Source organism: Pleurodeles waltl, chromosome 8 (assembly GCF_031143425.1).
Source record: "Pleurodeles waltl isolate 20211129_DDA chromosome 8, aPleWal1.hap1.20221129, whole genome shotgun sequence".
NCBI lineage: Eukaryota > Metazoa > Chordata > Amphibia > Caudata > Salamandridae > Pleurodeles > Pleurodeles waltl.
The window spans coordinates 556,555,304-556,627,392 of record NC_090447.1 but is presented as its reverse complement, the minus strand read 5'-3'; positions in this window follow the sequence as shown (position 1 = coordinate 556,627,392).

Here is a 72,089-nt window from a genome sequence, read left to right as displayed (position 1 = left end):
ATAGGCCTGTAGTTAGTGGGATCAGATTTAGCTCCTTTTTTGATATACTCAGACTATCTCCACTCCTAACCATGAGTCCGGGATCAGTGCACCTTCCAAGATGACATTAAAACATTTATTAGGAATAATACACCAGACCCCCCTTTCGGAGAGATAAAAGTCACTTGGAATTTTACCTAGACCCGGTGCCTTACCACTCTGTAGAGTTTGGAGGGCTTGGTTTGCATCCTCCAGGCTAAAAACAATAGGTTCTGATTTCCCCAAAGTCCAGAGGGCTACCTGGCCTAATATCCTAATTGTCCTCTTAGTCTTAAGACTTTGATCAGCATATAAAGAACTAAAATGACTTTCCCACAGCTGAGGTAGTATTTGGTAATCTTCTTCAGTTACCTGACTCGTAGGTCCTTTTGCCACAAGATGCAAGAAAATGTTTCCCTCTTTCTTTATAACTGCTTGCAAAAATTCTCTCCATTGGGTTTCCTTCCAGTCCCTCCTGGCCATTCTTTGTGATTTTACATAGAGCTTTCTTTGGTAAGCCACCGCTGTTCTACGCCGAGATTTCAGTGCTTCCATCATTTCACTTCTAGCAACCTTGCAAGATACATTGTATCATTCATTTGTATTTCAGCATTTGGGCTTGCCCTTTGTTACTTTATAAAAGAAGGGCTTGATGTTTCCCAATAATTTACAGTAAATGGTTACAATATGCTGTTTATCACCCCCACATTCCCTTAAGTCAATGAGAGCATTTACCACTTCACCATAGATGCTATCCATGACGTCTTTACTGCTCTCAGTCATAGGCCATTTAATCCTCCTTCTATTGTTAGTAGTGATGAGGTTTTTTTTTGTTACTATCAATGGAGCAGCCTAAAAAGCCGGCGTGCATATAATCTAAATCCAACTCTACAACCAAAGCATTAAGGGCCATATGTACGAACACATTTTCCCATTGACACAGAATGGGAAAAACCCTTTGCTACATCTGGCCCTAAGATCGCTATCTCATTTTTCAATAATTACCATATCACTCATATATCTAGAAGAACGTAAATCTAATAGAACATAATCAATTTGTAAATGGCAATAGACCCTCTAGAATGTATGCTTTAGCTGCTTATCTGATTTGGAGCACCAATTACATGCTGGCAGGACCATGCTTGAGTTTTACTAGGGCAATCTGAAAAGCAACTTTGGTTTGCCTGGCCGGGCTAGCATCACCCAATCCAGGGATACCCCCCTCCTTATCTTGCTCCTCTGAGGCAATGGCCAGAAGCTCTGAGGGTTCATAGGTGGTATGAAAATCTCCTGCCACCAAGAGAAGGTCGTGCAACTTAGTTCTGTGCAACAAATCGTCCAAAACTATTATCATGGGTGATTCCTGATGCTGTGAAGGGAATCTATTTTAACATTAACCACAAGCACTTTATAGTGCACTGTAGGTTAACATTAACCCATACAATAAGGCCTCCTGCAGGTTGTCCCTTTGGAGAGGGGATTACTTCAGTGCTAATATTAGTAACGCCCACCCTATGGACCAAGTCAGTCATCCATGTCTCTTGAAAAATACATACATCAAAACCATCTACAAAATTTCCCTAACACTCACAATCTAACTTGGGTTTAATGCCTGCCACATTCCAAGAAAGAAATCTTAATTTCTTGACAGCTAAAGGCAAAAGGGGCTTAATGGAACCACTCTAATGAACCTTGATTTCACTCCCTAATATTAGCTTGCCCATCTCCTTATCTGAATTGCTGTTAAAAAAATTTGCTTTATTAAACTGAAGACCCTCAGCCCTTATCATTCGCTCATCTTGATGGTATGCTACTTCCATATCCTTGGCCCCTATGATAGATGACATGTTGCAATGGCGTCAGTCCAAATTGTCCAGCATTGCTAAGGATTCAAATGGATTGCAAGTGGGAAGTATAGAATGTGAGGTACTCCCGGGTTGCAATGATTTTGGTAAAGAAAAACAATATACCTGGGCCTGTAAAAGTAACTTAACAGAACTACCTGGATGTTCTAAATAGAGTGGTGGTGCAAATTCCAACTGAGAGCATTAAGAAGGAATTCCACAAGAACTGGAGACTTGAAGCTTGTCCAGTACCTCTTTTGACCCAGGACCAATCCACGGTGTCCTCCTAACCATTTATATCTCTGTCTGAAGGTTAATGTGTCTCCCCACATGGGAAGTTAACAAATTCATAGTTTTATTTTTAAGACTATAGAAACCTTCAGCTGCACCGGGGCCAGCACTGGTACATTTTCTTAAATCAAAACATATAGGGGGTCATTATGACCTGGGCGGGCGGCGGACGCCGCCCGCCTGGCGGGAACCGCCAAATGGCCGCTCCGGGGTCAGAAGACCGCGGAGGCCATTCTGACTTTCCCGCTGGGCCGGCGGGCGCCCGCCAAGGGAGCGCCCGCCGGCCCAGCGGGAAAGGCCCTGCAACACAGAGGCCGGCTCCGAATGGAGCCGGCGGTGTTGCAGGGGTGCGACGGGTGCAGTTGCACCCGTCGCGATTTTCACTGTCTGCTATGCAGACAGTGAAAATCATGCTGGGGCCCTGTTAGGGGGCCCCTGCACTGCCCATGCCAGTGGCATGGGCAGTGCAGGGGCCCCCAGGGGCCCCACGACACCCGTTCCCGCCATCCTGTTCCTGGCGGTCAAAACCGCCAGAAACAGGCTGGCGGGAAGGGGGTCGGAATCCCCATGGCGGCGCTGCTTGCAGCGCCGCCATGGAGGTTCAGCCCAGCCAGGGGAAATCCGGCTGGAAACCGCCGGATCCCCTTTTCTGACCGCTGCTTTACCGCCGCGGTCAGAATGGGCACTGAAGCACCGCCAGCCTGTTGGCGGTGCTTCCGTTGCCGGCGGCCCTGGCGGTCTTAGACCGCCAGGGTCGGAATGAGGCCCATAGTGTACACTCAGGAGGTAGTTGGAGAAAAGGAATAGATCTAACTCCCTTATTGGGTGGTAGATCGTCTTTTACCTCACAACCCCCAGGGCCATTGAGAACACATGCTGTCTTAGTAACTGTAGTACCCTTCAAAGGATCAGTAATTGACCTAGCAGAATAACCTGGTGACCGAAGGGTATTTCTTAGCAGAAGGAACTCTGCTTTCTGTATGCGTTATTTCCCTGTGCTGGCAGAACCACAGCTTAGCACACTATTTGCTTGCTTAGCTTTAGATAATTTTTGCAAAGGGGCCAGTTCATTTGCAACAGTCACAACATCAGCATCAACATCAGCAGTACTAGTTGCCTTTTCTGTTAAGCTCATCAATCCAAAACAGTCTAGTTTAGACTCTGTTTTCCCTAAACAAGCAGAAATCAACTCAAACTGTTCCACTAAAAAGGTCTTTAAGTCCTCACCAAGAGGCACATGTATTTTATTTATGGGGCCTCCCGCTTGCATATCCGTGCCGGTCTGCCAAACCGGTTGAGAACAAAGATTGAACGTACATAATCTGTTGAGTTTTGTGCCCAAGACTGGCTTCTTTCCTTTCCCAGTTGGTCCCTTCTTTTTTACATTATTATAACACACTAAGGGGGTCATTATGACGCCAGCGGTCAGTGATAATGTGGTGGTAGTACCGTCAACAGGCTGGCTGTACATACTGCCACATTAAGACATTGGCGGGTTGGCTGAAGCCAACCCGACCAAATACAACACCGACCGCCATGGCGATAGCAGCCGCTGGGCCGGTGATATGAATCTCCAGCCCGGCACCCACTAATGTACTGCAGGCAGCATTTTGACCCTCCCTACCACCATGCTTTTCGTGGCGTTTGTAACACCACGAAAAGCATGGCGGTAGGCCCTACCAGTGAAAGGGAATTATTTTTCATAATACAGCTGGCGGCGGTCTACTGACGTAGAGCTGGTGGTGGTAGCAGCCCACCTTAACACAATCCGCCAGTATGGCCAAAGATGGATTTCTGCCCTTTTTGTGATGGAAATATGGCTGTGGTCATAATTTGGTGGACGGATGTTAGCCGCGGCAACAGTCTTTTTGCGGCCGTCCCAGCTGCAGTAGGTGGCACTCACTGCCAATGTCTTAATGTGCTCCTAAATTAGTTCCACCTTTTTAGGTAGTTAGTACAGTGGTAATACTAGTTGAACTAAGGCAACCACTGTGACTAGAAGTTTGCTCCACTAATCGGGGTACAGAGCATCCCCTCAAATCTGAATGTATTATATTTCCAAGGCCCATTACAGTCTCTTCAGGGCAGGTTAAGGCTGGTAGGAGATGAAAAAAAGGGTAAAGACAATCAATGCTCTGCCTGTTGAATTTCCTCCTTAATAACCCCAACTGCTTTTTTTAGAAATCCATCAAGTGTGGCCTCCAGCACCTGTGCAATTACAGACGTTTACGCTTATCCATAGTCAATGTTATTCAGAGCCTCTGGGAGTCCTCTACTAGGTGAAAGAGGGGTGGCCCAGCCCAGCCTCTTCGAGTCGCTGACGGGCACAGCCCTTGAGCATCCCGCACAGTGGGGTTGACAGGTCAAAGGTATGTACTGCATTTTGCGAGAGCAGAGTGACAGTGGCTCCTGCTGCAGTGCTGCCTGGGCCCCATAGTCCTCCGGGCCCCTGCTATAAATTCAAGCACTATTCTGTATTTGCCATTTGGTTGACATAATCCCATGATAGGTGAGTTGCATGGACTACCAATCAGTTATTTTAATATTCCTTTTTCTAACCTTTCATTTACCAGGGATGTGATTCCTTCTACAGTTTTTGGAGTCATTGGATAAGGGATGTTTTTGGGAAAAACGCATCTGGCTTAACCTCTATGTGTACTGGTTCAACTCCTTTTATCAGTCCAATGTCTTTTCCAGTAACATCCCTGACACCTGCTTTCACTTTTTCAATCAACTCTTTGGGCAAATGAGTTAATACCAACATTGGGAAAAATTCTGCAGTTTCTCTCAAGCGTGGGTTCATTCCTACATCTTCATCATCATTTATTTGGAAAATAACTACGTCTAGAGTACAACCGGTGGTGCAATTTAACTTGCACAATAAATTCCTTCCTAACAAGTTTATAGGACTTAAATCACAAAGCACAAACTGATGTTCCTATCCTTACCAGACCCTCTTCTGAAATTGGAGTAGCAACCCGCTTATTTGCAACACCTACTACTTGTATTATTTCCAGAGAGGTGTAGATCTGCTGTTCGCACAGTGGAATGGGTAGCACCAGTGACTTTAAAAAAAAAACTACTGAGTGGCCATTTACAGTTCCATCTAAATATGGTCCATTCAGGTCTACCGCTAAGATTGCGCTAAGTATGCAATCTGTCTCCCTTCTCAGGCAAAGCCATTGCAACCTGCTAAAGTGCCTCACTTTCATAGAGCATCATGAATTGTGATATTGACTCAGGATTCTGAATCACATTTCTGGTGATCCTGGACAATTGATTTTGATTAAATTGTGCTCCATTTACAACAGGCTGAATTATGGGGGCTATGGCATGGGGTTCTGGTTCTGTATAGGGGCTTGCATCTGTCCCATAGGAACATTTGATAGTTTAACCTGATTCATCGCTTGCATTTGATTACCTTGACTCTCAGGAATAAATCTACATTCCCGCTTTCAATGCCCCACCTTATTGCACATGTAACAAGTAGTTGTTTTCTTTAACATTGCAATATCAACACCTGCACTTGAATCAATATGAACCTCTCTTTCTGGTAAAGCTTGAATGCCTGTCTGCATCAACCCTCTCATCCTCTGAATAGCTGCCACATTGTCACTACTTGTTAGGTTTTGAAAACCTTGTTGTGTCAACTTAGTCTGGGCTAACATTAATTTCTCCTTAATATTTCACTGTTTCATTTCCTGTTTATCACTACAACACTGCACATACCTCAAAATCTCATCTAAAAAAATTGTCTGCCAACAAATCACATTCTGTTGTGTATGCTGACAAATCTCAGGTCATAATTCAAGCACAAAATTTGTAAGTCTCCTCGATCTAAACTCTGTTCAAAAGCCTTCATCAATCATTCATGAAACCCATGTACTTTCTCTTTAACCTCTTGCTGCATTCTGTTTAACTTGCAAGAATTCAGATCCTTTCGAGGAATTCTTCTTTTTAAGAACTTAGGGGGTCATTCTGACCCTGGCGGCCGGTGACCGCCAGGGTCACCGACCACGGGAGCACCGCCAACAGGCTGGCGGTGCTCCCTCGAGCATTCTGACCACGGCGGTTCAGCCGCGGTCAGAAACGGAAAGTCAGCGGTCTCCCGCCGACTTTCCGCTGCTCGGGGGAATCCTCCATGGCGGCGGAGCGCGCTCCGCCGCCATGGGGATTCTGACACCCCCTACCGCCATCCTGTTCCTGGCGGGTCTCCCGCCAGGAACAGGATGGCGGTAGGGGGTGCCGCGGGGCCCCTGGGGGCCCCTGCAGTGCCCATGCCAATGGCATTGGCACTGCAGGGGCCCCCGTAAGAGGGCCCCGCAAAGTATTTCTGATCTTTATTTCGGCCAATTTGGCCATAAAAGATGTACACAAAAAACACACGTATGAACATGTAAAACCATCAAGGAAAAGTAAACAGGAAACACATCAGATAAAAGACCATACAATTAAAATAAAACTTAAAGTTAGATAGGAGCCTGCAACTTTAAAATACGGGTACGAATATGCCAGACATTGGTAAGGAATTTGGCTAGTGCAAACACAATTGGACCTGAAACATCAGTTTTTAAAATTCTGTACACCGGGAGGTACTCCCTAAAACCAAGGTTTCTAATAAGTGGTAGGAGCCAATATTTCCTGGCGGCCTTGTAAGTTGGACAAAACAAGACCACATGCAGATCGCTTTCCTCTGCTCCCACACATGTTGGACATAGCTTGGTAGATGGCAGTGTTGACCAGGACCAGGTGTAAGATCGCAGAGGCAATGTGCCATATCTCCATTGGAGAAATAGCTTCCTGGCCAGCACAGGAGACATAGCATCCAGAACCCTCTCCAGGCGGTATGAGTCCTTGCTTTGCGCGAATACAGATGTTAATGACCCCTCATTCTTGCAGTCTAGGGCCATAGCTAATTTCTGCTCGTGGTAAGCACTGACCAAAGCTCTTCGTGGGATCCTTAGTGAGGCGTTAGCTGGATCCGACCACAGGTCAGGGAGGCCCAATCCCATACAGGACTTTTTTATATATTTTATCCACGGGATCTGTAAAGCTTTAGGGTGGGTTAAAAACTCCCTCAGTTCCGCCCTATAAGAAGAGAGTTCTTCGGTGCTCCATAGCCTTCGCCAGAAGACTATGGGTCTGAGACCTAATTCATCTGCTATTGGTCTCAGACCCAGATCCATCCTCAGGGGGAGGAGCGGAGTACTGGACGGGAGTGCTACTATCTGTCTAATGAAGTTGTTCTCAGTTATAGACAAACTGCAGGAAACTGTGTGACCCCACAGTTCCGCCCCGTACATCAGAGCTCCTCTAGCCTGTGCCTTGTATATCTGGATAAGCGGCCCCAGCGGTCGATATGTGGAGCTTCTCATCAACCGAGCAATGCCGCCAGTGGTCTGCACTAATTTAAGATTAACCCTAGTCTGGTGAGTTCCCCAGGACATGGTTTCATTCAACGTTACACCTAGATATTCAAAGGTGGAGACTCTCTCTAAACGTGAAGCTCCCAGTAAGGAGCAGACACTGAAATACACCCGTCGCACCTTCCCACTACGCCGGCTCCATTCGGAGCCGGCGTCCTCGTGGGAAGGTAGATTTGCCCTGGGCTGGCGGGCGGCCTTTTGGCGGCCGCCCGCCAGCCCAGGGCAAATCTCAAAATACCCTCAGCGGTCTTGTGACCGCGGAGCGGTATTTTGTCGGGGGAACATTGGCGGGCGGCCTCCGCCACCCGCCAATGTTAGAATCACCCCCTTAATCGCTTCATTATTTTTAGATGGCACATTTGTGCCAACTTCCCTTTGAGGCTCTGAAGTTGGCCGTTGAACTTATTCAGCCTACAAATCACTCAGAAACACAATGTCAAAAAAGGTATCTAAATCAACCCACAAAACTTTTACAATTTTACAAACCATTTAACCTGGGTATACATTGCATTGAACTGTCTCTTAATATAGGGGAATTGTTAGTAAATCACGAAAGATTCCCTCTGCTCCATGGCACATGAATGTATGTCCCGCTGTGTGTTTCTCTCCAGGGATATGTGGTAATGGTTTACTTCTTTCCAGAGTGCTCTTTCTTTTTCTTTTTTTCCTCAGCTAGCTTCCTTTTCTCTTCCTGATTTTGTGCCAACTATTTCCATACTTCTCCATCTAACTCCATTTGCGTACACATTTCACCAATTCTGTAAGATGCAATTCACCATTTCACCAATCCAGTAAGATGCAATCCTCATGTGTGCATGTTTTTAATAGATTTGTTATCTACCTGCACATTACAGCTTCTCCTAAGTGGTACGCTCTTTGAAATGTATCTATTGTATTTATTTGCTAATTCACTTAACTGGCCATGCACCATTATTGCTCTTCTGGTAATTTCTTTACACAAATAAACCAATTCTTTTTCTCGATATTGTTCAATGTGCTCAATATTTAAGCACCCTCCTAAAATATCCTCCAATTCTACTTTCATTTGTGGAATGTTTATTAGCCTTTCATTTTGGGTTTCTGGGCTGGTCTCAGCACTAACTACACTAGTGCTAGTGCTCAGGTTCTCTGCCTCTTCTGTCTTTCACAACCATCCTTCTCTTGCTGATCTGTCTCTCTGTGTAGGTTGTGTTGTTAAGGCAAACTGAGTTCCCTCTACTAATGTCATAACATTTTTTCACTGTGTCCAAACCACAATTTGTGAGTTCTGTGAAGTTGAGAAAAATCTGTTCACTGGAGTGTCCCCTGAAGCTTGCTGAGTCTCTACAGCCACTACACCCTGTGTAGATCCTGTGTGCTGTGTAACTAGTCCAGTAGTCTGAGTAACTGTGATCTGTTCAACTGGTACCTCAGCTGGTGGCATCAATTGAGGAGTCCCAGTTTGAGCAGGAGTACTAACAATGGCTAGCTTTGTCAAGGGCTGCATGACAACAGACTGTGGAGTAACCAGCTGGGCTATTATTACTTGTATTGCATTGGTTGTTTCATTATGGATGGTATATTTGCAGGCATCAGTGTTTGCATTTTGCTTGTAAGCTGTGAGTTTGCAGGATCTGTAGGAGCAGTGGCATTTGTCAAATTACTTCAAGTATTTTACATGGAGGATGCAATAAAAGGTGGAGTATGTGTTGATAACATTTCTTCCAATATATCATCCCCTGAATCAGTGTCAGCATCTGTCATCTGTTTTTCCTATACCTTGCTTCCCCTCAGGTCTTCCTCCACATTTGTGCCTTTTCATTGCAAATCACATTTGCATATTTCCTTACTGCTCTTTTAGTTCGTATGACATCTCTCTCCATTTCGGCCTTTAAAACTATTCTCTCCCATTCACTTATTGCTTCAAACTGGGTGAGTATAGCGGGTGGCTTCAGATTACACAGCATGTCCATTACTTGTCTGATTACTGCCAAATTAAATGTTCACCACCTTGGAAAATTCAAATAACCTTCCCTTTCTGTAGTTCTACTCCATTCCTGATGCCAAGGACATGTATTTTATTGTCTCTCCACCACCATATGGTAAGCTGGTGTTCTTTCTGGAGAAGTCTTTTCTCCCTGTCTAACTGTAATCACCACATCCCCTCTTATCAGTCTTCTTATTGATTTTATAATCTTCATTATTGTCAGAACTTGGGTCAGTTACAATGATCAGAAACAAAACGTCTCCCCTGCCGAACGTCTGCTAATCACAGCGCGAACCTTCACCATCCGACCAATAACAGAGCAGCACCCTATCACGTCACATCTTACTCTCTGCAGCAGCTCCCCTTTCTTTTCAATTCTCTCCGTTCTCAACAGAAAACCACTGAACAAATTAAAAGTTTACTAAATCTTTGTCTGCTTCTTTGGAAGAAATCAGAGAATTATCTCTCAACTCATTAGAGAAAGATCCTTTTTAGCGGATCTTCCAAACCTTAAATCCACAAATTATTTGAGTGAGTTCTCGATCTGCCAGAAATCACTCAATTAGCAATGAATCACCTTTACACATTAGGCTCCCGAGTCACCAATTTCTATTAGTACAATCACACAAAGACAGTATAATTCCCTATTTTTTGTGTAATTGATGGTGTCTCACCATTTACAATTCACCTTAGAAGACACTCCTCTTAACAATCTATTATCTATCCAAGAATCTTAGAGTACTTCTTAGTCTGATAACCTCTATCCATTTTTTTAAAAATTATAAAGTTGGAAAGAAAACATCTGATAATTTGCAGATAAGTTGATGCAACAGCCCTATTAATACTCACATCTGTCAAAAGTCTTCTTCGATTCAGCATGCACCACTTGTAACCACCTCATCAACTGCAGTCTGTCCACACACTGCAGTCAGGCCTAGAGTATTAAATATTTGTATTCTATCTTTCCCCTAGCTTCTAACGTCCTTTTAATCTTTTGCAGCTTAATTTCTCCCAAGCACTCAGCCATCCTCTGCTACCAAATTAACTACTGGGCGCAATTATTCCTCACCATTTACACAAACACAGTTTGATTAATCAGTTGTATTTTTTCCCTACTTCCACTTACTCTTTGCCTGGACCCACAGTACGAATCTTTATCTGAGATTGGCTGTAAGAAATTTAGTAAGCTGCAAACAATAATTTCAAAATACGAACCTTTTTTAGTAAGCCAGTTTTCTATAGCCAATAAAGAGAGTTTTAGAGGTTGTGAAGTATTTATTTTAAATGAATTAATACATTTCTTTTACTCAAGGCAAAAGGGTACAGAAACACGCATGAAGTGTGCTGTGAATCTGTCCCTGTTCTGTCCATCTCTGTTTTGCAGAATGTGGTAAATTGGAATAATATTGTCTCATAGTCTAGGAAAGTTAGAAAAGAACCTTCAATCTGTTACATTAACTATAATTCTCATGGTTGTCTGTCTCATGTACTTATGGCTATCACACTGTTCTGAAACAATTTATCAACTCTCTCTCTCTTTCTCTCAGCCTCAATACAATATCTGCAGCAGAATAAATAACTTTGTTGTATCTCATAGCTCTGAAGCCGGAAGGTTCTCATGAAATTCTCTACTCTCAAACCTACTCTCCTTAGATAGTGAAGTCAGTTCAATGTGATCGATCTAAAATACCATCTTTCTATAGCTCAGTTTCAGTTTGATGCTCTCTGGTCATTTGTGGCTCTCAGCTCTGACAGCGGCAGCAACAGAAGTAACAGTAGTGGCCCAAAGCAGTAGCCACTGGGGTCTTCTCTTGATGTCTATTCTCTCGAACAACGCTCTTTCCCTAGTACACTTTTTATAAATATTTTGATTGTTACACTTATTAACAAAGATATACATTTTTTTAGATGTTGCAGAAATAAACAATGCTTCTCTTGACAGGCAGTAAGAATCTGATACTTGTAAATCCTTTCACATGCATTCCTTCACCTCTTCAAGAACAATTTTATATACAAAAGTGTAACACCAACTCAATTCACATTATTCATATAGTGTTAATGTTTCTGTCACACAAGCAGTTGTTATTTTCTAACTACACGTCAGTGCCTGCCAGAGCATTTTAGTGGGTGAGTAAGGATGTGAAAAATACTGGTTCTATTGTTTTAAGACACGTTTATAGCATCTTTCAAGTCAAGAATAGGTTATAGAAGAAACATTTAATAGAGCTATGTTCCAGCCTAGCGCTTTCTCCCATTCATGTAGTACAGGTTTCATAAAATTTAAAGCATTTGAAAACATTTAAGCAACAAGTTTCTGGGCCTGGCAATTCATTCCCATGTTAATAATTAGTATTTAGATTTTAATTTTTCATTGGGGGCCTTATCAAATGCAACCAGTGGTACATTAAGGGTAGTTTCAATCCCACTGTAAGTTCTTGGTAGGCTGACAGTAGGCCCTGTGCAACGGCCTGAGCTGAAAAGCACCCTGAGCTGAGTTAGGTGCCCCACATTAACCAGCATAATAGAGAACCAGTCACCTTTACCTTGACCTTTAGGTAGTGCCCCTCCATGTCCCTATGCACCTCTCTGTCCACCTAATATTTAGTTTGCATACTGCTGCTATTCCTATCATTTTTGCGGTGGCTGACACCCAGAATTCTTTGAGGTATCCTTTATACAATGTGCAGACTTGCTTTCTGAAGAGCAATTGAGTTCCCTGTAAGTATTGGAAGTTGGAATCATGACATCTAAAATAGCCACAAAACATTTCTCTACTGCCTGCACTCTCACCATTCTGATTCGTAGATTGTAATGTTCCCAAATAACTCACCTAAAGATGTCACAAAGGCAAATGTGGATGTCTTCATCTTCATCTTCTTTCTTTATCATTTGGATCATTTCTTCTAAACCTCTTTTCTAGGTCTTGGCAACTACCTAACAACCACTTGGCTTGAGTTTCCAGGTGGAAAAGAGGTGTGCTAAAGTTGCTCTGTTGCTGTGTTTGCCTCCAGCTAGCTTTCTGTGCCCTCTAGTCTCAGATTAATTTGGCCAAATGTCAGAATAAGTGTTTGACATGTTGCTGCCCTGATCCGCCAGCCCTCTATGAGTATCTTTTGCAGAGCCACTTTCAGGATAGTAAAGCAGGACTCAAATCATCCTTTGTTGCCAAATCATTCCCAAACCCTTTCATTCTCATGCTAGGTTTTGCATCTATTGCATGTTATGTGTTATGTAATGAGTTATGACTTTACTCTTTGGGTATTTGGTAACTTTAGGAAAGCAAAATGTAGCCCTTGCATCCAAGTCTCTGCCAGCTACACGACTGCAGAAGGTCGTACGCAAATATGGCCTATGCCCAACTGTCTGCCCATCCACTCAAGTGGGTTCCTTATTTTCTCCCTGCTCTTCAATCTGATCACAAGCCAAGACCCCGAATGAGCTCTAATTTAGGGCGTATTCCTCTCACCGGTGAGCACCTGTTACTTACTCTGGCAGTGGCTTGAGGTTCTCTGTTGGCCTATCATAAGACTCTCTTCTAGTTTCCCTCAACTGTACTTCCCACAACAACACCTGTCTTTCCATCTACATCCCAGACACACCCAGATATTTAGCCTCTTACTGCATGCAAGGGCAAGCCCCTTCATTCAGGTATTCCACTATTCACAGTTCTCCATCTTCTATTGCATTACCCGATTAGGCATCAGGGGAACACACTCACTCTTCCAGGTGGAGAGATTTTGTTGTCAGTCCATGTGTGACCTTGTCTTCCTGGTTGGAACATGGAGATATGGATGCTGTACTCACATGTGCAGATCTCTTGTGCTTCTAACCCACACTGTACTCTTTCAGTAGACACCAATAATACTCTTTCTGCCTTTTGCCTTTGGCTGGAGGTCAGCTTCCTTTTCCTGTTGACCCACTACTGTATAGTCCTTCTACCTGGGTGAGCTCTCCTCATTAGTCCGCAAGGCTCTTTTCTCCACTTTTCTCCACCTCTGTTGAACCGCTCTGCACATGATGAATCAATGGTGTGGGTCAGGGCACTTAGGTGGTCATTACAACCCTGGCGGACGGTGTTAAAGGTGCGGTAATACCGCAAACAGGCCGGCGGACAAAAAAAAGGGAATTATGACCGTGGCGGAAACCGCCAACATAGACAGCGACTTTAACACACCGCCCGCCACGGCGGTACAGACAAGCAGCGCGGCGGTCACCGCCAACAGACAGGCGGAAGACAATGTACCGCCCACAGTATCACAACCCGCCAATCCGCCACCTTTTCCGGGGTGGATTCACCGTGGATAAAAACACGGCGGAAACAGCTTTTGCAATATGAAAACGCTCACCTCAACACACTCCACGAGGAAGGAGGACACCATGGAGCCGGAATTACAAATACTGCCTGCCCTTGTCTTCCTGCTCATCTGTGAACACCAGCAACGGCGGCGCCGAAGACAACTGTGAGTACTGCACCTACGACATAGGGGAGGGGGAGGCAAAAGTCAGGGGGACACACACGCAACACCCCCACCCCCACCCTCGCACACTACAATACACACACCAATGAATGTCCAAACATCACAGTAACAACCCACAACCCCCCCGGAAGAATGCAAAGACAAAACGAAATCAGTTCAAACTTTGTAATGTATCAAAATACAGTTCCAAATATATACAGATATACATATGCACATTCAAAATTATATACATTACGAGAAGTAGTGCAGGTATGCACATATCAATGTCCGTGCACCACTGGTCCAAAAATGCATGGGCGAGGCCCACACTAGATACCTGTCCACAAACAGAGAACACTGCAAGGGCATCAGATAGAAATACAACAGGCACCTCAGGGGGAAGGGAAGGGGGGGGCACCTCAGCCGGATTACAGCACCACACCAGATCCACGACGGGGCTCCATGCCCATTGTATCCTGGGGAGTGCAAAGCCACAGTCTCTCAAGTCTCACAAGTGGGTGGTTTGCCCACTGTACCATCCTGGGGAGTGCAAAGCCACAGTCTCTCAAGTCTCTACAGTGGGTGGGTTGCCCACTGTACCATCCTGGGGAGTGCAAAGCCACAGTCTCTCAAGTCTCACAAGTGGGTGGTTTGCCCACTGTACCATCCTGAGGAGTGCAAAGCCACAGTCTCTCAAGTCTCTACAGTGGGTGGGTTGCCCACTGTACCATCCTGGGGAGTGCAAAGCCACAGTCTCTCAAGTCTCTACAGTGGGTGGCTTGCCCACTGTACCATCCTGGGGAGTGCAAAGCCACAGTCTCTCAAGTGGATAACAGTCTCCACTGGTTCTGGAGGGGGACTGGTGCCCAGCGTGCTTCATCCTGTTAAGGACAGACGGAGTGGATGCTGTTCTCCACTGGTTCTGGAGGGGGAATGGTGCCCAGAGTGCTTCATCCTGTTAAGGACAGACGGAGTGGATGCATGTCTCCACTGGTTCTGGAGGGGGAATGGTTCCCAGACTGCATCAGGCTCCCTGTGACGGTTCCTGTTCCGTCACTGTCCCAGCTGCACATGGGATAACGATGCTTGATGTGGCGGTGTTTTCCTTGTTCAGCGGTGCTTTGCCCTGTTCAGCGGTGCTTTGCCATTGCGGTCTCTGACCTGTTCAGCGGTGCTTTGCCATGGCGGTCTCTGACCAGTTCAGCGGTGCTTTGCCCTGTTCAGCGGTGCTTTGCCATGGCGGTCTCTGACCTGTTCAGCGGTGCTTTGCCATGGCGGTCTCTGCCCTGTTCAGCGGTGCTTTGCCCTGTTGAGCGGTGCTTTGCCATGGCGGTCTCTGACCTGTTCAGCGGTGCTTAGCCCTGTTCAGCGGTGCTTTGCCATGGCGGTCTCTGACCTGTTCAGCAGTGCTTTGCCCTGTTCAGCGGTGCTTTGCCATGGCGGTCTCTGACCTGTTCAGCAGTGCTTTGCCATGGCGGTCTCTGCCCTGTTCAGCGGTGCTTTGCCATGGCAGTCTCTGACCTGTTCAGCGGTGCTTTGCCATGGCGGTCTCTGACCTCTGCATTGGTGTGTGGCATGATGGTCCCTCATTGCCCAGCGGTGCTGTGGCTGCCATGGCCCTCCTGGGCACTGACTCCGGCGGTGGTCTCCTGACCAGTGACAATACTGCTGCCCTCCTGGGCACTGACTCCGGCGGTGGTCTCCTGACCAGTGACGATACTGCTGCCCTCCTGGGCACTGACTCTGGCGGTGGTCTCCTGACCAGTGACGATTGTGCTGGTGGTGGCGTCCCAGCCGCCGGGCAGGATGGCGCCCTTCTCCGCCGTGCTGCTCCTACCAGACTGTGCAGACTTCTTCTAGCCCCTCACCACCTTTGGAGGAGTCACAGCAGACTCTGCAATCCCCCTGGGACCCTTGTGAGCAGTTTTCCCGCCAGGAGTCTTCACCCTGTCCCGTCGGCCACTTTCCAACTTGAGGTACTTAACAGGGTGTGGACTGGCAGTGCTTTGGCTCCGTGTCACACTGGCTGCCCTGGTGGCCGGTGCACTCCACACACCTTGAACACGCACCACAGGTCCTGGAGTTTTTTTGGCTGAGGTGCTACTACGGGACTTATGAATTGGAGGGGTGGGGGCAAAGAGGTCAACGTTGCTGAGGAAGAGTTGCTGACGAAGACTGGGATGGGTAGCTGGAGAGGGTCTGGGAGTGGAGGAAGAGGAGGTGGTTGTAGGAGGTGTAACTTTAGGTGTTTTGGGTGCAGGTGCAGGTACTGGAGGCTGTCGTGAGGTGGATGGATGTTGGGTGTGTGGGTGCCCGCGTTTGTGTTCTTTGGGAGGGAGCATCACAGACACACTGGGAGTGGACACAGGGGACGTGTAAATGGTAGTGGGGGTGGTGAGTGCAGGTGAGCGGGGTGTGGTGCTGGGTGTTCTGGTGCGAGTCCTAGTGCCTGTAGATATAGTGCATGCAGGTGAGAGTGTAGACGACACTGGGAGGGAGGAGGGAGACGACGAGGAGGGGGACACAGTGGAGGTAGTGGATGTTGCTGTGTCTGTATGTGGGTGATGCTTGCATGAGTGCCTGTGGGTTGTGTGGTGCCTATGTTTGCCTGAGCTACTTGTGTGTGTTGAGGTGTATGCATGCTTGTTTGATGGTGTGTTTGGGATAGGCTGGTGTACAGGGGATTGGCTCCGGGTGGAGGAAGTTGGAGGGGGGAGGCTAGACACAGGGACAATGGCTGCCATCAGTGCTGAGGCCAGAGATTGCAGGGTTCGATGAAGGGCAGCCTGACCAGAATGAATGCCCTCCAGGAATGCATTACCGTGTTGCAACTCCCTTTCTACACCCTGGATGGCATTCACAATGGTAGACTGCCCAACAGTGAGTGACCTGAGGAGGTCAATGGCCTCCTCACTGAGGGCAGCAGCGGTGACAGGGGCAGGGGCTGAGGTGCCTGGGCCGAAGGTGATGCCCACCCTCCTGGGTGAGCGGGCATGGGGCGAATGCTGAGGGGCTGCTGGGAGGGCGGTGCTGGTAGGGGAGGTGGCGGCTGTACCTGTAGTAGTGGGGGGCACAGATGGTGCCGCCACCACAAGGAAGCTCCCATCGGCGGACGAGTCCGTGTTGCTGGTTGGTGATCCGGTGCCCGATGTGAAGCTCCCCTCGCCCTCCGTCCCACTGGTGTATTCGGAGTCCGTGGTGTGGCCCCCCATGGCCATGTGGGATGCAGCTCCCTCGTGCTCCGGTGCCACTGTTCCTCCGCCTGATGTTGCTGATGCACAAAAGAACAGGGAGAGCACAAAAAGGGGGGGGACGACAGAAGAAAGACAGGTTGAGTGCATGGCTTACCGCTACCGTTGGCGGACAATACAGACACAGCAGCCCCCTGCACTACGCCCTACTCTTGGCCACTACAGATGCAATTCCTGGGATCTGGCCTACATGGCTATGGTGGACATCTGCACACATGGATGCCACAGGGGCATTTATACCTGCACTTGGCCCTCTACTGAGGTGGGTGGAGTGGCACATGGCCTGCATTACGGAGGGGCCTATCCTACGTAAGTCGCCCTGGCCTAGGGAAACCCACATCCCTCCTCCCCCACCCAGACCCCTCCACTGCACGCAAAGTCCCCAGAATGAGAGTGTACTCACCCCCTTGTGTCTTCTGTGATGCCCTCAAGCGCCCATCCAACTCCGGGTAGGCCACCGCCAGGATCCTGAACATCAGGGGGGTCATGGTGCGACGGGCACCCCTCCCACGTTGGGAGGCAATCCCCAGCTGAGCCTCCACCGTCTTCTTGCTCCAGTGACGAATGTACTCCCATCTTTTCCGGCAGTGGGTGCCCCGTTTCTGGTGGACCCCCAGGGTCCGGACGTCCTTGGCGATGGCATGCCAAATGTCCTTCTTCTGGTGGGCGCTGACCTACATGACATGCACAGGGGAAGAAGAAAAGTCATTACCAACTGCACCGTCGATGTGAGTGGCCCCCATCCCTACCCTTGCCATGTGGCACATGCATTTACATTCCTTCATGTTCCCTGAACTCTGCACCCTTCCTTCTTACATCCAGCCCTCTCCACCCAGGCATAGCCCATACAACGTGCTCCCTGTGTACTTACCTGTTGGTCTGGAGGACCGTAGAGTAGCGTGTACTGGGGGAGGACCCCGTCCACGAGCTTCTCCAACTCCTGAGCAGTGAAGGCAGGGGCCCTTTCCCCAGACGCACGAGCCATTGTCTCTTCCAGACCGAGGTCACAGCAGTACTTGCAGTGTAGGTCCTCTCCTGTCGAAGATCAGGTATCGAGTGATTGAACAGATAGAAAATGGCAGTCACGTCCGCGGCGGTGACGTCCGAGGGGGTACGTATCATAACCACCGGCGCTCTTCTTGGAGTGCCACGGTGTCCCTCACGGTCTTTTGTATGTCCTTCAGCACCCCTACGATGGTGCCCAGGGCGGAGCTGATGGTTCTGAGCTCCTCCCTGAACCCCAAATACTGTTCGTCCTGCAGGTGCTGGGTCTCCTGAAACTTGGCCAGGACCGTCGCCATCGTCTCCTGGGAGTGGTGGTATGCTCCCATGATGGAGGAGAGGGCCTCGTGGAGAGTGGGTTCCCTTGGCCTGTCCGCTCCCTGTCGCACAGCAGCCCTCCAAGTTCCCCGGTGTTCCTGTGCCTCCGTCCCCTGGACCGTGTGCCCACTACCACTGCCCCCAGGTCCCTGTTGTTGTTGGGGTGGTGGGTTATCCTGGTTTCCCTGTAGTGGTGGACACACCCCTGATTGACGTGTCCTGGGTACGGAGGTATGGGCCCGCTGGGTGGGTACTGTGCTGGTGTTACCAGAGGGTGGAAGGTCAGTGTTGGGCTGTGCCTGTGCAAGGGGAACCGACTGTCCCGAGGCGCACGATGGTCCAGGCTGGTCATCAGGATCCAGTAGGGCAGAGCTGCTGTCGTCACTGTGGGCCTCTTCTGTGGGTGGAGTGGAGATGTCTGGGCTCTCCTGTGTGGTGACGTTCCTTTGTGGTCCTGCAGGGATATGAGAGCATGATTATTGCATGTGTGTGTGTAATGGTGTGCAATGGGTGGGTATGCGTGTACCCCAGTGCAAGCATTCCTGTGTGTGGGTTTGTGTGATGATGGTTAGGGGGTTGTTCTGGGTATGTGCAGTGAGCATGCTTTGGTGAGGGGTGACCATGCTTAGTTGTGTCATGCAGGGCTTGGTGTTGGGAGGAGTGGTTTGTGTTATTAGTCCATTAGTGAGGATTTGGGGCGATAGGGAAGGGTGGGGGTGTGTGACAGCATGCAGGTAGGGTGGGGGATATGATAGTTAAGATTTGACTTACCAGTGTCCATTCCTCAACCGACTCCTCCGAGGCCCTCAGGATGCATGTTGGTCAAGACTTGCTCCTCCCATGTTGTTAGTTGTGGGGGAGGAGGTGGGGGTCCGCCGCCAGTCCGCTGTACCGCGATGTTGTGCCTGGAGACCACAGAACGCACCTTCCCCCGTAGGTCGTTCCACCTCTTCCTGATGTCCTCCCGATTTCTTGGATGCTGTCCCACAGCGTTGACCCTGTCCACGATTCTGCGCCATAGCTCCATCTTCCTGGCTATGGAGGTGTGCTGCACCTGTGAGCCAAATAGCTGTGGCTCTACCCGTAGGATTTCCTCCACCATGACCCTGAGGTCCTCCTCGGAAAACCGGGGGTGTCTTTGGCGTGACATGGGGTGGTGTGGGTGATGTGTGGGGTGGTGTAAGTGTTGATGTGTGTGGTGATGTGTAATAGTGTGTGGTGTTTTGTGCGTGGAATGTTGTATGGGTGATGGTGTTGTGTGCCTCTGTGTGGTGGGGTTCTCAATTGCTGTGCTCTCTGTCTCTCTGGCCTTCATTCGTGAATTATGGTCGTAGGGGTTTGTGGGTGATGTGGGTGTGTGTTTTATATTGTATTGGGTGTGTGGGAGTGGTGTTTGTATGTGTGTCAGGTGTGTGTATTTGGAATTGTTCAATGTGGCGGTGTTTTGGAGATGTGTGTGTATTTTGAGCGCGGCGGTATGTACCGCCAATGGAATACCACGGTTGAAAGACCGCCACGTGGATTCGTGGGTTGTAATAGCATGGGCGTGTTTCTGTTGCCGTGATGGTGGAGGAATTGTTTTCGCCAGTTTAACACTGACCTTTGGAGTGGCGGAGTTGTGTGGATGTCTGTATTTCGGCGGATTTCGAGATGTGTGTCATAATAGCTGTGGCGGAATTCCGCGGCCGCGGCGGTGTTTTGGCGGTCTTCTGCACGGCGGTAAGCGGCTTTTAACACCAATATTGTAATGACCACCTTAGCCTGCTTCATGTCCTCATGGTTCCCCTTGCTCAATTTAATCAATTACACCTTGCACTGAAACCAAGAGATTCCAGCTGAGGATTCCATGTTGCATCGTGAGCAAAAATCCTGGCTTTGGCTTCCTGTGGTCCAGCTTCATCTGAGGGTACAGATCTCGATTGTGCAGGCTCTTAATACCCTCTGAAGCACTCTTGCTTCCTTACCTCATTTGAAAAGGGAATCTCCATGGTCTCCTTTCACTCATCCTTGAGAGAAGGTACAGAGAAGCATTGTGGAGCGTTCACATCGCTGCCATCCTGGGCAGAAGTCTTGATCTTGGTCCTCATTAAGTGTCACATACCTTCCCATTGATCATAATACCCTAATGTCCTATTATAAAGGATAGGTTAGGTCCTACTTAAGTTGCTGCATCAAATGCAAAAACCTTAACATATTGCCAACATTCTTTTGCAAAGTTTGATGGGCTAAGTATATCATGCAATCATTTTTTAGCGAAAGTGAGTGTCTGTAGCAAGGCAGACGCTTGCACATACTGGAAAATATTTTTGAAAAAACATTTGTTCTGATTCGAAGAAAGAATTAACAACACATACAGCAATTATTTAATCTGTTATAAAAATACATGGTCTCTGTAAAATATAAATAAGATACTTGAGAGAGTTTCTCTTTTGGCAAAGGAGTCACAGTCTGTCCCTGACAGTAGAAATGGCTATTGTTGATGTTTTAGTAACCCACTTTCAGTTCAAGTGGAAAGCTCAACAATCTTGACCTGACACAAAAAAGTGCACTCACAAACGTGGCCAAAGCTTGTCCATCATCACACAAACCCACACACAGGAATGCTTGCACATCACGCACACCCACCCATTGCACACCATTACACACACACATGCAATAATCATGCTCTCATATCCCTGCAGGACCACAAAGGAACGTCACCACACAGGAGGGTCCAGACATCTCCACTCCACCCACAGAAGAGGCCCACAGTGACGACAGTAGGGGTAGTGCGTCAAAAAATGATGCTAGTCAGGTTAGCGTAATTTTTTCTGACTCTAACCTGACTAGCGCCATTCTTCGATGCACAACCTCCTGTTTCCCCTGCGCCTCCCCCACCCTGTTAGCATCATTTATTTTTACGCTAACTGGGCCTTACCCCCGTCTAGCATCATTCCTTAAATATGACGCCCGGCTGGTGTCCAGGAATGGCTCTAGCTGGTGGTAAACTTTTTGACACAAACCTGCGCTATCACAGGTTTGCGTCAAAAAGTATAAATCAGGGCTTTAGCCTTTTGATTCAAATTACTTTTCCCACTCAGGAATGACTCACTCTGGACACCTCCGGCCTCCATGTCTGCAGCTTGTCTCTCAGCACATTCCTCAGCTCTCGCAGCCATCAACACTCGCTTCAGACTAAGAATTTCTCTCATCACTTGTTGTGTGAATGAATTGGACAAGCATCCATTGATCCCTCTAAGCCACATGGCTACTTCCCCAATAAGTTAATTGAACTTACAGTGTTTGGTGAGGGAATCAAGTATTTGCACAAATGTATTGATTGTTTCCCCAACTCTTTGACATTCTTGACTGAAAACATTGTTCATATTCCACATAAGGACCTGGATTAAATTGAGATTGAGTGCATTCTTAGTCTGATAGTGTGTGACTTCTTCATCCATTCTTGGCATTTTCTTTATGGATTCTTTCACACCATCACCAGCAAGACTTTTGAGCTATTTGATAATCTTCCTGTTATCAGTCTCTTCAAGTGAATCAATTAAATCTTCAAATTTCTCTATCCAGGCAGTCCATTTATCGCCAATATTTGCTTTTTGGCAGTAACAAAAGGTGGTGGTGGCTTCAGGAAGGCAGCAGCATTGTAACTGTTCATGGAAGTAGCTGATGCTGAGGGTGAAGCTCTCTCAGATGCTGTTGACTGTCCCTGAGAATCTGCATCTTCACTGAGGCCCAAAGATAGTTCAGTCTCTGGGTTATCCTCAACAGTCTTTGAAGTTTCAACCTTCTTCTTGACCTCCATAGGAGCCCTGACACTCATGGAGACCTCTGGAGTTGTTCTGAGTCTCCACCTGGCTGCTTTGATGCTGTGCCGCTCACGTATTGGACAGTTTAGGAAGCACAACCCCAGTGTTCCTTCTGGGGTATCGCTGCCTGGTGCTATGGTCGTAATGCTCCCCTTAGATCAAGCCTCAGATAGGAATAATAGCAGTATGCTTCCTTTTACTTGTTCTGTCAGCCAGTACTATTATTTGTAATGATATATAGCAAATTATGATTGTCTTTAACTGTACTCTGTAAGACTGATTGAATTCGCCTTCAGCGTTAACGTTATGTATATTGTATATCTTTAGTTTGTGGCAGCGTGGTACCTTTTTGTAGGATCTTGGTTGTAGTTTCTTGACCAACGATACGTAGACTTTTCTGTGAAGCTCTCGTTCCATTCACACTCTTCACACCATTTGGAGTTGTGCTTTGATTCCATATATGGCAGCACTTTGACAAAGGCACACGCTGCATGCATGAGCAGTTTGATTGGACAAGGCAAACTCTCTAGAATAACACTTTCTTCTTTGGGCTACTTATACCCTACCTCGCTGCCAGTTGTAGCATCTTCCCCAGTCTGGCATCTGCTGAATAACTAGGCCACATAAGGAACTGTAAATCCCACATCTTTATTCCTGTGTGCACCTGTGAACTCCCATATTCTGAATCTTGCTTGTATTACATGCTACTCTAGGGATTACATCACACTGATATGGAGTCCTGGTGGAGTCAGAAAGGTTCTGTTCTAAATCATGCAAGACACTAAACTTGTCAAAGGACAGTGAAAAGGATAAAAAGTAAACAAACTAAAAAAAAACTCTAGGACAATATGTAATATGCAGTTTGAGTGCAATACCAGGGCAGGTTATGTTATATAGCCCCTGATTTGAATAACTGTGGTGATAATAATCAATCCTGAAAGGTGTTATTTTGTATTTATTGTTGTAGAAGCAAATGGCTTGGCTAACATTTATTAGCACAGTAATGTGCTGGGTAAATATACCATGAATGAGTAGATTCCCATGTGGTCCTTGTAATGACCTTCAAAGAAAGGAAATGCATCTGTCGATTTAACCAGGTATTTGAAAATACTTGGCCTTTTGCCAACCACTTTCAAATCATTGCTCAGACGCTCCTAAGGCAAAAGGTGAAACAAATTATTAGCAAATTCCGTTTACTGCTCAGCTCTGAGGGACATATCCAATGTTTACACTTAATCATATGCCTGACTGTTAGTAGCAGGAAACACAAAAGGTAAATGAAAAACCCATTTTCCATCATTATTTATACTGACCGTCATGCTCCCTAGGAAACCCAGAATATTTTATTAATGAACATCAAAGATATTGTAAACTGACTTCGGGCGGCTGGAGTTCACCAACCACGTAAATACTCCAAGGCATAAAACAGACCTATTTTGCATTCTTATATATTTTAATTTAATATCCAGGAAAGGAAACGCTGTCGTTATTTTCAGTACTATAAACTATAGCTAGTTCAAAAACAACAGTCTATTGGAAATGCGATTGCAGAAAAAATAAAAATCTAACAGTGTGGACAATTGAATGGAAAGTTTCTCTCTCGCCAAAAGGTCTGGGTGCAGCAGCATTTCATCGGAAATGTTTAGACACTGTAATCTTGCCTCGCTACTCAACAGACTACAGTCACACAAGAGACAGGAAACAGATTATATATATGGAAAGAATATGTCACTGTTCTCTATACTTAGAACATGAGTTGGTGCTGTAAAAAGTGATACACCGAAAAGGAACTGATCAGGATGGTCGAGGAAATTAAACTACGTCTGGACCTAATTATTTACAGACTGCTTTATAAAGTATAGATCAGAACGCCAAGAAGGTCAGAGTGCAATAAAAGTTGATTAGCGAGTGGGGGATTAAACATACAAACTCACAGTGCTAATAATCAGGCAGATGTTGGTGTATAGATAGAGAGTGGACTACGACGCAAAATCATTGGTTGTTGGTGCTATAGAAATGCGAAAAACATAACATTACATTTATACAGTTTGAAGATTCGGTGTACTTAAGCACAGCCTTAGGGCTGGGCAAGGGGCAGGAGAGCAGCAACTCTCTAGAGCAGTGGTTCTTACTCCTTTGACTTCTGTGAATTCGCACTTAATCATTAATCGAATCTTGGGACCCCCTACTATATCACTATTGGAAGCCGGGAGTCCTTACTGGAAGCAGGGTCGTGGGCTAAGTAATTTCGATAATTTAACTCACAGACAAAATACACATACATGCAGAAAAAACATTCTTCAAGCAAATGCATAAATAATGAAACATTTTATTTGAATTCACAAGTATAAAAAAATAAAAGTTTTAATGGGAAAATTGAAGTTTTTTAAAATTCATCTGAATCTACCCATCTTCAATACTATGGTCCATATTTAGAAGAAATTGGCGCATCAGCTTTGATACGCCACTTTTCTTGCACTCCCTGCACCCCCTATCAACACCTTGTGTGCACGTTACAACAATAATGTCAAAGATTTTTTGTGGTACTTTGCACAAATTGTGGCGCTAATCCTGCATAGTAAAGGGAGGCCAATTGAAAGTAACGGGCATGTAATTTTAACGCCCAAAATAAAAAGATCACGGCATTACAAAGGCAGATGCAGCATCACAATGCTAACATGGGGGGCCTGCATCGCCAGTTGGAGTGCCTGAATGCCAACATTGAACAGCTGCATGAGGGACAGGTCCAGGCATCGCAGGACACAAGGGAGCTCACTACTGCTGTGAGGGAACTATGTCAGGAGCTGCGCCATGACAGGGTAAGCCACCGCAGGCAGGAGCGACTCTTCATGAGCATGTTTGGAGGATTTTGTCGCTCTGTGACTAGGCTGGCTAATTCCACCTCCCTAATTTCACGTTGTGCAGTGGCTGCACAGGTTGAGGCAGCACACAGCAGCAGGGATGTGGCTCAAGGACTAGTACAAATCACCAATGTGATTGACAATATAATGGGAAACAGGTCAGCCACACCTAGCGAGCTTGGACTTGGGGACATGGAGGACACATCCAGCCTCAGCAGCGTAGCTGTGCCCGCAATGGACACCAGATGGTGCAGTGCCAGGCACAGCACTGCCACAGAGGCAGACAATCGAGGTGCCAGTGAGGCAACTGGGCACTCGAGTGGCGTGCGTGGTCGATAGAAGTGACTGTAGTGGCCAGAGGGGACTGTATGTGTGTCTGGAATGAGTACACTATGAAGGAATAGTGCCTTACTGTGAACTGCTATTGTTTTTTTTCACAATCACTTTTGTTGGTATTCGTTGGACTAACATTACCTGACATTAAGGTGATAAATGTACTCACTACAGGTACATTTGTCAGTGGATTTGTTTTGTTCATACTTACATCGGAAATGGTTGTGTGTGATGTGAGCACGCCTTTGCCTTCCCTCTGCTGCACTGGTCCTGTCTGCTGGCTGTAGGGGTGGTATGGGATCATCATCCTCATCTGAGTCTGGCTCCGATATTGCCACATGTATGCCCCTGGATGTAGCTATATTGTGCAAGATTGCACAAGTAGCCACTATTCTACAAGTTGCCTCTGGACTGTACTGTAGTGCCCCTGCACTTTTGTGGAGGCACCGGAAGTGACTCTTCAGCAGGCCAAAGGTGCGCTCCACCACGTTGCTGGTCGCCCTGTGTGCTGCATTGTATCTCCGTTCTGCTGGTGTTGCAGGATTTAGGTAGGACGTCATCATGAAGGTGCGCAATGCGTAGGCACTGTCTCCTAGAAGGGACAGAGAGTATATTGAGTAACTGAGCCATCTGACATCAGAACGCCATCAATGCGCCAGTGTACAGAGGGACAATACCTAGTAGATATCCTTCACCAAACTCCCCAGCTAGCAGTCTTGTGTGAATGCCGCTGTGGTAAAAGATGTATGAATCATGGGTACTCCCTGGGTACCTGGCCACGAGATCAGTTATGATGTATGAGGCATTGCAAATCACCTGTATATTCATTGAATGTTGGTATTTACAGTTGCGGCACACATACTCTGTGGCTGATGGTGGACAGATTGCAATATGTGTCCCATCTATGGCACCTAGGACATGGGGGAACTGTGCTATCTGGTAAAAAATCTATTTTTGTCTGTTGTATTTCCTGTGAGGTGTGGGGGAATCCGATGTACTGGTGTATTCTGCTCAGCATGGCGTTAATAAATGCATTGAAAAATCTGGAGAGGGAACTCTGTGAGACCCCACCAGCTGCTGCTATGACCCCTTGATAGCTCCCTGAGGCAAGTAGGTGGAGGGAGCATAATACCTGCACATGGGTGGGGATGCTATGAGTCCTATGTGTTTTGCGCTGCAGTATGGGTTGTAGCTCAGCTATCAGATTAAGTATCATGGCTGAGTTCAACCTATACCGCTCAAATATTTCCTCCTCTGTCTGGTCAAAAAGTGTAATGCGCACTCTGAAAATGCGCTCCTTTCTACTCCTCCCTCTCCTCAAACCTGCCAAGATCCTCATCCTCCTCGCCATTACATAGAGTGCAGCCATTGTGGAAAAGAGTCTGAGGCATTCTGGGACTCTTTATATAGGTTGCACTTGGTTACCACCTGGTTTCACTTAGTGGTATTTTGCATGTGCAAAATGCCATTCTGCGAAAAATCGCGATTTGTGATTTTTTGATGCATTGAATTGCGACTTGGATTTTGAAAATCGCATTTTGAGCCTCAAAATTTCCTACTTGAAATACCGAACCGCAAATTGCGACTCGCAAAACCAGGCCTTTCATACATCGCAGCCCACGTTTTTGCATTCGCAAATGGCCGAATTTTGCGATTCGCACTGTTTGCGAATGCAAAAAAAAGTATCATACATCTGGCCCTTGGTTCATATTGTGTGTAGAGTGCATGTGAGTGCCGGTTTTGATTGAGTTAGGATTCAATAAGCAGTAAAGGGGACGGAACGAGCTGATAGAAAAACATAATTACATATAGTTAGAATTATTTGTACATTCTGAACTTTCAGGACCAGCCCATGCTTGAAAAACGCCACAGCTGGCACTTTCTAGCCAAATAAGCCCCGCCCATTCCGTGCAACTTCACTTTTCCGATTCGAAAATACCTCTGTACGGCACCTGAAGATTGCATAAATGACACCGGCAGTTGCATAATCACCAAATGATTTCTATGATAAACAGCAACTAATCAAAATTAAGTCACGGACGGTATGCTTTATTCTGTGGTCACTCTTTAAAAGGAGAAAAATGCACCCAATTTGATATAAAAACCACTGCATGCATTGAATGTTTTTGATTTCTACAAATGCAGGACAATTATTTTAAATTGTGTATTTGCTGAATAGCTTTCACCTAAAGTGGAAAAGACTTCAGTTTTCCAGAGCATCACAAAAAGAACTTAATGAATAGTTTAAACGTCTTCTTTTGTTTTATGTCTCATATGTGAACTCCCATTTTAGCCGAATGTGTTGGACCCCTAGAATACATGGCTTTTAATTTTAATTAATGGCTGAGATGAACTCATTAAAATTCAAATCTGCCACCCAAATCACTCAGTTTGGTTGCGGAGCCCACCATAATATCTCAAGCAAATTACTTTCTTTCTCCGTTCCCTTACAGTTTTCCCTTCGCCCATAAATCTGTTCTGCCCTGCCCCTCACATGCTAAGACTATGGGGGTCATTCTGACCTCGGCGGTAAAAGGCACTTACCGCCGGTCAGAAGACCGCCATAACACCGCCGCGGTCGCGGTAAACAGCCACAGTAATTCTGACCCGCAACTGGCAAACCGCCAAAAATCCGACATCAACAAAAGTCCGCCACAGCAACGGCCAGCGCAAAACTGGCGATGACCAAACCTCCACCGTCACGCCAACAGAAATACGCCCATGCCATTCCGACCCACAAATCCCCGCAGCGGTCTTTCAACCGCGGTATTCCATTGGTGGTACACACCGCCGCGCTCAAAATACACACAACTTTACAAAACACTACCACATTGGACAAATCAAAATACACACACCTGAGACACATACACACACCACTCCCACACACCCAATTAAATATAAAACACACACCCACATCACCCACAAACCCTTACGACCACAATTGCGACTGAAGGACAGAGAGAGACAGCACAGCATAGAGTAGACCATCACACAGAGGCAAATCACAACATCACCCACACATTTCCACGCACAAAACACCATACACCACCACACTCACCACACTCTACAACACATACACCACCCCTCACCTCATCCACACCACCCCATTGCACCCCAAAGACACCCCAGGTTCTCTGACGCAGAACTCAGGGTCATGGTGGAGGAAATAGTTTGTGTAGAGCCCCAGCTCTTCGGGGCAGAGGTGCAGCACACCACCATTGCCAGGAAGATGGAGCTATGGAGCAGAATAGTGGACAGGGTCAACGCTGTGGGACAGCATGCACGCAATCGGGACGACATCAGGAAGCGGTGGAACGACCTACGGGGGAAGGTGCGTTCCATGGTATCAAGGCACAACATCGCGGTACAGCGGACTGGCGGCGGACCCCCACCTACTCCCCCAGAATTCACAGCATGGGAGGAGGAAGTCTTGCACATCCTGCATCCTGAGGGCCTCGCAGGAGTAGGCGGAGGAATGGACTCTGGTAAGTCAAATCTACACTACTTCATTCCCCCCACCCCACCTGCATGCCAAATCATACCCCCACCCTCACCCCCACCCCCATCACACCAACTCCTTGCAAATGGCTGACCATCGCAACCCACCCATCCCAAAACCTAGCCCTGCATGCGTCCCCAAAGCATGGACACCCATCACCAAAGCATGCCCACTGCACACACCCATCACCCCCACAAGCCACCGTCACAAAAGCCCCCACAAGGGAATGCCAGCACTGGGGTACACGGCCACCCACCCATTACACGAAATGCCACACACAGAAGCAATAACCATACTGTTATACCCCTGCAGGACCCGAACGACACCACACCGCCACGGAGGGTCCAGAGATGTCCATCCCACCCCCAGAAGAGGCCCCCAGTGATGACAGCAGCTCTGTCTCCCTGGACCCAGATGACCAGCCCTGCCCATCGGGGACCTCGGGACAGTTGGTTCCCCACAGACAGCCACAGGCTACACCAGACCTAACCCCCTCTGGGAACACCAGCACAGCTCCCACCCAGCGGGCCCATGCCTCTGTCTCCAGGACACGTCAATCAGCGGTGTGTCCACCACTACAGGGCACCCAGGTTGACCCACCACCCCAACAACAACAGGGACCTGGGGGCAGTGGTAGTGGGCACACCGTCCAGGGGACAGAGGCCCAGGGAAACAGGGGAACTGGGAGGGCTGCTGTGCGACAGGGGGTGGACAGGCCCAGGGAACCGACTCTCCAAGAGGCCCTCTCCTCCATCATGGGAGCATACCACCACTCCCAGGAGACGATGGCTACGGTACTGGCCAGGCTCCAGGAGATCAAGGTACTGCAGGAGGAACAGTACATGGGGTTCAGAGAGGAACTGAGAAACATTAGTTCCGCAATGGGGACCATCGTCGTGGCCCTTAACCAGATAGTCACCACATTGCGGGACCATATGGCACCACAAAGGGCCCCAGTCACTAGCATGGACCAGGAACAGCCTACCACCTCCGCTGGCGCTAGTGGACAGGAGGCCCCCACACAACGACAGGCCACCAGAACCCCAACTCCTGCAGAAGAAGAACCACCCCGCAAGCGGTCCCTGAGATCTCACAAGAAGACAGAGTAGGATGCCAAGACCCCCGCCATCAAAGGATACCCCCTGATGTCATCCCACTGTCCCACATTGTCACCCTGTCCAACCTTGAACTGCCCCTGCTCCATCCTTCCACAGGCATATGGACAATGCACCTGTGAGACTGAAAACTGGACTCTGCCATGGACATTACTCCACCATCACCCATCACTGTTTTACAATCATGTTCCTAAATGTAGCACTTTAATAAAATCACTTATTGCACTTAAAAAATCTGGAGTCTGCTTGTATTTTGAACAAATGTATTAGACATAACGGTGTAAAAATGTTCAGTTACATTGTGATGACAACATACCACTGTCACACAGCTGTAGTCCATGGGCAAACAAAGCAGAGGTCACGCAGTGGGGCCCACAGCTCTGAAAACGGAAGGGAAAGTCACAACTCAGTTAACAGGAACTGGAGGGAAACTCAGACAGTAGAGAGGCAGGAGACTTTAAGTAAATGTAAAATGGCGTGGTTGATTCGTACCTGTGTGCTACTGAAAATACTGTTGTAACACTGTGTCCCTGTTGTCTGTGTCGTCCCCGTCGTCTTCCTCCTCTTCACTCTCCACAGGCTCCACAGCTGCTACAACACCACCATCTGGACCATCCTCCTGCAGGAAAGGCACCTGGCATCGCAAAGCCAGGTTGTGAAGCATACAGCAGGCCACGATGATATGGCACACCTTCTTTGGTGAGTACATTAGGGATCCACCTGTCATATGCAGGCACCTAAACCTGGCCTTCAGGAGGCCGAAGGTTCTTTCTATAATCCTCCTAGTTCGCCCATGGGCCTCATTGTAGCGTTCCTCTGCCCTTGTCCTGGGATTCCTCACTGGGGTAAGTAGCCACGACAGGTTGGGGTAACCAGAGTCACCTATTAGCCACTCACGGTGTCTCTGTAGCTGTTCCATCACATAAGGGATGCTGCTATTACGCATGATGTACGCGTCATGCACTGACCCAGGGAACTTGGCATTTACATGGGAGATGTACTGGTCAGCCAAACAGACCACCTGGACATTCATCGAATGATAACTTTTTCTGTTCCTGTACATCTGCTCACTTCCACTGGGGGGAACCAAAGCCACATGAGTCCCATCAATGGCACCAATGATGTTGGGGATATGTCCAAGGGCATAGAAATCACCCTTCACTGTAGCCAAATCGCCCACCTCAGGGAAAACAATGTAGCTCCGCATGTATTTCATCAGGGCAGACAACACTCTGGACAAAACCTTAGAAAACATAGGCTGAGACATCCCTGATGATATGGCCACTGTTGTTTGGAATGATCCACTTGCCAAAAAATGGAGTACTGACAGAACCTGCACCAGAGGGGGAATCCCTGTGGGTTGGCGAATGGGGGACATCAGGTCTGGCTCCAGCTGGGCACACAGTTCCTGTATAGTGGCTCGGTCAAGTCTGTATGTCAGTATGACATGTCTTTCTTCCATTGTCGTCAGGTCCACCAGCGGTCTGTACACGGGAGGATTCCTCCATCTCCTCGCAAGTCCCAGCGGACGGTGCCTAGGAAGGACAACATGGAGCTCAGAGTCAAGCAACCCACAGGTACGTAACCACAGCTTGCACAGTACACGATTTGCTATGCATTGAATGGCTTGTATGATTGGCAATGCAAGGCCTAGGCCTGTGTGACGCTGTAGAAATTAAGCCATGTGGGCCCTTGAAATGGCGGCTGCCTGACCTGTGAAGTGTGACAATGGGATGTGAGGTCAATGCGCTGGCGTGGCACACCGTGGCGGTAGGCGGTCGAAGACCGCGGCGCAAAGCAGCATTGGTTAACATTGAACCCTATGGGTCTCATGAGCCAATGACGGTGTGCGTCGGCGGCCGCGGTACGCACCGCCGCGGTACGCACCGCCGCGGGCGTGACCGCCATTTTCTATCTGCTTAATCACTCGAGACCTGATCATCCACAGGAGAGGACCTATACTGCAAGTGCTGCTGTGACCTCGGTCTGGAAGAGACAATGGCTGCTGCGACTGGGGAAAGGGCCCCTGCCTTCACATCTGAGAAATTGGCGAAACTTGTTGATGGAGTCCTCCCCCAGTATGCGCTACTCTACGGTCCTCCAGACCAACAGGTAAGTACACAGGGAGCACGTTGTATGGGCTATGCCTGTGTTGAGTGGGGTGGATGTAAGATGATGGGGAGGGGAGCGAATGAGGAATGCAACGCACGACAGATGAGAGCATGTGCCACATGGCAAGGTTGGGGAGGGGGGGCCACTCACATCGACCATGCAGAAAAGTGATGATATTTCTTTTCCCACCCTGTACATGTCACATAGGTCAGCGCCCATCAGAAGATCGACATTTGGCGTGCCATCGCCAAGGACGTCTGGGCCCTGGGGGTCCACAACAGACGGGGCACCCACTGCCGCAAGAGGTGGGAGGACATCCGCCGCGGGAGAAGAAAGATCACCGAGGCTCTGCTGGGGATGGCCTCCCAACCTAGGAGGGGTGCCACACGGCAATTGACCCCCCTGATGTCCCGGATCCTGGCGGTGGCCTACCCCGATTTGGATGGGCGCGTGAGGACATCACAGCAGACACAAGGGGGTGAGTCTCAGCACATTCTGCTATATTAGCGCACAGTGGAGGTGTCTGGGTGGAGGAGGAGGGCTGTGGCTATCTCTAGGCCAGGGCGGTTTCTGTAGGCTAGGCCCCTCCGTTAGGCATGGCCCTGTGCCCCCGCCCCCCACCTCTGTAGGGTGCTAAGTACAGCTATCCATGGCCCGGGCTCACCTATGTGTGCAGTTGTCCTCCATAGACTTTTAGGCCAAGTCACAATAATTGAGTAGTGTACCCCGAGTGCGCGGCGTAGTGCAGGGCGCTTCTGTGTCTGTCCTCTCCGCCAACGGTGCTGCCAATGCATGCACTCAACATGTCTTTCTTTCTTCTCCCCCCCTTTTTTTTGGTTTTCCTGTTCATGTGTGCATTAGCATCATCAGGCGGAGGAGAAGTGGCATTGGCGTACGAGGGAGCTGCATCTTACATGGCCCCGGAGGGCCCTGCAACCGACTCCGAGTTCACCAGTGAGACGGAGGGCGAGGGGAGCTCCACAACGGGGACCCGTGGAGACGTCAGCGACACCGACACGTCCTCGGAAGGGAGTTCCCTTGTGGTGGCGGCAACATCTGTGCCCACCGCAACAACAGGTACAGCCGCCACCCAGCGCACCAGCTCCGCCCTCCCAGCAGCCCCTCAGCGTTCGCCCCGTGCCCTCTCGGCCAGGAAGCCAGGCATCTCCTTCGCCCCAGGCACCTCAGGCCCTGCCCAGTTACCCCTGCTGCCCTCAGTGCAGAGATCATTGACCTCCTCCAGACGCTCATTGTTGGGCAGTCTACCCTTTTGAATGCCATCCAGGGGGTAGAAAGGGAGGTGCATCGGAGCAATGCATACCTGGAGGGCATTCATTCGGGTCATGCTGCCCATCAGCGATCGTTCAACGCTCTGGCCTCAGCACTGACGGCAGCCATTGTCCCTGTCTCCAGCCTCCCTCCTCCCACTCCCTCCACCCAGTCCCACTCCCCTGTTCCTCTGCCTATCCCAGACACACCTACAGACCAGCCTGCACACACATCAACACCCAAGGGCAGCTCATCCAGACATAAGCACCACAGATCACACAAGCATTCACACAAGCAACATCCACATGCAGACATGCCAACAGCCACTGCCTCCTCTGTGTCCCCCTCCTCCTCGTCTCCCTCCTCCCTCCCTGTGACGTCTCCACTCACACCTGCATGCACACCACCATCAGCCAGTATGTCCATCACCAGCACACCCACCAGAGCACTCCGCACACGTACAGTCACCACCCCCACTGCCATTTACACGTCCCCTGTGTCCTCTCCCAGTGTGTCTGTCACCCCCTCTTCCAAACCACACAAACGCAGGCAGCCACCCACCCAACAGCCATCCACCTCACGACAGCCTCCGTCACAAGCACCTGCAACCAAAGACAGCACACTTGACTCTCCTACAACCACATCCTCTTCCTCCACTCCCATACCCACTGCACCTACCCTTCCCATTGCTCCTAAAAAGTTTTTCCTCTCCAAAATTAACCTCTTTGCATCACCTGACCCACCCCCTCCATCTCGTAAGAGTCCAAACAGCACCTCAGCCACCACAAGCCCTGCACCTACTAGGACCATAGTTCAGGGCTATTGGAGTCCACCAGCTCCTAGGGCCGGAACATCAGCCAGCAGCAAGGGGACAGCCAGCCAACCCCCTGGCAAAAGAACCAAAAAAGGGAAGGGCCGGCGCGACAGGCCTGAGACGGCTGCCCCAAGGACACTACCCTTGCACCGTCACCTGGCACATCCACAAAGGGAGGCAAGGGCCCCAGAGATTCGGCGAAGGAGGGCAAGGGCAGCAGGGCGGACAAGTCCGGCAGCAGGCGAGCTGCCCAGGAGGGCCCCACCAGCCCCATTTCGGGTGTGACGGAGGACACCCACGGGCCCAGGACTCCAGAACAGGAGGGCCCCGCTAGCGAAAGGTCGGATGGCGACTGAGCGGGAACTATTGGCCAGATCTGGTTCCCTAGGAACACAAGACAAGCACCGCTGAACAGGGCCCCGCCAAGACAAGCACCGCTGAACAGGGCCCCGCCGTGACAAGCACCGCTGAACAGGGCCCCGCCGTGACAAGCACCGCTTGAACAGGGCCCCGCCAAGACAAGCACCGCTGAACAGGGCCACGCCAAGACAAGCACAGCTGAACAGGGCCCCGCCAAGACAAGCACCGCTGAACAGGGCCCCGTCAAGACAAGCACCGCTGAACAGGGCCCCGCCGTGACAAGCACCGCTGAACAGGGCCCTTCATCTCAAGCACCGCTCCGCTGGGCACCGCCGTCTCTGAACTGCTCCGCTGGGCCCTTCCTCTCAAGCACCGCTCCGCTGGGCCCTTCCTGTCAAGCACCGCTCCGCTGGGCCCTTCCTGTCAAGCACCGCTCTGCTGCTGGGCACCGCCGTCTCTGAACTGCTCCGCTGGGCCCTTCCTGTCAAGCACCGCTCCGCTGGACCCTTCATCTCAAGCACCGCTCCGCTGGGCCCTTCCTGTCAAGCACCGCTCCGCTGGGCCCTTACTGTCAAGCACCGCTCCGCTGGGCCCTTCATCTCAAGCACCGCTGGCCCATTGGCAGGGCCGGATCTGTGTCGGGCAGGGCTTCACGAAGCACTCTGGCCAACATGCCTCCTCCATAACCAGTGGAGTCTGTAATCCACCTGATGGACTGTGGCTTTGCACTTCCCAGGATGTGACAGTGGTCAACCCACCCACTGTAGAGACTTGAGAGACTGTGGCTTTGCACTCCCCAGGATGGTACAGTGGGCAATCCACCCACTGTAGAGACTTGAGAGACTGTGGCTTTGCACTCCCCAGGATGGTACAGTGGGCATGGAGGCCCCTCATGGATCTGGCGTCGTGGACTCATGTGGCTGAGGTGCCCCCCCTTCCCTTCCCCCTGAGGTGCCTGTAGTTTTATTATCTGATGCCCCAGCAGTGTTCTCTCCAATGGAATAGGGTCTTGTGTGTGGGCTTTGCCCATGTGTTTATGCACATTGGCCCACGAACAATGGAAGGTAGCCAATATGTGCCGGACTTTTGGGCTATGTATATATTGTTCATGTTGTAATATATTTTATTTAGATATTTCATATTTCACTTAACTTCAAATATGCTATAATATACTTCAATTTTAATGATCAATTTATTCTGTCTTTGCATTCTTCCGGGGGGTTTGGGGGGTGTCACTCTGACTTGTTGCTCTGCATTGGTGTGTAGGGATTTGGGGGGGGGAGTGGAGGGGTGGGTGTGTTGCGTATGTGTGTGCCCGTAACTTTTCTCCTCCCCCCTCCCCTGTGTCGTAGGTGCAGTACTCACTGTTGTTGTCTGCGCCGGCGTTCGTGCTCCTGGTAGAGGAGCAGGTAGACAATAGCCTGCCTGTTGGCGGGTTTGCCGCCGCTTTAACACCGACCGCCAGGGTTGGAATGACCCCCTATGTCCTAATGTCCATACCTCTCTCCCCAGCTCTCTTTCCCACCTTATACTTTGGCTGCTGAGCCTTCTTTTCAATTTCCCTTTGCCACCTGTAGCCATCTGTTTAAATCCCCCTCTACTGCACAACCCACATGGTCTTCCTCTGCCCAAAAATGAGCACTGGTGAGGTAAGTGCAAAGTGGGGTGGTCATCTCAAAGCCTGAGCATAGTTGGAGGAGCTGAACTGCTGTTCTTTGTCTCCTAACGCTGATGACTTCCCTTCTGCCTCTTGTCTTCTCACCCACACCGCAAGACTGACAAGTGTGTGACGATGTGAGTGGGAGGCAAGCCAGGAGCAATCACTCCACATAGGAGATAGCATCACACTCAGATGAGAAGGCCATGTGACTGATCTGTGAATGTAGGGTGCATCTCTCCGCCCTCTCTCACGTCATCTGAAATATCTCTTAGTTTACATTCACCAGCATCAAATGAAGTGAAAGAGAGGGTGAACGGTGGTGCAAGAGAGAACAGAGTGTTTGTTGATAGGTCAAGATTAGGGGCAAGATGTCTGAAAGCTTTTTGCATTCGCAAACAGTGGGAATGCCCGTTTGTGAATGCAAAAAGCCATTTCAGAATGTATTAAAGGCATTCTGAAAGCAATTTTAAGGAATCTCTGAAATAGCGATTCCTTAAAATTGCGACCCTGTTTAGAGAGTCGCAAATTGCGACTCTCTAAATAAGAAATCGCAAATAAGGATTCCTTATTTGCGATTTCTAAAGCTCATGTAAGAAGCAATTCCTAAATGCGAATTGGGCATTTAGGAATCACTATTTACCACCAGGTTGAACCTGGTGGTAACCATGTGCAAATTTTAAAAATGGATTTAAAATGCATTTTTAAAATTTACATGTAAAGCACACATGCCCTATTGGTGTGTGTGCACCTTACAGGTTGTAAAAAATTATTTTGGGGTGCAGAAGAGGAGGCCTAAGGCCCCTTGCACCCTGGGGTTTTGCATTTCCGAAATTGTGATTTCCAGTTAAGAAATCGCAATTTTGGAAATGCTAAAAATGTGCAGATATGGGCCAGGCCCATGGGTGCGAATGGGGCCGGTATCGCAATTTGTGATTCGGTAATAGCATTTGCGATTTTTAAGAAATCGCTATTACCGAATCGCAAATGTGAAACATTGCATTTTGTGAATCAGAAATAGCGATTTCTTAAAAATCGCTATTTCTGACTCGCAAAAGGTCTTCTTGGTACATCTGGCCCGAGATGATGAGTAGACAGTCACGGTCAAGTGGAAGAAGAAAGGGCAGCAGTAGTAGACAAACCATAAGTCTTTTACACTAATCAAGGAACCTCAAGTAAGGAATTATTAAATTTCATTGGATCCTGTTCCTTGTTTTTGAGACAGTGATATTTGTTGCCAGACAGCACATGGCAGAATAACCTCATAAATGTTTGGATTTGTAGCCAGGATCGTCAAGATAAAAGTATCAATTTTTGCAAATAATATAGTTATATCTCAAAGCAGGACTTACAAGACGACACGCCTTCAGAATGAATTCTATTGCTTGAGCAAGGACGCTGAGAAATGTAAATGTGCAGATGCTAAATTGCAACTATTGTATTATTGTTACAAATCAAGAGAGGTACGCTTTAGTTTGATGATCTGTGCGCAAAAAGTGTTTGGACCGCATACAAATGTAAATGAAACCAACATGTTTGCAGACGTAATTACTTTCTTAATTAATTGCTACAGCTCTTGGGTTACCGGCCCTTTGGCTATTTTGCGGTATAGTTGTGGTTTGCAAAGTACTATCAAAGTGTAGCATCTGGCTGGCAAAACTCCAAGACAAACATACCAGACTGCATGTACAAAATACATCACTGGGTGTACGTTTCCAATCAGGAAAAGGTTCAGATGCCAGTCTTATAATTATTCTCAAGCAAAGGCTTTCTTGTGGAAAACGTATAGATTTCTCAACTTGTACAAGCTTCTCAATAAATACTTCTTAAATATTGTAACTGCTTCCGAGTGACAAATGAATTTTGCGAAAGCTCAATATTATTTATAATAGGCGCCATTGCCAGCAGAAGGTTCCCAAAAATGACAGCACATGTGCTGTTATTCACGTTCCCTGTCATGAATACTGCGTTCTGTTGTGTTCAACTACGAATGCCTGGTAATTCGCACAGTGTTCTCCTTATTGTCCTCAGTGGTTTGGCTACTGGGCCACTTATGACCTGGAGTAAGTCAAGGGTCATTATTTCCACTCATCTGTCAAGCGCTGGGTGGTCCATCGCCTCCGCTTCCTCCAGATTTCATGTCATTGAAGCTTGAGCCCGGAGGTACAGATTTACGAACAGGCAGGCTGCAGATACTGGGTGGAAACTGAGCACTGGGTTTTGCCACCTTTCTGGAATTTTGTGATGCAACCTATGTACGAATAGATTGTGTTCCAAAATGACCCTTCTCAAAGGAATCTGCCAAACGAATATTAATTAGGCCCTTCGATAATAAAGCCCCAACCAGATTTGATACGAAACAAAGGAATGCAAACCTGAATCCCTGTGTTCACATTACCGAATTTATTTTTAATAAAGCAGCCCAAGTTTATTAAAGGAACAAATGCCACCTTGAAAACAACGTTTGTCATTTGGGAAGACGGCTGGTGGAACAGTAAATGTCCCCTGGACCATTGTCTGCTCCACCCGAGGCCACCCACCAAGATTCCCGAAAGGGAACCTGTCCTAAGGGACAGCTTCCCTTTGCAAATCAGTCACCACTTCCTTTAAGGCAGAGGTCTTCAAACTTTTTGATGGCGGGACCCCCTCTTCAAAATTTTTAGGTGTAAGGACCCCCTCCTGATAAACAATTTCTAGAACCTGGAACTCCTCATCATCAACAATAATAGACGTCCCCATTTCCCACAGCAAATCATTTTTACTGTGAGGAAATAATATTAAACAGTGTTCAGCAACCCAAAGGTCAGTGAGTGTGGGGGTGTGGTCAAGGGTGTGGCTAAAAACAAAGGTCATAATTTATGAGGAATTGACGTGGGACAGCGCCGCAAGTCTTCTTGCTACACTGCCCCATGCCAATACAAAAGGGCAGGAATGGACCGTATTTATGAAATACAGTGCATTTCTGTCCTTTCCCCCTGTGCTGGCGCACAATTGTTACCTAATGCCAACATAGGCAGGATTGTATTTGTGCAGGAAGGCTGACCTTCCTGCACAAAAACAATCCAGAGAGGCACTGTTCCTCTTTCTAAATGTGCGGCAGAATGCAACACACATGGAAAGAGAAAAAAATAAGGAGAAATTAAAACATTTCTCTTCATTACGCCTGCTCTGGGGAGGCGTAAGGTTTTGGCACTGCTCCAGTTTATGTGATTTTGTAAATCTGGGGAAGCGTCAAAATCCACCTGTTTTGCATGGGAACACCCACTACAATGCCCATGGAACGCCTCCTTCACGCAAAGTAAGGCAATGCAGTGGCTTGCACTGCTTTGACTTACTCCATATCTACAAGGCAATTCAAAGCCACTCGGGGTGACTTTGTATCATCTCATAGGTATGACTGAGAGGCTTGTGCCACTGGAGCGTAAAAAAAAAAAAAATGATGCTCCAGCAGCGCAAGCCTCTCATAAATAAACCTAAAATATTGTCTACGTTTTTTAAAGTCTTTCACCGTCAGGTAGCTACATAGAAAGTAACAGCCAGCTTAAATGAAAAAGTTGTTACTCATTGGGAAATGCACTGTAGTGCATTATGAAACCTCAATTAATGCACTGCAGAGGTCTGTGTGTAACCAGAGAGCGACAGAACTAAATCTTGGTTAGTGCAGTTGAGAATAGTGACTTGTGTATTTTTAGTGCCATGAGGTCACAGCCTGTGACAGAAAGCACTGTGAATATGTAAGGCGGTATTTTATACTTGCATTACACACAGTATGATGTAGGCCACTACAACAAGGTTTGAGATAAAACTGTGCTTCCAAAATGTAGATTTAAGTAATATCAGAGCATATGCAATACCTTTTTTCTTTTTAAATAGCTGTCCCTTCAACACCTCCAGGTGAAGTAATTGAAGTAAGCACTGTGGAAATGCTGTAGAAATACAATTAAAAGTGTGCACTTCACAGCACAGTTGTTAACTCTGCATTACCCCTCTAAGAGAATAAATGTTTGTCCTCACAAAGCTTTGAGTGATTCGATCATTTAAAGCTGCTCCCAAGCACCCTATACATTTGCAGATTAGCTCTTAGAGCACATTTGCATTTCATTCAGGAAGCAGACACCCTTTGTTGAAGGTCTCCTTAGCTGTCTGTGAGGCTTTCACAGCACAGGAGACTCAAATTAAAGTTCAGCTGAGGCATTTTAAGGATCGGCTGGGGGACTGCGGGACCCCCTTTCCAGGACTCCATGGCCCCCCTGGGGGTCGCGACCCCCAGATTGAAGACCTCTGCTTTAAGGTGTCAGTACCTTTTCAATAGTTTCCTACTGCAATAAGGCCACAAACCATTGCAACATACCATTATGAATCAGTTTGCCCCTTTCATACGTCCTCCTAATTGCAATTTGCAATCATTCTTACTACACTTCGATCACCGTGATTCACACGATTGCAGGTGAAAGGCCGAAAAGTTGATGCACCCACGGGGCTTATGCAGTACTGTCTCAGGTTCATCTATAGGCATTGCCATTCATACTCTCCATGTAACCTATGCCCCAGGCTTGCTTCCACTACCTACGTTGGATAATCTGACCACAAGATAATCTTATCCATCCACACACTGAATAAGTGACCATCTTTGTATAATATTCCTGTGGTCACCTAATATTTATGTTACTGCAGACCAAACCATACTGTCAAAAAAAGGAGGAGGGACACTATGTGTACCAGGCCATATCACATTATTCTAAAAAAAGAAATTCCGGTGAGTGGGTCATCATAATATTCTTGTTATATTCAAGCATCTCAAACACACGGACTCATGAATGTGCCCAGTATTTAACTCAGTATTAGCATCTGTCTCTGAGAAACCACCTGACACAAAATTGTCCACCCACCTTACAAAAACATTGAGTGGAGGTGCTCCTCTGGGCCCTACAAGGAACCAATTGAGTCAGAGGTTACCAGTTAGAAACATGCAGTTTTTACCGAAAGTCAGAGCTGGGAGAAACCTTGAACTTGCTTGAAATTCTTCAATTTCTAAATGTTTTGCTAGTGTTGGAAATCTCATGATCCCTACCCTGCTGCAACAAACAAGCAAAACACTGCTGCAGGCTTCATTGGACAAATCTCTGTTACTGATGGACTTCCCTGCTCACATTAGTGACTCACTTGCTTAGTCCTCTCCTTCTCTAATGCATTCTCATTCTGAAACTCATGCCTTTATTCACTGCTAACTTGCTAAGTCTAAGCGATCCATAGAAGGTCAATATGGAAGAGAAATAAAACAGATGCTGAAATCTATTGTGCAAGTCTTACATTTCAACAACTTAAAAAATGAAAAGGTATTCCTGGGCCACACATTGGTTGCTTTTGTTTTTCCATTCTTTGCTAATGTGCACCTCTTTGACTCCGATCATTAGAAATAAATTAGAAAGTCTTTTCATTCATTGCTGTGATCTGGGCAAGAAACACTGTAATTATAGCCCTTGACCCCACACTGGATCTAGGGCCAGATGTAGCAAAGGTTTGCGACTCGCAAACGGGCAGAATCGCAATTTGCGACAGTGCAAAATCGGAAATGGGATGCAAAAAGCCCATTTCCGACTCGCAAAAAGCGATGGGACCCGTTTGCGAGTCGCATCCGTTGCGACCCCATTTAGCGACCCGCAAATAGCAAGTCGCAATTTGCGAGTCGCAAATCTTATGCAATTGCAACTCGCAAATTGCGACTAGTCGCAAAAAGCCCAGTTTGCATGTCCCATTTACCACTAACTCAGAGCAGGTGGTAACCATTACCAAAGTATAAAAGGGGACCCAGAAGCCATCTGGGTTACTCAAGATGGCAGAGATATACCTGATAGCAGTGAGGAGGAGAGTCTACGCAGCCCAGCAGAGGAGGAGGAGGGGCCACAGACAGGACAAGATATATAGAACCAGGCAGACTCTTTTTCAGCAAACTGAAGAGGAGATCTATGACAAATACGCCTTAGCAGCGCAGCCATTCTAGAATTAATAGATTTACTCAAACCACAGCTAGAACACCAGACTCTGCGTGGCTGCGCCATTCCTACGCATGTGCAAGTACTATGCTCACTGCACCTCTTGGCCTCAGGGAGCTATCAGGGGGTCATTGCTGTGGCAGGTGGGGTATCCCAAAGTGCAGTGTCAAGGTTCCTCAGGGCCTTCCTAGATGCCTTAGTCACGCACATGTCTCACTTCATATACTTACCAAGGAATGAGGCAGAAATGAACAGCACCAAGCTGGACTTTTACAGGATTGCCCACTTTCCCCATGTCATAGGCTGTGTAGATGGGACACACATTCAAATATGCCCCCCTGCAAATCTGGAACACATTTTCCGCAACAGAAAGTGTACCCACTCACTCAACATACAGGTTGTTTGTGATGCCCATTATGTCATCACGGACATCGTAGCTAAGTTTCCAGGCAGTACCCATGACTCATACATTTTTAGGCATAGTGGGATACATCAACGCCTGGAACGTGGGGAATTAGGAGACGGTTACCTCCTAGGTAGAGCTACAGACACTTGCAGACATACACACAGGTCACTGTGCACGACTATCTGGACTTCCTAACAGTGTACTTTTGTGCCCAACAGGTGACAGTGCCTATGCTCTCAGGCCTTGGATCATGACTCCGTTTTTAACACCCAGCACTGAATCAGAGAGGCAATACAACAGTGCGCATAAGAGGACCAGGAACCTGATAGAGCGCACCTTCGGACTCCTGAAGGCAAGATTCAGATGCCTCCACCGCAGTGGAGGCGCCCTCCAATACACCCCCATTACCGCATTCAAGATTGTGGTCGCATGCGCCATCCTCCACAACATAGCCACCCGACGTGGGCTACCTCTCACCCCTGCAGACCCAGATCCGGATGATGAAGAGCAAGAACAACCACATCGCCATCATGGGGATAGGAGTATAGCTAATCAAGGCAGACTGAGACGGGACCACATTGCTACACAATATTTTGGACGGTACGTGTCAACTCCCACCATACTCACCTATTGACCAAAAACTCCATGTGTTAAGTGGAACAAAAATAACTGTTTTATTACTGTAATTAAGAAACTATATACAATTCGAAATTGTCCATGGGCAGGAAAATGCCAACCAGTCATGTGGCACATTAACGCCATGTGGCACATTTAATGGTCCTGGGTGTTATCTATGATCTCCTGCCCCTCCTGCCAGCCTGGTTGGTCCCTGCTGCGTCCGTGGTGCTCTGCCTACCACTCCTGAGCACCCTGCTGTCAGTGGCAGAGACACTGCTCACTGTTGAGCCCTCCTCACTGTCTTGGGGTGTTTCCCCTGTGGCCCTCAACATTTCCCGTGTCTCCATAAGTTCGATTATGTGGGTGAGACGTCCCAGGCCCCTGGCAACATCCCCTGCAAAATGGCCCATCTCTACTTGCAGCCCAACTGTCCTCCTCGACAGGCCTGTTGTATTAATGGCGAGCCTGCCGATCGATGTGGCCATCCTGTCCAGTCGGTGCATTATCTGCCGATCTCTGCGCCGCCCAGCCTCTGCCTGGGCCAGCAGTCCTCCCGCCAGTTCCCTAATGGCAAGGGCAAGGTCCCCAGTGTTCTGGCACATCATGTCCATGCGTCTGTTGAGGTGCTGCATGCTTGCATGGTTGTTTCGCACAAAGCGGTGCAGCACACCACTGATCCTGCCCAAAATTCTGTTCTGCAGGCGCTGACCACGCAGCAGATGTGCCTCACTGGTGGTTGGAGGAAGTATCCCGGATGCAGACTGCAGCCCAGATGGTCTTGTCCTGCGACGCCTGCGCAGCGGTGGCTGCCCTGTGCTCCCACCTGTGTCCTCCCAGCCTGTTGCTGGGGCAGCTTCTGGCGTGATTGTTGCAGCAGGTGTTGCTACTGCAGGGATGCTGCTGACCGTGCAGGTGGGGGTGCTGGCGGGTCCTGGGGTGTCCTCCTGGGCCTGGGTGCTTGGAGTGTTGGGGGTGTCTTGCTGGAGACCTGTGGGACATGGGGAACAGACTGTCAGTGTCTACTATCTATTGCACACATCCTAATAAACATTTGCCTATGAACTGCCTATTTGACTACATTTCCCATAATGCATCATTCTGGCAATTTCTACCCTGAAATGGAGCTATTTTGGTTGTGCATGCACCTGTGTACATGGTGGGTGGGGGTATGGCATTGATAGGGCTACAGGCTTATCACATGGTACTCACCGGTTGATGTGCCGGGCTCTGAGGTGTCCAGGTCCCCAAATCCACACACTGCCTCCTGGTCCAATGTTCCTTCCACCCTTTCTTCCAGGGGTGTGGGTGGTGGCACAGATGATGGTCCCCTTCCTGTGCCTCTCATCTCCCGGAGCCTTTCTGCCACCCTCTCCTTGGCCCGGGAGCGGAGGTCATACCACCTCTTCTTAATGTCCTCGATTGTCCTGTGGCTCACACCCAGGGAATTGATTTTATCCTGTATGTCCTGCCAGAGTAGTTTTTTTGTGGCCTCAGGGACATTGAGGGCTGCTCTCCCAAAAAGCTCATCATGGTGCTGACAGCATTCCTCTGTCAGCACCTCCAGCTCCCTCTCAGAAAATTTGAGCTTCCTCTTTCTTGGGGTTCCCTCCATGGCAGCTGCTGTTTGTTCTGTGTGAAGACTGGCAGTTATAAAAGGGTGTGGTCCTCCCTCCTCCCAGGTGTATTTCTAAACTTCCTGGCTGTGATGTCATCATCATGTGCCAGGAAGTGTTTCCAGAGTGTTCTGGTGTGGTTTCTGGAGTGTTCTGCTGCACCTGCAAGCAATTTTCAAGGAAATCGCAATTTGCGACACCTACTCGCTAATTGCGAGTTCGTTTTTTGCACACTCGCAAAAAGCGACCTCGCAATCTGCGGACTCGCACACTGCGTTGCGAGTCCGGCTGCGAGTCGCAAAATCGGATCTTTTTTTTATGGCATTACATATTGCGACTCGCATTTTGCGAGTCGCATCAACTCGCAAAATGCGAGTCGCAATTTTTATTTTTGCTACATCTGGCCCCTAGTCTTTTTGTCTAATCCACTAAATATAGACACACAGGCTGTAGCGGTGTCCTCTGAAAGCCAATGTTATCTTTTACTGATTGATCAAAACACTGCTTTTGTACCCTCTCACTACACCTTCACTTGACCGATGTAGAAAGGGGTGGTACCTCACACATGCAGCATGAGACCCCGTTCTTACAACAATTCTAACAGAAGAATAGCATGAGCTTTTCTGCTGAAGGTGACAGCCTCCGGAATTATCTTCACTTGAAACAAGACATCTGCTATATTATTGCCGGCACCCTCTGTGACCTTGATAGTGAAATACTTGCCAAGTTTCAAGTAAAACAGGACCAAATTTCCTAAAAGTGCAATATGTTTGGGAATGACACTGGATTATTATTGAGAACCTGTACTATTGCAACAGCCAACTGCAGGACCAGTTGAGCTTTTCACTTCCACATGGAAGTAGTTTTATGCATTAAGATATTCACAAAACGTTCCCAGCATGAACATGAAAAACTGCTTATATCTGTAATCCATGAAAAGATTTCTGTTTGTTGGTAGTCACTGGTATTTGAACAATGTAGATTTGAACGTAAGACATACTGCATAGTGAAAAATTACAGAGCCTTTGTGCAATGACACATGTCCTGTAATGTAATAACATTCATAAAGTGTGAGATTACCTGGAAGGTGCCCTGGTAGTGAATGATATGAAGCTTTGTAGATGGCTGCAAATGAGAGGATTAAGTAGAAAACTGCTAGGTTTTTAGTGCGTTTTAAAACGGTAGTAACTTATAGCAATATCTAGAATACGGTTAGGAAATTGTAAAGATTGGATGGGATCACTGAAAAAGCACATCCATTAGACTTAGTGACAACCAGGGGAATAGTTAAGAGATGAGCGCTGGAGGAGTGACGGTATCACGCATGGTCTTAATGCAGACATTTATCATCATTGGATTTGGGGCCAAAGTGGTGGTATGCATGGAAGGTTATACCCATGACTTTGGAGATAACTCATTAATTAATAGGTAGCCAGTGGAAATTGCAGAGCACTGCTGACAAAGAGGCACTCTTTTAGACAGCTGCACTGCCAAACCAGCCACAGCAGTAGTTTGGATGATCTAAAGCCTGTGAAGGATGACAGAAGGAGTTCAGAGAAACAGGGCATTGCAGTAGTCTAACCTACTCATGATGGTGGCCTGAACAAATGTCGGCGGGTTGTGGGCCAGAAGAATCAGAAGAATTTTGCATAACAGCGTCAGCAGCAAGAAGCTTGTAAATGAAAGTCTGCTGACATGGGCAGAAAGTGATAACTAATGATCCAGAGGGAAACCTAAATTGTGTACCTGAGAAAATGTGGGAGCAGTACCTAAATCAGGAGACCAAAGGTGGGGGAGGGAGCATCATGAGGGGGTTGTTGCATGAGATCATAATGAATTACGTTTAATTGATGTTTAGTTTAAGTAAAGTTTGCCTCATCCAGTCACTCACAAGGGGAACACACATGTTTGAAAAGTGTAGAAGGTGTCACAGACTAAAGAAAGTGAGATTTGAATACCGTCAGTATAGATGACTAACTTCAAAGTTATAGAGCTTCTTGAGTGGGTCAATATACAGGTTAAAACAGAGTAGCACTAATGGACGGGCCTGGGGATCCCCCAAATTAATAATTTGGGTTCAGGGCAATAGAAGACCGAATAATCAGCTTGGGACCATTTGGAAAGAGGTTTGTTTTTTACCCAAGTTAAAGCAGAACCCTATATTTCTGCTTTAATAAGATTGCCTAACATTTGGGTGTGAGAGACTGTATCAAATGTGGCAGACAGATCGAGCATAATGAGGGCAGATGAAATACTCTGGTCCACCAGCCTTTCAGGGTCATCAAGCACGGACATTAAAGCTCTATTAGTGCTTCTGGCTAAAACCCAGATTTAGGAGAGTCCACACCCTGATTAGACTGAAGGAAAGCAGATAGCTGTTAATTGATATATTTTTAAAGATGCTTAATAGAGTGTGGATGAAGGGAAATGGGATTGAAATTACTATGGTCAGGTGGAGCTGCTGTCAGTTTTTTTAAAGAGTGGAATGACAAGAGCCGTTGACAGGCTTTGTGAACAATGTCTGTGTCAGTGGTTCTGTTGCTCGCACAACTAGGAACAGCCATTCACATAATCTGAGAGACCAATGATCAAGAGGACCACCAGATGTAACCACAGTCATAAGATTATGGATGCCATTATGAAATTGTGATGGCAAGAAGTAGGAACAAGAGAAGATGAAACAGGATCTTTAGGCCCTGTATCCTTCTTAGAAAGCTGACTAGAAAATATTTACAGATGAGGTGATTTTATTTTAAAATTTAGCAGTACCATCTAAAGTAGAGTAGAGACTCACAATTATTTTTTAAAAAGCCCTTTCATATAATTCATAAATGGGAGAATTGTGCATGCATAACATTTGGCTTTAGAGGAATATATGAGTTTTTTGTAATCACTTAGGTCACTTTGAGAAGGCTCTTGTTTTCAGTGGCATAGTCTTTGCTTAAGGCCCTTTCTAACCTTTCTCACCTGTATTTAGCTTCAAAGAGGGCCACATTTACCAAGGGGCAATTAGTCATGCTCGCTTAAAGGAGTGGGGGGCGAAGACAATATTCTCTTAAAGAAATGGGAGCAGGGTGGTAGTGTGATGTCTTATGCTTGGTTAAGCCAAAGCTGGAAGCAGGAAGTATTGCTGTTTACCAAGGCATGCAATAAAAGTGACTACGTTCATGCAACAGGCTTCGTGGGTCAATTCAGACCAAGGGCATTTCAGATTAGAAGAAGTGGGAATGTGATGAGCAGAGGGGTGGGAATTAGGTGTGAAGATGCGAAACTGGACAAGATCATGGTGGTACCAGGCCTGTGGAACGGCATGGGGAGCAGTCAATTATTTTTAGCAGAAAGATATTGAGATCTAGGAGGTGTATGTTGGTGAACATTCAGCACAGACATGTATTCAAGTAATAAAAAATGATAAGGTAATGAGCATGGGACCCAGTATTAAAGTCTCCTAGCACTGAAAGTGAAGAATGGTTTAAGATGAATACGGCCAAGAAGTCAATAAAAGAATTAATAAAATTGGACCTGGCTAAAGAAGGCAGGTGCTAGCAAAGTATGCATGGGATGGTACATGAGGCAGAGATAGTACTCGTGAAGCCAAATATTCCCGCCTCTGGGAAAGAAATACAATGTATAGGTGAGTTTTTTTCATTGTTTTTTTTAACAGAATGGCAAGGCCTCTGCTTTTTTATCATGGTGAGGAAGATGAATGGGTTTCCAAAGGGACGGGCAGGCGGCAGCTAAATCTGATGCTAAAGTTTCAGTAGTACTGGTTTCAGTAAGAAACAAAGGTGGTCATTACAACCCTTGCGGACGGTGTTAAAGCGGCGGTAAAAAAAATGGAATTACGACCGTGGCGGAAACCGCCAACAAAGACAGCCACTTTAACACTCCAACCGCCACGGCGGTACAGATAAACAGCTTGGAGGTCACCGCCAACAGACAGTCGGAAGTCAATGTACCGCCCACAGTATCACAATCTACCAATCTGCCACCTTTTCCGGGGCGGATTCACAGCGGACAAAATCATGGCGGAAACAGGACTTCGAAGGGAAAACGCTCACCTCAACACACCCAACGAGGAATCCGGACACCATGAAACCAGAGCTGCACATTTTTCCAGCCCTCATCTTCTTGCTCCTCTACCAGGAGCACGAACGCCGGCGGCGAAGACAACGGTGAGTACTGCACCTATGACACAGGGGAGGGGGGGAGGGAAAAAACAGGGACACACACATGCAACACCCCCCCTACCCTCACCCACTACAACACACACACTAATACATATTTATAAATGGTAGTTACACCCCCTAAACCCCCCCAAAAGAATGCAAAGACAAAAGGAAATGAGTGTAACCATTGTAATATATTTAAATCAAGTACGCAAAGGTATATGTATACACCATAAACAAAATATACACCAAGCTTAATAGTCCAGGTAGTACTCCAATGAAGTCCGTGGAACACTGGGCCCACACGGTATGGGTGAGGCCCACACAAGATCCCCGACCATGACGGAGAGAACACTGCAGGGGCATCAGAGAGCAAGAAAACAGGCACCTCAGGGGGAGGGAAAGGGGGGGAACCTCAGCCGGTTGAGTGCACAACGCCAAATCCACGAGGAGGCCACATGCCCACTGTTCAATCCAGGGGAGTGCAAAGCCACAGTCTCTCAAGTCTCTACAGTGGGTGGCTTGCCCACTGCTGCATCCTGGGGAGTGCAAAGCCACAGTCTCTCAAGTTTCTACAGTGGGTGGCTTGCACACTGTTCCATCCTGGGGAGTGCAAAGCCACAGTCTCTCAAGTCTCTACAGTGGGTGGGTTGCCCACTGTTCCATCCTGGGGAGTGCAAAGCCACAGTCTCACAAGTCTCTACAGTGGGTGGGTTGCCCACTGTTCCATCCTGGGGAGTGCAAAGCCACATTCTCTCAAGTCTCTACAGTGGGTGGGTTGCCCACTGCTGCATCCTGGGGAGTGCAAAGCCACAGTCTCTCAACTGGATAACAGTCTCCACTGGTTCTGGTGGGGGCCTGGTGCCCAGAGTGCTTCATCCTGTAAGGACAGAGGTAGTGGATGTGATACTCCACTGGTTCTGGAGGGGGCCTGGTGCTCAGAGTGCTTCATCCTGCTAAGGACAGAGGTAGTGGATGTGATACTCCACTGGTTCTGGAGGGGGCCTGGTGCCCAGAGTGCTTCATCCTGCTCGTGACTGACTCAGTAGTGTCAGTGCCCTTGGCGCTCATGTGCCAGTGGTGCTTGTGGCGGCGGTGCCCTGTTCAGCGGTGCTTGAGGCAGCGGTGCCCTGTTCAGCGGTGCTTGGAGCGGCGGTGCCCTGCTCAGCGGTGCTTGAGGCGGCGGTGCCCTGTTCAGTGGTGCTTGAGGCGGCAGTGCCCTGTTCAGTGGTTCTTGAGGTGGCGATGCCCTGTTCAGCGGTGCTTGGAGCGGCGGTGCCCTGTTCAGCGGTGCTTGCGGCGGCGGGCTCCTTTGCAGCGACTCAGCTGCTGGCGGTCCTCTCTGTCTCAGCGGGGCTTGTGCTGGCGGTCCTCTCTGTCCCAGCGGGGCTTGTGCAGGCGGTCCTCTCTGGCCCAGCGGGGCGTGTGCTGGCGGTCCTCTCTGTCCCAGCGGGGCTTGTGCAGGCGGTCCTCTCTAGCCCAGCGGGGCTTGTGCTGGCGGTCCTCTCTGGCCCAGCGGGGATGATGGCGGTGGCCTCCTGGGCAGCGGGGATGATGGGGGTGGCCTCTTGGGCAGCGGGGATGATGGCTGTCTCCTCCGCCGTGCTGCTCTTCCCAGACTTGCCAGTTTTCTTGTGGCCCTTCTCCACCTTTGAAGGTGTTGCAGCTGAATCCACAATCCCACCGGGACCCCTGGGAGCGGCTTTGGTGGCTGGAGTCTTCCCCCTCTTCCGCCGGGCACTGGCCAACTTCTGATGCTTGACAGGTGGGGGACTGTCCGTGCTGTGGCTCCGTGCCAAACTGGCTGCCCTGGTGGCCGGTGCACTCCAGATTCCGGTGACTACAGGCACCACTAGTCCCGGAGATGTTGTGGTTGAGGTGCTAGGTTGGGACCTGGAGAGTTGGGACCTAGGAAACGGACGGGGTGGGGGAGGTGTGGGAAAGAGGTCAAGGTTAGACAGGAAAAGTTTTTGGGAGACACTGGGACGGGTAGCTGGAGGGGGTTTGGGAGTGGAGGAAGAGGTTGTGGTTGTGGGAGGTGTTCTTTTGGTGACTTTGGGTGAAGGTGCATGCCCTGGAGCTGTCGTGAGGTGGATGGCTGTTGGGTGGGTGTGTGCCTGCGTTTGTGCATCTTGGGAGGTGGCGTCACAGACACACAGGGAGAGGACACAGGGGACGTGTGGATGGTAGTGGGGGTGTTGACTGCACGTGAGCGGGGTGTAATGTTGTGGGTGCTGGTGAAGGCAGTAATGGCTGTAGATGTAGTGCATGCAGGTGTGAGTGTAGATGAGACTGGGAGGGAGGAGGGAGACGAGGAGGAGGGGGACACAGTGGATGCAGTGGATGTTGGTATGTCTGCATGTGTGTGATGCTTGCGTTAGTGCCTGTGGGATGTGTGTTGCTTATGTCTGCCTGAGCTTCCCTTGTGTGTTGAGGTGTGTGCATGCTGGTCTGAAGGTGTGCTTGGGATAGGCTGGGGTACAGGGGATTGGGTCTGGGTGGAGGAAGTTGGAGGGGGAGGCTAGAGACGGGGACAATGGCTGCCATCAGTGCTGAGGCCAGAGTCTGAAAAGCTCGCTGAAGGGCCGCCTGACCAGAATGAATGCCCTCCAGGAATGCATTTGTTTGTTGCAACTGCCTTTCTACAACCTGGATGGCATTCAAAATGGTAGACTGCCCAACACTGAGGGACCTGAGGAGGTCAATGGCCTCCTCACTGAGGGCAGCAGGGGTGACTGGGGCAGGGCCTGAGGTGCCAGGGGTGAAGGTGATGCCCACCCTCCTGGGTGAGCGGGCACGGGGCAAAGGCTGAGGGGCTGCTGGGAGGGCGGTGCTGGTAGAGGGTGTGGCGGCTGTAGATGCGGGGGCCACAGATGTTGCTGCCACCACAAGGGAGCTCCCATCAGAGGACGAGTCCATGTTGCTGGTGTCAGCTCCCCTCGCCCTCCATCCCACTGGTGAAATCCGAGTCCGTAGTTTTGCCTTCCATGGACATGTGGGATGCAGCTCCCTCGTGCTCCGGTGCCACTGCTCCTCCGCCTGATGATGCTAATGCACACAAGAACAGGGAGAGCACAAAAAGGGGGATGACGACAGAAGAAAGACATGTTGAGTGCTTGCATTACCGCTACCGTTGGTGGACACGACAAACACAGAAGCCCCCTGCACTACGACGCGCTCTTGGGCTCCACTGTGCAATCCCTGGGACATGGCCTACTAGGCTATGGACAACATCTGCACACATGGATGACACAGGGGCATGACTAGGTGTACTTGGCACTCTACAGAGGTGGGGTGGGGTGCCACATGCCCGGCCTTACGGAGGGACCTTGCCTACTAAACTCGCCCTGGCCTAGGGAAACCCACAGCCTACCTCCCCCACCCAGACACCTCCACTGCGCGCTAAATCAGCAGGATGAAAGGGTACTCACCCCCTTCTGGCTGTTGTGATGCCCTCAAGCGCCCATCCAACTCCGGGTACGCCACCACCAGGACCCTGAACATCAGGGGGTCATGGTGCGACGGGCACCCCTCCCACGTTGGGAGGCCGTCCCCAGCTGAGCCTCCGCCATTTTCTTGCTCCAGCAGCGAATGTCCTCTCATCTTTTCCGGCAGTGGGTGCTCCGTCTGTGGTAAACCCCCAGGGTCCGGACGTCCTTGGCGATGGCACACCAATATCTTTTTTCTGGTGGGCGCTGACCTACATGATCTGTACAGGGGGAAGAGAAACTTATTACCAACTGCACCGTCACAGTCATTGGCCCCCATCCCTACCCTTGGCATGTGGCACATGCACTCACCGTCGTTTCATGCACGCCGCACTCTCCCCCCTTCCTTCTTACATCCACCCCTCTCCACACAGGCATAGCCCATACAGCATGCTCCCAGTGTACTTACCTGTTAGTCTGGAGGACCGTAGAGTAGCGTGTACTGGGGGAAGACCCCATCCACGAGTTTCTCCAACTCCTCCGATGTTAAGGCAGGGGCCCTTTCCCCAGACACTCGAGCCATTGTTTCTTCCAGACCGAGGTCACAGCAGCACTTGCAGTGTAGGTCCTCTCCTGTCAAAGATCAGGTATCGAGTGATTGAACAGATAGAAAATGGCGGTCACGTCCGCAGCGGTGCGAACAGTCACCGCCGGCGTACATCGTCATTGGCTCCAGGGACCCATAGGGTCCAATGTTAACCAATGCAGCATTGCGCAGCGGTCTTCGACCGCCTACCACAATGGTGTACAAAGCCAGCGCAGTTACCTCACATCCCATTGTCCCACTTTAGAGGTCAGGCAGCCGCCATTTCAGGATCCCACATGGCTTTATTTGTAACTGCATCACACATACCTAGGCCTAGACTCTACACACATACAGGCTACTTTTCGGATTATGATTCGTGTTCTGTGTAAGCTGTGGGTACGTACCTCTGAGTTGGTTGACTCTGTGCACTCTGTTGTCCTTCATAGGCACCATCCGCTGGGACATGTGAGGAGATGGCGGCATCCTCCGGTGTACAGACCGCTGGTGGACCTATCGACAATGGAGGAAAGACATGTCATCATCACATACAGGCTTGACCGTGCCACAATCCATGAACTGTGTACCTAGCTGGAGCCAGACCTGATGTCAGCTATCCGCCATCCCACAGGAATCCCCCCTCAAGTGCAAGTGCTGTCAGTGCTCCATTTCCTTGCAAGTGGGTCATTTCAAACAACAGTGGCCATAGCATCAGGGATGACCCAGCCTATGTTTTCCAACGTGTTGTCCAGAGTGTTGTCTGCCCTGCTGAGACACATGCGGAGCTACATCGTTTTCCCTCAGGTGGAGGATTTGCCTACAGTGAAAGGTGATTTCTATGCCCTGGGACATATCCCCAACATCATAGGTGCCATTGATGGGACACGTGGCTTTGGTCCCCCCGCAGGAGTGAACAGGTGTACAGAAACCAGAAGAGTTATCATTCCATGAATGTGCAGATGGTATATTTGGCCAACCAGTACATCTCCCATGTTAATGCCAAGTTCCCTGGCTCAGTGCATGACGCCTACATCCTGCGGAATAGCAGCATCCCTTATGTGATGGGTCAACTCCAGAGGCACCATGCGTGGCTATTAGGTGAGCACCTGGAAGCAAGTCAGTGGGAATGGTCACGTTGCTTGTGCTGCGTCAATCTTCCGTCGCAAAGTCAGGCTGCGTCGTTCCGGATGACTTTTCACCACGGGGAAGGCTGTGCATCGTTTTTGGCAGGCTGTGCATCAAATTTTCACTGCACAAGGAGTCCAGTTGCAGGAGTGAAGTCTTTTTGGTCCTGAGACTTCAGGGAACAGGAGGCCAGCTCTATCCAAGCCCTTGGAGAGCACTTCTGCAGCACAGCAAGAGAACAGCAAGACAGCAGGGCAACAGCAATGCAGCAGTCCGTCTAAGAAAGCATTCAGGTGATTCCTTTGGGCAGCCAGGCAATTCTTCTTGGCGGGATGCAGGTTCTGGTTCAGGTTTCTTCTCCAGGAAGTGTCTGATTTGGTAGGGGCAGAGTCCCTGTTTATATACCCAAATGTGCCTTTGAAGTGGGGGAGACTTCAAAGAGTGGCTTAGAAATGCACCAGGTCCCCTTTCAGTTCAATCCTGTCTGCCTGGGTCCCATTAGGGAATGTGGCAGTCCTTTGTTTGAGAGCAGGCCCTCCACCCTCCCAGCCCAGGAAGACCCAATCAAAATGCAGATGTATGCAAGTGAGGCTGAGTATCCTGTGTTTGGGGTGTATCTGAGTGAATGTCAACTAAACCCAGCCAGACGGGGATTGTAAGGCACAGAAAGATTGAAGCGCAGAGAAATGCTCACTTTCTAAAAGTGGCATTTCTAAAATAGTAATATTAAATCCAACATCACTAGTCAGAAGGATTTAATGTCACCATTCTGGCCATACTAAATATGACCTTCCTACTCCTTTCAGATGAGCAGCTACCACTCGAACAATGTATGAATGCAGCCCCAATGTTAGCCAATGAAGGGAACAGGCCTCATAGCAGTGTAAAAATGAATTTAGTAGTTTTACACTACCAGGACATGCAAACTACATAGGTATATGTCCTGCCTTTTGCCTACACAGCACCCTGCCCTATGAGTTACCTAGGGCATACCTTAGGGGTGTCTTATATGTAGAAAAAGGGGTGTTTTAGGTTTGGCAAGTACTTTTAAATGCCAAGTCGAATTGTCAGTGAAACTGCACACACAGGCCTTGCAATGGCAGGCCTGAGACAAGGTTAAGGGGCTACTTAAGTGGGTGGCACAATCAGTGCTGCAGGTCCACTAGTAGCATTTAATCTACAGGCCATGGGCATATATAGTGCACTCTACCAGGGACTTAAAGGTAAATTAAATAGTCCAATTGGGTATGATCCAATGTTACCATATTTTAAGGAGAGAGCATATACACTTTAGCACTGATTAGCAGATGGAAAGTGCGCAAAGTCCTAAAGCCAGCACAAATGAAGTCAGAAAAAGAGAAGGAGGAAGGCAAAAAGTCTGGGGATGACCCTGCAGAAAGGCCATTTCCAACAACAAGTAAATCTGTGGGAGCCTAGGTCATATGTGCCCGGCACTTCGCTAGCAATGGAAAGCATTGCTTCATTTATTTTATCTACAAGAAAAATATTCTCAATGGAGAAAATAAATTTTCCTACAGAAAACATATTTGCCTATTCCCTCTCAATGATGGTGGTGGCTTTGGTGGGGTGGTGGTGTTAATTTCCACTTCCCACCATAAAGACGTGTTTACTCCTCAATATGGCAGGAGATAATCTCCAACCATTTCTACGGTGGGAAAAGGTAGAAGGGAAGTTTATAAAGTGCTATAAATTGATGTGTTTGTAAGAATTCACAGTTTTTCAATGCTCTAAAAACATTGAAATTACCACCTTCCACTCCTTGAGTTGATCCTGCAAAATGTTACACTGTCATGAAGTGATAATGCTAAGCCTCTGTTAAATTGCAAAATTGTGTTTGGCAAACCAGACTACTGCATTAACTATTGTGTAAAATTTGCAAATTTGGAAGACTCTGCAGGGGCACTCAAAATCTTACGTACCTCTAAACATTATATTGTATTAGCAGGATTTATGATTGGTAGATCACTTTTGGTGAATGTCTATAAATCGTAATATTTGCATTCAGATCTGTGTGTTCTGAAGAACACAAATACATTTCCGAATCAAGCCAAATGTGCCTGCTTCTAAGAAACAATATGGAAGGTTCAATAGACTTAGAAGTAGGCAACTATTCCAGAAAGACGGATTGCCCTGCTCACTTCTGAAAACCACATCTCAAGCCACTCCTTTGGACACCACTTTGTTCCCAAAGTGCCATCTACTACATGATTCCTACTTCACTGTTATGTTGTTAAAGTCAAGATTATTCTCCCACTCTCCTCACCGCAGAGATACACTGCTTTTTCTCAGTTTTTCAGATCTTTACTTTTTGTTCTAAAGTGATTAAGGGGGTCATTTTGACCCTGGCGGTCTGAGACCGCCAGGGCTAAAATGACGGAATGCACCGCCAACAGGCTGGCGGTGCTTCCTGGCCTATTACGACCGCGGCGGAAGCCAAAGTTGTAATGACCCCCTAAGTGTTTTGTGTATGGCATGCTGTGCAGTCTTTGTCTGCAGGATAAAAAGGGTGACACATGTTGGATTTCCAGGGAACAAAGTTTACAGTTCTAGTGGGCGCTGGTGATACTGTTTTGAGTCCATACAAATGTAGCCCTAAACGTAGGTTTCAAAACCTATGGTGAAAGTTAGTCTCAAAACCAACTTACAAATGAAGCCAGAAAACCTTGTTGTTGGAAAATGGGTTACTGGTAAGAGCAGGTAAGTACCTACACTTAGCAATAGACCACTAACCTCCACCTAGGTCCAGTTAGGTCTCAGTAAATTAAACCCAGCTCAACCCTTGGTAGCTTGGCAACGAGCGTCAAGGCTCAACTTAGGAGACAAAGCGTAAAGCATTAAATATCACAATACAGTAAGTAAACAAAACACAGGAAACAGTTTAAAAATCCCAAATCAATGTATACAACTAGGAAATATTTTTTGCTTTAAAATGACACCAAAACAAATACAATCGGATAAGGGGAACCGGAGATATGGATTTTGAAAGAATTAGGCCCTCATTACAACATTGGCGGTAAGTGCCGCTTACCGCCATGCTGACTGCCGCCAACATACTGTGACCGCAGCGATATTCCTCTACCCATATTATGACCCACACATAGAAATCCTCAACTGTACAGACACCCACACAAGTCCGCCAGCCCAAAGGTCAGTGATAAAATGGCGGTACCAAAACCCACACCGTTACGCCAACAGAACTATGCCCAGAGCATCATGATCCACGAATCACCGCAGTGGACATTCAACCACTATAAACCATTGGTAGCAAGGCACCAGATAGCAGTACAGAGGACTGGCGGTGGACCCTCACCTCTTCCCCCACAACTAACAACATGAGAGGAGCAAGTCTTGGCGATCATGTATTCTGAGGGCCTCGCAGTAGTAGCAGGAGGACTGGACTCTTGTAAGTCAAATCTTTACTAATTTATCCCCCACCCTACCTGCATGCCATCACAAACAACAACCCCTACCCTCACCCCCATCACCCCACCACCTCACATATACCCCACCATCACAATCCACCCATCCCAATACCAAGCCCTGCATGCAACACCAATGCATGGACCCCCATCACGGAACTGCATGGACACTCATCACCGCAGCATGCACACTAGTGACAATCACTTAGCCAACCAAATCACAACTCACACAAGCCAAAGCTGCTTTGCTAATAACAACCATAGAGGGAAACATCTCCATGCACCAGATGGCACACGCAGATACAATAACACTACATTTACATCCCCACAGGACCCCCACTCAACGTCACCGCCCCCCTGGACAATGCACCTGTGTTACAAATAGACTGGACTCTACCCTGGCTTTCCTCCATCAGCAACCCAACACATTGCAATACCCCCTACACTTATTATCACAGAAATAAACACCAATATGTAGTCCATCAATTCTTTTACAAATGTATTAGTTTCACAAACTGTAAACATTTCAATTCAAATGTACTGTAATATTTACATAGGTATGACCTGTAGTGGGCATCAGTAAACACACCAGGAGCCAGAGTGGGGCACAGAGATCTGAAAATAGAGATGTCAAAGGGTACAGTTAGTGGCCATAGATTTTGGAAAATCAGGCTGCCATGTTCAATGTCAAACACAAAACTGCAATGGAAGGTGTAGTTACAGTGTTATACCTGTGCGTCACTGGAAGTACTGTTGAATTAGTGTACTTCTGTTGTCCACATCTTCTTCCTCTGCCTCCTCTTCGTCACTGTCCACAGCCTTCACCGCTGCCACACGACCATCCCCAGGCTCATCCTCCTGCAGAAAAGGCACCTGGCGTCTCAAGGCCAGGTTGTGCAACATGCAACATGCAACGATGATCTGGCACACCTTCTTGGGTGAGTAGTACAGGGATCCACCTGTCAGATGGAGGCACCAGAATCTGGCCTTCAGGAGGCCAAAGGTTCTCTCAATGATCCTCCTTGTTCGCCCATGTGCCTCATTGTAACGTTCCTCTGCCCTTTTACCGGCATTCCTCATTGGGGTCAGTAGCCATGAGAGGTTGGGGTAACCAGAGTCACCTGCAAATATTCGAGGGATACCTGTTAGCCACACACTCACCCTTAGGGCCAAACCCACATGCATATACCTACATCAACTGGGTGGGGACCGTGGGCTCACCTATTAGCCACACCCGGTGCCTCTGGAGTTGAGACGTCACTTATGGGAGGTTGATATTCCTCAAGATAAAGGCATCATGCACAAAGCCAGGATACTTGGCATTGACATGGGAGGTGTACTGGTCCGCCAAACACACCATCTGCACATTCAGAGAGTTTAAGCTTTTCCTATTTCTGAACACTTGTTCATTTCTTCAATGTGGGACAAATGCAATATGTGCACCATCAATGGCACCAATGATGTTGGGGATATGTCCCAGTGCATAGAAGTCAGCCTTCACTGTGGCCAAATCCTCTACCTGGGGGAATATGATGCAGCTGCGCATGTGTTTCAGCAGAGCAGACAACACTCTGGTCAGCATGTTTGAGAACATAGGCTGTGACATCCCTGATGCCATGACCACTGTCACTTGGACGGAACCACTTGCCAGGAAATGGAACACTGACAGGACCTGCACTAGAGGGGGGATACGTATATGGGGTGGCGGATAGCTGAAATCAGGTCTGGCTCCAATTAGGCACACAGTTCTTGGATTGTGGCCCTATCAAGTCTGTAGGTCAGGATAATGTGCCTGTCCTCCATTGTCACCAGGTCCACCAGGGGTCTGTACACGGGGGATGTCTCCATCTCCTATTCATCCTCAGCGATTGAACTCCAGGGTGAAAAACGGTGAGCAGAAGGTCATATTCACACATATGTCAAAATTAATATGCAATTCTTCCATTACAGAAACAGTATGTGAACTCGTAAGTCAGTCGATGTGCTAATGTCTGCTGTGACGCAGTTAGGTGCCATGGCCTGTGCCCCCCTGAAATGGTGGCTGCCTGACCTGTGAGGAGAGAATAGTGGAAATGAGGTAATTCCACTGGCGTTGTGCGCCATTGCTGTCAGTGGTCGATGACCGCTGCGCAACATCACATTGGTTATCATTGGGCCCTATGGGTTCCAGGAGCCAATGCGATGTATGCCGGTGGTGACGGTACACACTGCCATGGACGTGACCGCCATTTTCTATCTGTGCACTCACTTGCTACCTGACCTTCAACGGGAGAGGACCTACACTGCAGGTGCTGCTGCGACCTGTGTCTGGAAGCAACAATGGCTCAAGTGTCTGGGGAAAGGGCCCCTGCCTTCACTTCCGAGGAGTTAGAGAGACTAGTGGATGGGGTCCTACCCCAGTACACTTTACTCTATGGTCCTCCAGACAAACAGGTAAGTACACTGTGGCCATGAATGTATGGATTGCTGTATGTGTAAGCCCCGTGTAGGGGGGGCCTGAGGGGTCCTGGGCAGAGTGCTGCACATAGGGTGGGCAATGTATGTGAGTAAGTGGATGCGGGGGATATGGTGGGCCATGAGTATAACAGTCTGGACAGTATGACTAATACCTTTTCTGCTGGTTTTTTTCTGCAGGTCAGCACCCATCAGAAAAAGGGTATTTGGCGTGCCTTCACCAAGGAGGTGCGGACCCTGGGGGTCCTTGATAGGCGGAGCACCCACTGCAGCAAACGGTGGGAGGACCTGCGCCGCTGGGCAAGGAAGATGGAGGAGGCTGAGCTGGGGCTGGCCTCCCAAAGAGGAAGGGGTGCCCGTCGTACCCTGACACCCTGATGTTCCGCATCCTGGCGGTGGCCCCTCCGGAGTTGGATGGGCGCTTGAAGGCATCACAGCAGCCACAAGAGGGTGAGTACAGATTCAGATTCATGACTTTGCGCACGTTAAGGTATTACCTGGGTGGGGGATGTGGGCTGTGGGTGCCCCTAGGCCAGGACGAACATGGCAGAGTATGTTCAATGATGGACAAGATCAGATGCACTCCAACCCCAATAGTTTTAGTGGGCATCTACTACTGGCCAGAGTCCTGTGGGTTTCAGGTGTGAAGCTAATGGCGTTAGGCATTGTACCCCATGGGCTGGTGACTAGAAGTGTAACTGGTAGTGCATGGTCTAGTGCATAGGGCTGTTCCCTGTGTGTTGTGTACGCCAATGGTAGTGTTGTTGCTGGCATTGACCAAGTGTATCCTCTGTATCCCCCCCCTTTTTGTTTTGTCACCCTGTCCTTGTGTGCATTAGCATCATCTGGCTGAGGAGCAGAGGCACTGGCGATGGAGGGAGCTGCATCCCACATGGGCCTGGAGGCTGAATCCACTGACGGTGAGGGCACCAGTGGGACGGAGGGCTAGGGGAGCACCACAACAGAGACAGGAGAGGACACTACGGACAGCGACTCCTCCTCCGACGGAAGTCCCCTGGCAGTGGCGGACACCTCTGTGCCCACACCAACTACAGATACAGCTGCCACCCCCGTACCAGCTCCACTCTCCCAGCAGCCCCTCAGCGTGTTTACCGTACCCGCTCACTCAGGAGGGTGGGCATTTCCTTCGCCCCAGGCACCTCAGCCCTGCTGCCCTCAGTGAGGAGGCTATTGACCTTCTGAGATCCCTCTCTGTTGGGCAGTCAACCATACTGAATGCCATCCAGGGTGTAGCAGGGCTTTTGCAACAAACAAATCCATATCTGGAGGGCATTCACTCTGGTGTGGCGGCCCAACAGAGAGCATTCCAGGCTCTAGCCAACACACTGATGGCAGCCATTGTCCCTGTCTCCATCCTCCCCCTCCAACTTCCTCTATCCAGTCCCAATCCCCTCAACCCCAGCCTATCCCAAGCACACCTTCAGACCAGCAATCACCCAAATCAAGAAACAGAAGTGGCTCAGGCAAACACAAGCACCACACTTCGTCTCACAGGCACTCACACAAGCACCATCCGCATGCAGACACACCAGCATCCACTGCCTCCACTGTGTCCCCCTCCTCCTCGTTGTCCACCTCCCTCCTAGTAGCGTCTCCACTCACACCTGCATGCACTACATCCTCATCCACTACCTCCATCACCATCACACCTATCTCTCCACGCCCCTCACTGGCAGTCACCACCCCCACATCCATGCACACGTCCCCTGTGTCCTCTCCCACTGTGTCTGTGATCCCTCCTCCCAAAGTACACAAACGCAAGCACAGAGACCCCCAACAGCCATCCACATCACAACAGAATCCAGCCCATGCACCTGCATCCAAATACAGCAGACTGACACCTCCTACAACCACTCCTTCTTCCTCCACTCCCAAACCTTCACCCTCTTCCCCCCCCAGTGTCCCTAAGAAATGTTTTCCTCGCCAACACTGACCTATTCCCTCCCCCCCATCCTTCACCTCAGGCCAGGGTGGCCAGAACTCAGCCCAGCACCTCAGCCACCCAGTCCACGTCCACTGTGGTTTCTACAGCTACTGCAGGTGTGAGAGGCTCCAAGGAGGCACCCGTCATCCCAGCCAGTGTACCAGCACCACCCTCCAAGACCAAGAAGGGTCCGCCACCTAGCAAGGGCAAGAAGGGGACACCATCCAGTAAGGAGAAGATGGCACAACCAGGCAGCAAGGGCAAGAAAAAGACACCAGCTGGCAGAAGCAAGGAGGCACCACCATCTGCCAAGGGCAGGAAGGGGCACACAACACCAGCCATGGCACTTCAGCCGTCCGAGGCTACAGGTGAAGGCCTGGAGGCTAACCACCACCACTGCCAGCACCATCACCTGCACCGCGGCCAGCACCGCCACCTGCACCGTGGCCAGCACCGCCACATGCCGCACCGCCAGCAGCAGCAACCCCAGTGGGCAGCCGTCCGAGGCTGAAGGTGAAGGCATGGAGGCTACCACCACCACTGCCAGCACCGCCACCTGCACCGCGGGCAGCACCGCCACATGCCCCGCCGCCAGCAGCACCACTGTCCAGCACCACAACCTGCAGCGCAACTGGCATCCACTGAGCAGCCGTCACCGCGGGCGTGCAGTGTGTAGTTGTGACTACATGGGCTGCAGTGAGTCCTGGCCCCTGCAACACCTGTCGGTGTGACGCACAGGTGGGAGACTGTGACCTTGCCCCATCCAGGATGAAGTACACTGGGCACAAGGCCCCCTCCATAACCAGTGGAATAAGCCATCCACTCACCCCCTCCTTGCCAGGATGAAGCACACTTGGCCCCCTTCAAAACCAGTGTAAGAAGCCATCCACTCACCCCATCCTTGCCAGGATGAAGCACACTGGGCACAAGGCCCCCTCCAGAACCAGTGGAAGAAGCCATCCACTCACCCCATCCTTGCCAGGATAAAGCACACTGGGCACAAGGCCCCCACCAGAACCAGTGGAAGAAGGCATCCACTTGAGAGACTGTGGCCTTGCACTCCCCAGGACCAAGCAGTGGGCACACCACCCACTTGAGAGACTGTGGCTTTGCACTCCCCAGGACCAAGCAGTGGGCAAGCCACCCACCAAGCAGTGAGCAAACCACCCACTTGAGAGACAGTGGCTTTGCACTCCCCAGGACCAAGCAGTGGGCAAACCACTCACTTGAGAGACTCTGGCTTTGCACTCCCCAGGACCAAGCAGTGGGCAAACCACCCACTTGAGAGACTGTGGCCTTGCACTCCCCAGGACCAAACAGTGGGCAACCCACCTACTAGAGAGACTGTGGCTTTGCACTCCCCAGGACCAAGCAGTGGGCAAACCACCCACATGAGAGACTGTGGCTTTCCACTCCCCAGAAGCAAGCAGTGGGCATGGAGTACTCTCCAGGCCAATGGCGTTGTACCATCTTCCTGCTGAGGTGCCCCCCATTCCCCGTCCCCCTTAGGTGACTGTGGTGGTCATTCTGACCTCGGCGGTAAAAGGCGCTTACCGCCGGTCAGAAGACCGCCACAACACCGCCGCGGTCGCGGTAACCCGCCACGGTCATTCTGACCCTCAAGAGGCAAACCGCCAAAAACCCGACATCCACAAAAGTCCGCCACACCAACGGCCAGCGATAAACTGGCGAAGACAAAACCTCCACCGTCACGGCAACAGAAATACGCCCATGCCATTACGACCCACGATTCCATGCGGCGGTCTTTCAACCGCGGTATTCCATTGGCGGTACACACCGCCGCGCTCAAAATACACATACAACTCCAAAACACAGCCACATTGGACAATTTGAAATACACACACCTGAGACACATACACACAACACTCCCACACACCCAATTAACTATAAAACACACACCCACATCACCCACAAACCCCTACGACCACAAATCAGAGACGAAGCCCAGAGAGAGACAGCATAGAATAGAGAACACCATCACACAGAGGTACACTACACCATCACCCACACAACAACCATGCACAAAACACCACAAACCACCACACTCACCACACTCATCACCGCAAACACCACCCCACACCTCATCCACACCACCCCATGGCACCCCCAAGACACCCCAGGTTTTCAGACGCAGAACTCAGGGTCATGGTGGAGGAAATAGTTCGGGTAGAGCCCCAGCTCTTCGGGACACAGGTGCAGCACACCACCATTGCCAGGAAGATGGAGCTATGGCAAAGGATAGTGGACAGGGTCAACGCTGTGGGACAGCATCCACGAAATCGGGACGACATCAGGAAGCGGTGGAACGACCTACGGGGGAAGGTGCGTTCCATGGTATCCAGGCACAACATTGCGGTGCAGAAGACTGGCGGCGGACCCCCACCTCAACCCCCAGAATTTACAACATGGGAGGAACAGGTCTTGAACATCCTGCATCCGGAGGGCCTAGCAGGAGTATCTGGAGGAATGGACTCTGGTAAGTCTAATCTCAACTACTTCATCCCCACCACCCACCAGCATGCCAACTCATACCCCCACCCTCCCCCCCCACCCCCATCACACATCCTCCTTGCTAATGTCTCACCATCACAACCTACCCATCCCAACACCAAACCCTGCATGCCACCACAAACCATCAACACCCATCACCTAAGCATGCCCACTGCACATACCCATCTCCCCCACAAACCGCCGTCACAACAGCCCCCACAAGGGAATGCCAGCACTGGGGTACACGGGCACCCACCCATTGTACGCTATGGCACACACAGAAGCAATAACCATACTCTTATACCCCTGCAGGACCCGAACGCCACCACACCGCCCAGGAGGGTCCAGAAATGTCCATCCCACCCCCAGAAGAGGCCCCCAGTGATGACAGCAGCTCTGTCTCCCTGGACCCAGATGACCAGCCCGGCCCATCGGGGACCTCGGGACAGTCGGTTCCCCTCACACAGCCACAGGCCACAGCAGACCTACCCCCCTCTGGGAACACCAGCACAGCACCCACCCAGCGGGCCCATGCCTCTGTCTCCAGGACACGTCAATCAGCGGTGTGTCCACTACTACAGGGAACCCAGGTTAACCCACCACCCCAACAACAACAGGGACCTGGGGCAGTGGCAGTGGGCACACGGTCCAGGGGACAGAGGCCCAGGGAAACAGGGGAACTGGGAGGGCTGCTGTGCGACAGGGGGGGGACAGGCCTAGGGAACCCACTCTCCACGAGGCCCTCACCTCCATCATGGGAGCATACCACCACTCCCACGAGACGATGGCGACGGTCCTGGCCAGGTTCCAGGAGATCCAGGTACTGCAGGAGGAACAGTTTATGGGGTTCAGGGAAGAACTGAGAAACATTAGTTCCGCAATGGGCACCATCGTTGTGGCTCTCAACCAGATTGTCACCACATTGCGGGACCATGTGGCACCACAAAGGGCCCATGTCACTAGCATGGACCAGGAACAGGCTACCACCTCCGCCGGCGCTAGTGGACAGGAGGCCCGACACAAGAACAACCGGCCACCAGAACCCCACCCCCTGCAGAAGAAGAACCACCCCGCAAGCGGGGCCTGAGATCTAGGAAGAAGACAGAGTAGGATGCCAAGACCCCCGCCAGGAAAGGATACCCCCTGATGTCATCCCACTGTCCCACATTGTCACCCTGTCCAACCTTAAACTGCCCCTGCTCCACCTTCCACAGGCATATGGACAATGCACCTGTGAGACTGAGAATCTGGACTCTGCCATGGACATTCCTCCACCATCACCCATCACCGATTTTCAACCATGTCCCAAAATTGAGCACTTTAATAAACACACTTATTGCACACAAATAATCTGGAGTCTGCCTGAATTTTTGAAAATATGTATTAGACATAAACGTGCCAAAATGACCAGTTACATTGTGATGACAACATACCACTGTCACACAGCTGTAGTCCATGGGCAAACAAAGCAGAGGTCACGCAGTGGGGCCCACATCTCTGAAATTGGAAGGGAAAGTCACAACTCTGTTAGCATACACTGGGTGAAAAGGACAGACAGTAGAGAGGCAGGAGACTGTAAGTAAATGTAAAATGCCGGTGTTGATTCTTACCTGTGTGTTATTGAAAATACTGCTGTATCACTGTGTCCCTGTTGTCTGTGTCGTCCTCTTCGTCTTCCTCCTCTTCACTCTCCGCAGGCTCCACAGCTGCCACAACACCACCATCTGGAGCATCCCCCTGCAGTAAAGGCACTTGGCGTCGCAAAGCCAGGTTGTGAAGCATACAGCAGGCCACGATGATATGACACACCTTCTTTGGTGAGTACATTAGGGATCCACCTGTCATATGCAGGCACCTAAACCTGGCCTTCAGGAGGCCGAAGGTCCGCTCGATCACCCTCCTAGTATGCCCATGTGCCTCATTGTACCGTTCCTCTGCCCTTGTCCTGGGATTCCTCACTGGGGTCAGTAACCACGACAGGTTGGGGTAACCTGAGTCACCAATTAGCCACACACGGTGTCTCTGTAGTTGTTCCATCACATAAGGGATGCTGCTATTTTGCATGATGTACGCGTCATGCACTGACCCAGGGAACTTGGCATTTACATGGGAGATGTACTGGTCAGCCAAACAGACCACCTGGACATTCATGGAATGATAACTTTTTCTGTTCCTGTACACCTGTTCACTCCTGCTGGGGGGCCAAAGCCACATGTGTCCCATCAATGGCACCAATGATGTTGGGAATATGTCCAAGGGCATAGAAATCACCCTTCACTGTAGGCAAATCCCCCACCTCAGGGAAAACGATGTAGCTCCACATGTGTTTGAGCAGGGCAGACAACACTCTGGACAACACCTTTGAAAACATAGGCTGAGACAACCCTGATAAAATGGCCACTGTTGTTTGAAATGAGCCACTTGCCAAAAAATGGAGTACTGACAGAACCTGCACTAGAGGGGGGATCTCTGTGGGTTGGCGGATGGGTGACATCAGGTGTGGCTCCAGCTGGGCACACAGTTCCTGTATAGTGGCTCGGTCAAGCCTGTATGTCAGTATGACATGTCTTTCTTCCATTGTCGACAGGTCTACCAGCGGTCTGTACACGGGAACATTCCTCCATCTCCTCGCAAGTCCCAGCGGACGGTGCCTAGGAAGGACAACAGCGAGCACAGAGTCAATCAACCCACAGGTACGTTCCCACAGCTTGCACAGTACACGATTCTCTATGCATTGAATGGCTTGTATGAGTGTCGATGCAAGGCCTAGGCATGTGTGACGCAGTAGAAATTAAGCCATGTGGGCCCTTGAAATGGCGGCTGCCTGACCTGTGAAGTGCGACAATGGGATGTGATGTAAATGCGCTGGCGTGGCACACCGTGGTGGTAGGCGGTCGAAGACCGCAGCGCAAAGCCGCATTGGTTAACATTGAACCCTATGGGTTTCATGAGCCAATGACGAAGTGCGCCGGCGGTCGCGGTACGCACCGCCGCGGTACGCACCGCTGAGGACGTGACCGCCATTTTCTATCTGCTTAATCACTCGAGACCTGATCATCCACAGGAGAGGACCTATACTGCAAGTGCTGCTGTGACCTCGGTCTGGAAGAGACAATGGCTGCTGCGACTGGGGAAAGGGCCCCTGCCTTCACTTCTGAAGAATTGGAGAAACTCGTGGATGGGGTCCTCCCCCAGTATGCGCTACTCTATGGTCCTTCAGACCAACAGGTAAGTACACTGGGACCATGCTTTGTGGGCAATGCCTGTGTTGAGTCGGGTGGATGAAAGATGGTGGGGAGGGGAGTGATTGAGGCATGCATCAAATGAAGGATGAGAGCATGTGCCACATGGCAAGGGTGGGGATGGGGGACCACTCACATCGAGCATGCAGAAAATTATGACAATGTTATTTCTCCCCCTGTACATGTGACATAGGTCAGCGCCCATCAGAAAATCGACATTTGGCGTGCCATCGCCAAGGACGTCCGGACCCTGGGGGTCCACATCAGACGGGGCACCCACTGCCGCAAGAGGTGGGAGGACATCCGCTGCTGGAGCAGGAAGACCGCGGAGGCTCTGCTGGGGATGGCCTCCCAACGTAGGAGGGGTAGCTCCCGTCAATTGACCCCCCTGATGTCCCGGATCCTGGCGGTGGCCTACCCCGATTTGGATGGGCGCGTGAGGACATCACAGCAGACACAAGGGGGTGAGTACAAGCACATTCTGCTGATTTAGCGCACATTGGAGGTGTCTGGGTGGGGGAGGAGGGCTGTGGGTATCCCTAGGCCAGGGCGATTTCCGTAGGCTAGGCCCCTCCGTTAGGCATGGCCCTGTGCCCCCGCCCCCCCTCTGTAGGTTGCCTAGTACAGCTAATCATGGCCCTTTGTCACCTATGTGTGGATTTGTCGTCCATAGGCTTGTAGGCCATGTCCCACGGATTGAGTAGTGTACCCCAAGTGCGCTGCGTAGTGCAGGGGGCTTCTGTGTCTGTCCTCTCCGCCAACTGTGTCGCCAATGCATGCACTCAACATGTCTTTATTTCTCCCCCCCCCTTTTTTGTTGGTCTTCCTGTTCATGTGTGCATTAGCATCATCAGGCGGTGGAGAAGTGGCATCGGAGCACGAGGGAGCTGCATCTCACATGGCCCTGGAGGGCCATGCAACCGACTCGGAGTTCACCAGTGAGACAGAGGACGAGGGGAGCTCCACAGCGGGGACACGTGGTGACACCAGCGACACAGACACGTCCTCGGAAGGGAGCTCCCTTGTGGTGGCGGCAACATCCGTGCCCACCGCAACAACAGGTACAGCCGCCACCCAGTGCACCAGCTCCTCCCTCTCAGCAGCCCCTCAGCCTTCGCCCCGTGCCCGCTCACCCAGGAAGGTGGGCATCTCCTTCGCCCCAGGCACCTCAGGCCCTGCCCCAGTTACCCCTGCTGCCCTCAGTGAGGAGGTCATTGACCTCCTCAGGACGCTCTTTGTTGGGCAGTCTACCCTTTTGAATGCCATCCAGGGTGTAGAAAGGGAGGTGCACCAGAGTAATGCATACCTGGAGGGCATTCATTCGGGTCAGGCTGCCCATCAGCGATCGTTCAACGCTCTGGCCTCAGCACTGACGGCAGCCATTGTCCCTGTCTCCTGCCTCCCTCCTCCAACTTCCTCAACCCAGTCCCACTCCCCTGTTCCTCTGCCTATCCCAGACACACCTACAGACCAGCCTGCACACACCTCAACACCCAAGGCAAGCTCATCCAGACATAAGCACCACATATCACACAAGCATTCACCCAAGCAACATCCACATGCAGACATGCCAACAGCCACTGCCTCCTCTGTGTCCCCCTCCTCCTCGTCTCCCTCCTCCCTCCCTGTGACGTCTCCACTCACACTTGCATGCACAACATCATCAGCCACTACGTCCATCACCAGCACACCCACCAGGATACTCCGCACACGTGCAGTCACCACCCCCACTGCCATTTACACGTCCCCTGTGTCCTCTCCCAGTGTGTCTGTCATCCCCTCTTCCAAACCACACAAACGCAGGCAGCCACCCACCCAACACCCATCCACCTCATGACAGCCTCCAGCACAAGCACCTGCACCAAAAAAACACCAGACCTGACTCACCTACAACCACATCCTCTTTCTCCACTCCCATACCCACTGCACCTACCCTTCCCACTGCTCCTAAAAAAAAAATCCTATCCAAAATTAACCTCTTTCCATCACCTGACCCACCCCCTCCATCTCTTAAGAGTCGAATCAGCACCTCAGCCACCACATCCCGTGGACCTACAAGGACAATAGTCCAGGGATTTTGGAGTCCACCACCTTCAAGGGCAGCTACTTCGGCTAGCAGTAAAGGGACAGCCAGCCCACCCCCTGGTAAAAAATCTAAGAAAGGCAAGGCTCGGCACGAGAGGCCAGAGACAGCAGGCTCCAATGGCACTACCCTGGCACCGTCAGGAAGTGGGGTGCCACCTGTCACACCGACAAAGGGAGGAAAGGGCCACAGAGGAGCAGGGAAGGGTAGCAAGGGTAGCACGCCCGACAAGTCCGGCAGCAGGCGAGCTGCCCGGGAGGGCCCCACCAGCCCCATTCCAGGTGTGAAGGAGGACACCCACGGGCCCAGGACGCCAGCACAGGAGGGCCCCACAAGCGAGAAGACAGATGTGCACGAAGGGCCCGGCAGCCACATGTCGGGTGGCGAGTGAACTCCATCTCATGGCTGGATCTGGTGCCCTGGAGACACATGTCAAGAACCGCTGAACAGGGCCCTTCAAGACAAGCACCGCTGAACAGGGCCCTTCAAGTCAAGCACCGCTGAACAGGGCACCGCCGTGTCAAGAACCGATGAACAGGGCCCTTCAAGACAAGCACCGCTGAACAGGGCCCTTCAAGTCAAGCACCGCTGAACAGGGCACCGCCGTGTCAAGAACCGATGAACAGGGCCCTTCAAGACAAGCACCGCTGAACAGGGCCCTTCAAGTCAAGCACCGCTGAACAGGGCACCGCCGTGTCAAGAACCACTGAACAGGGCCCTTCAAGACAAGCACCGCTGAACAGGGCCCTTCAAGACAAGCACCGCTGAACAGGGCCCTTCAAGTCAAGCTCCGCTGAACAGGGCACCACCGTGTCAAGAACCGCTGAAGAGGGCCCTTCAAGCCAAGCACAGCTGAACAGGGCACCGCCGTCTCAAGCACCGCTGAACAGGGCCCTTCAAGTCAAGCACCGCTGAACAGGGCACCGCCGTCTCAAGCACCGCTCCGCGGGGCCCTTCATCTCAAGCACCGCTCCGCTGGGCCCTTCATCTCAAGCACCGCTCCGCTGGGCCCTTCATCTCAAGCACCGCTCCGCTGGGCACCGCCGTCTCAAGCACCTCTCCGCTGGGCCCTTCATCTCAAGCACCGCTCCGCTGGGCCCTTCATCTCAAGCACCGCTCCGCTGGGCCATTCATCTCAAGCCCCGCTCTGCTGGGCCATTCATCTCAAGCACCGCTCCGCTGGGCCCTTCATCTCAAGCCCCGCTCCGCTGGGCCATTCATCTCAAGCACCGCTCCGCTAGGCCCTTCATCTCAAGCACCGCTCCGCTGGGCACCGCCGTCTCAAGCACCGCTCCGCTGGGCCCTTCATCTCAAGCACCGCTCCGCTGGGCCCTTCATCTCAAGCACCGCTCCGCTGGGCCCTTCATCTCAAGCACCGCTCCGCTGGGCACTGCCGTCTCAAGCACCGCTCCGCAGGGCCCTTCATCTCAAGCACCGCTCTGCTGGGCCATTCATCTCAAGCACCGCTCCGCTGGGCCCTTCATCTCAAGCACCGCTCCGCTGGGCACCGCCGTCTCAAGCACCGCTCCGCTGGGCCCTTCATCTCAAGCACCGCTCCGCTGGGCCCTTCATCTCAAGCACCGCTCCGCTGGGCCCTTCATCTCAAGCATCGCTCCGCTGGGCCCTTCATCTCAAGCACCGCTCAGCTGGGCACCGCCGTCTCAAGCACCGCTCCGCTGGGCCCTTCATCTCAAGCACCGCTCCGCTGGGCACCACCGTCTCAAGCACCGCTCCGCTGGGCCCTTCATCTCAAGCACCGCTGCCCCATTGGCAGAAGGGGCAGGGCCGGATCTGTGTCGGGCAGGGCTGCACGAAGCACTCTGGGCACCATGCCTCCTCCAGAACCAGTGGAGTCTGTAATCCACTTGATAGACTGTGGCTTTGCACTCCCCAGGATTGAACAGTGGGCAAACCACCCACTGTAGAGACTTGTGAGACTGTGGCTTTGCACTCCCCAGGATGGAACAGTAGCCATGGAGGCCCCTCGTGGATCTGGCGTCGTGGACTCATCTGGCTGAGGTGCCCCCCCTTCCCCTGCCCCTGAGGTGCCTGTAGTTTTGATATCTGATGCCCCTGCAGTGTT